Source organism: Telopea speciosissima, chromosome 4 (genome assembly GCF_018873765.1).
Source record: "Telopea speciosissima isolate NSW1024214 ecotype Mountain lineage chromosome 4, Tspe_v1, whole genome shotgun sequence".
Taxonomy (NCBI): Eukaryota; Viridiplantae; Streptophyta; class Magnoliopsida; order Proteales; family Proteaceae; genus Telopea; species Telopea speciosissima.
In genome coordinates this window covers 18,672,926-18,728,310 of record NC_057919.1, presented here as the reverse complement: position 1 = coordinate 18,728,310, position 55,385 = coordinate 18,672,926, and the positions used below count along the sequence as shown (strand labels likewise).

The 55,385-nt window shown below is 41.6% G+C and overlaps 2 protein-coding genes across 2 annotated transcripts; both read left to right on the top strand.

Moving 5' to 3' along the window:
* Nucleotides 1–7,905: 7,905 nt before the first annotated feature.
* On the top strand, nucleotides 7,906–25,610 carry LOC122660475 (ceramide synthase LOH2). Its single transcript, XM_043855797.1, has 6 exons — nucleotides 7,906–8,257; nucleotides 12,260–12,468; nucleotides 20,727–20,882; nucleotides 24,628–24,813; nucleotides 24,952–25,130; nucleotides 25,519–25,610. Exons 1-6 carry the CDS (start codon nucleotides 8,111–8,113, stop codon nucleotides 25,536–25,538), a joined length of 897 nt encoding a protein of 298 aa, XP_043711732.1. The 5' UTR covers nucleotides 7,906–8,110; the 3' UTR covers nucleotides 25,539–25,610.
* Nucleotides 25,611–31,043: 5,433 nt separating this feature from the next.
* On the top strand, nucleotides 31,044–34,476 carry LOC122658933 (alpha-amylase). The gene is made up of 4 exons (XM_043854095.1): nucleotides 31,044–31,151; nucleotides 31,247–31,379; nucleotides 32,483–33,288; nucleotides 33,999–34,476. The coding sequence occupies exons 1-4, from the start codon at nucleotides 31,059–31,061 to the stop codon at nucleotides 34,251–34,253; spliced, it is 1,287 nt and encodes a 428-aa protein (XP_043710030.1). The 5' UTR covers nucleotides 31,044–31,058; the 3' UTR covers nucleotides 34,254–34,476.
* The last annotated feature ends 20,909 nt before the right edge of the window (nucleotides 34,477–55,385 follow it).

The following is a 55,385-nucleotide window of genomic DNA, read 5'->3' as shown; positions in this document are numbered from 1 at the left end:
TTATACAAATAATGTTACATTGGATTCGGATTGGATCTGTTTATATCCTTTCTATCATAATTTTCAAGATATGTTATATCTCCCCTTCCATGCTTGCAATCTTTGATCAATGATGAAGTATTCCAGTAGGTTTTATGGATCCTTAGGTAATTAAGGTGAAACAGAAGTATTATATAATGTATCCATTTTCGTTTTGATTCTACCATATGACCAAGTTTTCAAAATTTGGGATTGGTTCGGTGGAATCATTTGAATAGCAGTTGCCATCCATCCTGATTAACCCCATACTCTAAATCTCTAATGGTAAATAGAATCAGCCGATACCGTAGATACATCTCAGCCATTATCTCCTTTTGGTCATTAAAAGGGGAAAAAGTGAAGGGAACTTACCTATTGTAGCTAACTGTACGAGGAACATGTATACCTCTTTGGATCCCTTAGGTCTGATGTAATGGGCAATAGTATAAGACTTATCTGATTTGTATGATAATTTATGTAATCGAAATATCCTTGTAGATGTTGAAATAGGGATTTACAGCACCAATATACGTCTTCTTGTATCATCGGAATAAAAGACAGTAGAATTAAGTCATATCAAAATGATACGCTCCTTAAGGTTTTTAAGCACCCCAATTTGTGCAATCCGGATTGACCATGTGTTTATACTTCCAAGATTAAACAATTCTCTAATAACGTAAGTTGCACTATTAAATGTGATTATTGAGTGAATCCAAAGGGTATACTTGCTAACTCACTGACATTGACACATTACAATCGAGAAGAAAACAATATCAAAAAATATTTGAGAAAAAGACAGACACAATCAAGGGGTGTCTCTAAAAGACACACTCACACACCCAACAAAAACCAGATATATTTTAAATCTTTAATATTAAAAACATTAAAAAATTCCATCATAAATCTCTAAAGATCCCATAAGTTCAATGTTGATTCCTTAAAACATGTAAATTGGGAAAAATGCGTCGACTATCTTGCATCCAAAAACTAGCACTTTGCTCTTTGATAAAAAAAACTAAAAAGAAAATTGTGATTTAAAGAAATGTATATCCTCCCCTCGATTTAAGTTTTGGTGTTTTTGGTTGATTTTGGCCAATTCTGTCCAACTCTAATAGCTATTTTGAATTGAAATTGGAACAAAGGATGGAGGTAAGGATGTAAACCTATCGAATTCAAGTCAAATATAACACTATTCGTATCTGCATCTGACAAGCTTTCAACGGATTTGTATAGTTTTTTTTTTTCTGAAGTTGATTTTTCAGATACGAATTCCCCTAAACGGATACAAACACGAATCAAGTATAGATTTTCGACTATCCATTTACATTCTTAGTTGAAATTGGAGAGTGGAGTTGTGAGTCTAGAAGGGCGGTGATGTTTCTTCACTGTCTATGTTGAGCAATGAATAATTGGAGAAGACAAAAATTTGAAAAGATTAGACGTGAAGGGTTGAATCCACTACCCCACTAGGGTTGATGTTGAAGTATCATATAAAATATTATATAGATATCCTCATGAATCTTTTTTTTTTTTTTTTTCATTTAATTGCTTGTAATATACTGTGAATTTATAAGGGCATTTTAATATTATAAAATATTATTTATTAAACTATTATTTAACCATATTTTTTTTTATGGGAAGTAGTTTTCTGTCCTGGAGTGTGGCTTATGTTAGCACTCCCATGTGTCTATCTCTCTTCTCCTCAAAATAAGGGGACAAAGGTGTCTTTTCATATGGGGAGGAGAGAGGTAGACTCATGAGAGTGCTGGCGTAGGCCACACTCCCGGACAAAGTTCTTTTTCCCATTTTCTTATAATCTTAACGGATCGGGTATCCGACTTGAAATTGATATATCTATATCTGCATCTGATTAACTTTCGAATGAATTCAGTTAGTTTCTAAAAACTAATTGTTGGAATATGGATTCCCCTAAACGGATATGAAGATGGATCAAATATGAATTTTCAACCAACCATTACATCCCTAGATGGAGATTGATCCAAGTCCTGATTTTGCATTTTGATATCCTAAATTAAGAGTGTGTTAAAGAATGCTAAATTTTGACATTTTTAAGTTTTTCACTAAAGTAGGGTCATTACTTCTTAATTCTTCTGAGGACAATTGTCATATGGCAAAAAAGATGAGAAGCCGATGAGGGGGGGGGGGGGGAGGGGGCTGTCTAGTCTCTATGCTCATGTCCAAAATACTTTCCACCAACGGGTTGTGGCTAGCCATGCTAGGATCCCCTAGATTAGCTCCTTTTGTCCCTGTAGATCCTGGTTGTGGTCTGGCAGTTTGCAACGTTCATTCTTTTTATTAATCCGCGATCTGTGGACGCAGGCTACAAACCCATTCATGTCTGTGGCTGTGGCTCTCTGTTATGCAAGTTGACCACTGGCCACTTGCATGTGGGATTGCGATTATGCTACTATCGGTTGGTCAAGGCATGACAAAAAATAGAGGTAAACTTAAGAACAATGGATAGATGGCTAAGAACCCTGCTTTGATACCATTGATTGGAAAAGTCGTTATAACTGTAGTTGAAGTTGTAGAAGAAGTCCTGCCAAACTATCCAACTCTAAATGCAATGCTTCTTCTCTGTCGGTGGTGTCCCAGTGCTTTTAGTTTCTCCGTAATATCTTTGATGGTGAGTTCGGTGTTCATTACTAAAACCACGGACCTGGGGAGACTAAAATATCTCCTTCAATAACTACCTTCCATCAAGGTGATTTTCGAATGATTATATAACTTACATCCTCTTATGATGTGGTAATATAAGCCATATCAGTTTACATGCATTGCAATCTATTATAAAAGTCAATTTTTTTGTTTATAGTTTAGGGGGAGGAAAGATGTGAACCAAGAGGCTTGAACCCAAGACTTCCTGGTAGTAGTGGACTTTTATTTTTATTTTTTTGTGAACAAATGTCTAGCGCACTTGGTTATATTTTCACTTATTTAGCTCATACTAGTTGATTTTTACTTTTCTCACAGTTATCAATTCATGGTTAGCTAATAATGGACGTTTATCCAATGAAAAGCTAACAGTAAGACACACATCTCACTTATGCATAAGCATGTGGACTTGGCAATTAGTAATTTAAAGGAGTGGATTCTAATGATGCCTATACTAGAATCTCTTCCATCAAATTATTATTAGAAATTGCCATGTGTCAATTCATTTAGAATCTAAATTTGATAGACATATAGTTACTCTTAAATCCTCTCCCTCGTCCATGCCATTGTATTATATGTCTTGTTTTGGACTTTCTGCAATAATACATCAAGGTATGGATTGGATCTGCCGTAAGTTCTTTTGGTCAAATGGAGAAGACTCTCACCTCCCTACTCTCAACTGAGAATTGATTTGCCAACCCAAACGAGGCGGTGGGTGAAATGTTAAACGCTCAGAACAGATGAATCAAGCTCAATTAGCGAAAAAAGGCCTTGGAATTATTGCTACCATCGAGATCTGTTTGGGTTCGTCTAATGAAGGAAAAATATTCTCCACATAGTACCATCCTTCATGCCTTGTCAAGATAGATATGGTTGGTTACCAACAGCGAATGGACAGGTCTCGATTTCGTTGACATATCATCTTGCTCTTCAGGGGGGATGTGCCCCAGTGAACCTTGTTTGATTAAAATTGTGTCATCTTCCTATTTTTCTGAAAGTTCAAATTTTCATGTGGAAAGTGCTCCATGAGCAACTTCCCACAGCTGATATCCTAAATAATAGACTCATGAGAGTGCTGGCGTAGGCCACACTCCCGGACAAAGTTCTTTTTCCCATTTTTTTATAATCAAATCTTAACGGATCGGGTATCCGACTTGAAATTGATATATCTATATCTGCATCTGATTAACTTTCGAACGAATTCAGTTAGTTTCTAAAAACTAATTGTTGGAATATGGATTCCCCTAAACGGATATGAAGATGGATCACATATGAATTTTCAACCAACCATTACATCCCTAGACGGAGATTGATCCAAGTCCTGATTTTGCATTTTGATATCCTAAATTAAGAGTGTGTTAAAGAATGCTAAATTTTGACATTTTTAAGTTTTTCACTAAAGTAGGGTCATTACTTCTTAATTCTTCTGAGGACAATTGTCATATGGCAAAAAAGATGAGAAGCCGATGAGGGGGGGGGGGGAGGGGGCTGTCTAGTCTTTATGCTCATGTCCAAAATACTTTCCACCAACGGGTTGTGGCTAGCCATGCGAGGATCCCCTAGATTAGCTCCTTTTGTCCCTATAGATCCTGGTTGTGGTCTGGCAGTTTGCAACTTTCATTCTTTTTACTAATCCGTGATCTGTGGACGCAGGCCACAAACCCATTCATGTCTGTGGCTATGGCTCTGTTCTGCAAGTTGGCCACTGGCCACTTGCTTGTGGGATTGCGATTATGCTACTATCGATTGGTCAAGGCATGACGGAAAATAGAGGTAAACTTAAGAACAGTGGATAGATGGCTAAGAACCCTGCTCTGATACCATTGATGGAAAAGTCGTTATAACTGTAGTTGAAGTTGTAGAAGAAGTCCTGCCAAACTATCCAACTCTAAATGCAATGCTTCTTCTCTGTCGGTGGTGTCCCAGTGCTTTTAATTTCTCCGTAATATCTTTGATGGTGAGTTTGGTGTTCATTAGTTAAACCATGGACCTGGGGAGACTAAGATATCTCCTTCAATAACTACCTTCCATCAAGGTGATTTTCGGATGATTATATAACTTACATCCTCTTATGATGTGGTAATATAAGCCATATCAGTTTACATGCATTGCAATCTATTATAAAAGTCAATTTTTTTGTTTATAGTTTAGGGGGAGGGAAGATGTGAACCAGGAGGCTTGAACCCAAGACCTCCTGGTAGCAGTGGGCTTTTATTTTTATTTTTTTGTGAACAAATGTCTAGCGCACTTGGTTATATTTTCACTTATTTAGCTCATACTAGTTGATTTTTACTTTTCTCACAGTTATCAATTCATGGTTAGCTAAGAATGGACGTTTATCCAATGAAAAGCTAACAGTAAGACACATCTCACTTATGCATAAGCTTGTGGACTTGGCAATTAGTAATTTAAAGGAGTGAATTTTAATGATGCTTATTGCCTATACTAGAATCTCTTCCATCAAATTATTATTAGAAATTGCCATGTGTCAATTCATTTAGAATCTAAATTTGATAGACATATAGTTACTCTTAAATCCTCTCCCCCGTCCATGCCATTGTATTATATGTCTTGTTTTGGACTTTCTGCAACAATACATCAAGGTATGGATAGGATCTGCCGTAAGTTCTTTTGGTCAAATGGAGAAGACTCTCACCTCCCTACTCTCAACTGGGAATTGATTTGCCAACCCAAACGATGCGGTAGATGAAATGTTAAACACTCAGAACAGATGAATCAAGCTCAATTAGCGAAAAAAGGCCTTGGAATTATTGCTACCATCGAGATCTGTTTGGGTTCGTCTAATGAAGGAAAAATATTCTCCACATAGTACCATCCTTCATGCCTCTACTTCACAGACATCCTTTTGGGGGGTGAAAATCAATATTGAGCGCAGTTCCTCTCCTTAAGAAAGGTCGATATGTTTATTCAACTTGATGATGGACAAAGTATTAATCTTTGAACAGAGATATTTGGATCCCCAACTTCCCACCTAATGCAGCTCCTTACCCTCTCACCCAAAATGCCCCAACAAGCATTGTGCAGTTGATTGATTAGAACTCGTGACAATGGCGCCATTGTCACGAGTTCTTTGAATGGTGACCGGAAGAAATTTCCATCTCTATCTTATCTATCCCAACCCCGTTCATGCCTTGTCAAGATAGATATGGTTGGTTACCAACAACGAATGGACAGTTCTCGATCTCGTTCACGTATCATCTCGCTCTTCAAGGGGGATTTGCCCTAGTGAACCCTGTTTGATTAAAATTGTGGCATCTTCCTATTTTTTTGAAAGTTCAAAATTTCATGTGGAAAATGCTCCATGAGCGGCTTCCCACAGCTGATCTCCTAACCAGTAGAGGCATGAATTTGTCGTTGCAATGCTGCCTATGTGTAGCGCCAAACATAAATGTAACGCATATGTTTTTATCGTGCCCTAGATCTACTGAGGTTTGGGTGGCTTTGAACCCTTCAATACAGAACACATTTGACCTAAAAGGAATGATATGGAAATTGCTAATGAAATCTTCATGGTTGAGAAAGGATCAAAGAATCGTTGTCCACTTGTCCTGGTTTCCAGTATTCTTTGGCAACTATGGATTAGCTATTGGGACGTGGTTTTTTGTCAAATGTTCTCCCAAGCTTCAGCCTTATCCAGGAGAGCTTTCTTTTTGGCTGAGGAGTTTCTTCAACAATTTTCGTTTAAAGGAACGTCTAGAACAAACTCGCGATTGGTTAAGTGAAATCCTCCACCCCTAGGATTGATTAATTAAACTAAATGTAGTAGATGGCACCAGTAAAGGAAATCCAAGGCTTGCTGAGATTGGTGGTATAAGCAAGGATTCTTTAGTCTTATTTATCTTCTGCTTCTCTAAGGGTGTAGGTGTCACTCACACCTGCGTAGTTGAAGCATTTGTTGTCAAGTATGCTCTACAACAAGCTTTGTTACATGGCATCAGAAGACTCTGTATTGAAGGAGATAATTTGATGATCATAAACATTCTATGAGGCAACGAGAGTAATATTCCCTGGAGAATCTCCCATATAATTGAGGATTGTAAACACCTATCCAGCACCTTTGAAGTGCTAATTCAAAAATGTAACCCATAGTTCTTATCAAGAGGCATGATTATGAGACAATGGATCCTCTACACGTACGTGCTGGTGCACATACATGTGAAACACAACCAACTGTCCTTTTTGTTTTCATAAATACCCCTCTTCACCTTATAAATGATAATAATGGGACTGGTGGTTGCCTCTCACATAGGGGTGTCAATTTTAGGCTCGCGCGCCAGCAAGTCCGACTGGGAAAACTAGAGATCGGTCTGGCCCGTTTAATAAACGGGTTGGGCTTGAGCTCGGCCCAAATAACAGTCCAGCCCAATGGCCACGTGATCGAGATTGACCGATTAATAGCTTGACCCAGCCTGACATGTTTAAAGCCCGTTTATAGTCCATTTTGCTTAGCCCGACACATTTATAGCCCGTTTAGCTAGATTATTGGTAACCCGATTAAGGACCGGTACCCAACCGACCGTTTATAAACGAGATCATGCCTAGCATATGAAGTCCGATTACTTAAACGGGCCAATCACACTGTGAGGTCCTAAAGTGGGGAAGCCAGATTAGGCCCAATCGAAACCGGCTTGGCCCGGCACCCTACTCTCACATGTAGCTAACCCAAGCATGGTTTTGGTTAAATTTGGAGCGAGTTGGTCTGGTTCAAGTTGGAGCAAGTGGGTCCTATTGCTACATTCCTGAGTCACTTCTGAGTCTCTCTCATCCCCATGTGCAGTGGACGGTTCCTTTTACAAGTTGTGGGTCAAAGTTTTTTTTGACCGGTTAGGTTAAAATAAGAAAAGAAATGAATTGGAATGAGCAAGGGACAGGGAGTGATTTTGTGACTTTAGGTGTTTTGACTGTTTGTTGGTAATGCTGGAATGCTGTTAACGGGACACACACAACCGTAAAAGTAAAACCAACAAATCCATCGTTTTGAGAGATAAAGATGGAGAGATAAATAAAGATTGGAGTGATTCCCAATTTCCATTTGATTAGATCCATACCCTCACTGGTCCACTCTATCTTTGAGTCATTCCAGTTGCTGCTTTTGCGTCTTTCTTCTGTCTTTCCTTCTGTGTGTGTGTGTGTGTTTGTGAAATTCCAACTTTCGACGGCGGATTTGTTATTCTGCAGGTGTCTCTGTCTTACTTCGTCACTCGTTGGTTCTCACTGGTAATGCAGATTAGGGCAAATCAAATCTTGTCCTGCTCTGCTCTCGCAGCTTTTGGATGAGACATCACTAAATGGGAAGGAAGAATGTTTCGTTTCGTATCGCACGTTGATATTATCCTCATTAATGTCGGAGAGATCTAACCGTATTGGCGGCAGTTATTGTTGATCCATTTAGTTGATGCTTCTCTCCCAATTCCCGCTTTCTCTCATGGACTCGATCTGGAGTCACCCTGGCATTCCCGACTCTTGGCATTTCCTCATTGCTATCTACTTCGCCTTCGCTTTCGTTTTGGCTAGGTTCCTCTTGGACAGCTTCTTCTTTCGTGTGAGGTTCTCGGATCCTTCTTTTTTTTTTGTCCATATTATGAATGCTTTAGGCAGAAGCTTCGATTTCATTCTGGTACAATGGGATTTGAGTTCAATAAGTGAGTGTTTGCTTCTTTATTACATTTGGGCTATGGAATCTTAAAGTCAGGTCCTTTAATTCTGACGACCCAATTTGTATTATGAGCTGAGTGCAATAGTTAGGTGAAAGCGCATATAGAGGAAAGATGTAATTGACTCTACAAGGACATTTAAAAGCTTAATTTTGATGGTATCTCCTTCGATAAACTTTCTGTGCAGAAATTATTATTAGAGATTGTTTTGGGTTTTGAAGATTTCCTTGAGTCCCTTAGATTAGATTGATCTCATCGCATCTGAGATGTTGGCTCATCATTGTTGTCTTACCCTATTTATGTTGTAAAATTGATTCTTTTTGCTAGAACATAGGCCTCCAATTTGGTACTGTGTCCCTAATTAACCATTAACATGATCGTTCATATTTTAGATAGATGCCAAGGCATACTGCTTTTCTATGAGTCAACTGACTAGTGACTGATACACATAGCCTATCTATCTCTTTTCATTCGTCATTCTCTTTATTGTTTCTCTTGCTGGCTGTTTATTGGGTATAATGCAAAAGAGGAATGTAGTTGAGGCACTGAAGTTGAAAGCAAATTAGGAGTTCATTTATTCTCCAAGGCATTCTGTTATTCAAGTTGATTAAGACTTTGAGGAAGTTAGTCCTAAGTCCTTTGTTTTGAAAATTAACATGTTATGTTTCATCATAGAAACATTGTTATTGCATCCTGTGGTAGTTAGACTCATCTTTCTTGCTGCTTCTATTTTTTGATGAAACCCTAAGGTTGGATCAACTAGCTCTTCTAGGTTTTCTCCTTATACAAAACTGACATAGTATCTCCTGCCAATGAATAGGGAGTGTACTACATTAGGTGGGAAGGCCGTAATTTATTCCTTATGTATGATTTCTTGTGTTCTACATGAATCTTGAAGTTTCTTGGTTGGTTTATTGAATGAACAGGTGATAGGAGGAATTCTTCAGTGTGGATGATTTAGGAGGCTGTTGAAAGTTTAGATCTTGGGTTAGAAATGTAAAAGGAATATTCATTATTTGGAGAGAACAACTATTATAGATTAGAAAATATTGGGGTTCACAAGATCTACTTATATTGTGAAAGAAATTGATTCTTGGCCAGACAAACAGTTCAGAAAAATGGTAGTACTAACCACAAACTGAAGGATTGGCAGACAACATATGAAATAGAAAAAGCAACTTCATTCACTCCAAGTAACATTTTATTTCTTAATTTCAATCATAAAATCAATAAAAAATGAAATGCCTAATACTTCTTTCATAGACTTGAGTTCTATTCCCTCTAGGAACATTTTCTTTCTACTTTTTTTTGTGTGTGTGTTGGGGGGGGGGGTGAGAGAGGGAGCTAAAGCTCTTTAACATGTTATCACAGGCTTAAGATCTAATGAAAGATGCTTTGTGTTTTGTTGTGTGACCTAGTACAACTGTAAAAGACAGCTATCCAGCAAATTTTTCTTTTTGAACAGAACCAGAAAATTTTATTAAGCAAAATCCAGAGAGGAGAAACTCCTCCCAAAAGACAGTGTTTACAATACACAAAGATGGGCTAAGCTTCCAAATCTGGGAAAGCCCCAAACAAGTAGCTCCTTGAGCTAGAATATGAGCTTCCCTGTTGACATTACAGGAGATGAAATGAAACGAAACAAAAGAAAAACCTGAAATCAAAGAAAGGATATGCAATTGGCCAATAGATAAAAAGGTGGAGGTCTAGCTGCCATATTATAAGCCTGTTCCATACTTGGGTCGAATCTGGGTTGTGGCCCTGTAAAAGCCCATATCTAGTGATAAAATAAGGTTCATTGGTTCTGATTCAAAATATTTTTTTCTTTTAGCTTTTACAGGACTAATTAGCTGTTGATGCTTCCTTGGCCAGCTCCCACTCCTTGCTTGAAATTGTGCTAACATAGTTTTAGATTCTTCCATCTAAATTTATCAGAATTCTCTTAACTTCCTTACTAGTACTTCCTTTCATACTGCTGAACAAAATATGGCACCATGTCTGAAATCCCTGCATCATTGCTCATCCCCTGCAGAGGAAATTTCTTTATTTCATCCACCTAGAAAGAGCTATATCTGATAACGGGTGTATTTTTTCTGTTATGAAATTTATTCAGACTTCTTTTAGTTTTTGGACTCTGCTCTGAGTAATGATTTTGTTTCTTGCTGGTAAAGATAGGTAACATTGTCTGTTCTGATAAGGTTTTGTTGCTTTTGTGTTGTAATACTCAACTCAACTCAACTCAAATCAACCTTATCCCAACTAAATGGAGTCGGATACATGGATCTTGTTTGCCCCATCAACTTTTTCAAAGCCATACTGGTTACTAGTGCTATGCATGTCTTTCCTTACCACTTCACTTAGAGTCATTTAGGCCTACCCATTGTTCTTTTAGTTCCTCCAATCTGAATCGTATCACCCGTCTTTATTGGAGCATTCAAAGGCCTCCGTTGCTGATTTCCATCCACCTCAAACGGCTTTCTCTCAACTTATCATGTATTGGAGGTACTCCTAAATTAGCTCTAATTTCTTCATTCCTTGTTTTATTTTTTTCTAGTTTTATCACTCACCCATCTCAACATCCTCATTTCAGTGAGACTTAAGTTTATTTTATATATTGTTATTCCACTGCCCAACATTCATGATGCAGGGTGGCAGTACCTCACCTACAGTTTCAAGAATACGAAGAACTAGGGTTCTTCATTAGAGCCTTTTGGCTTGACAGGACTATGTCCTTACCAGATCATGGGCTTTTATTTTGTATAAGAGTCTTGTTGTGGTTGTTAAGTAGACTCCTATTATGTTTAGATAATTCCTTTACCTAGTGTGGGATGTTTACTTTCAGATTTTGGTTTACTATTTGGGTTATTATTGTTATTAGCAAGTAGGAGTCCCTATTCCTATCGGTTGGACAGTTACCTAAACTGATAAGGACTGCATTACTAGTTTTATTTAAAGAATAAGCTGTAAGGGCCTTGCCCACGATTATGATTATTGATGAATGGATTGGCTTTCGTTGTCTTGCTGCTGAGAGAATCAGTGAGTTGTGAGAGACAGTGAGAGAGTGAGAAACTCTGGTTTGATTGGATGGAATCTGATCAAGGCCTTCAGTGAGAAATCAATATCCCCATTGTTGCTGCTCTGTTTTGTTCAAGTAAGTTTCTGTTTATCTTTCCCTTGATTGGAACTGCTGCATTGTCTTTGAATCTCTAGTTCTGGTGGAATAATCTTTAAGTAATCAACTAATATTCATAGTAGATCTGTTAGTGCCTATCTTATATCCAAAACTCAATTGGAATACTCCAGTGGATGCTTTGTTTTGGGGCATTCTTGATCAGATATGTGATCCATCCTAGAGGAGATCTAATCATTAGATCTTGGGGATATTTTGGGGCGTTATAGACTGACATTCGATCAAGGTTTTGGACAGATCAGACACTCTGATCTGGTGTTACAGGAAATTTCCAAATCTGGGAATTTTTTTGTCTGGTTCTGAAGATTCAACTTTTGTTCTAATCCAACTGTTGGGTTATCATTAAACTTTGGGGATTTAAACTACTGCTTGTATGCTACGCTTGGCCAGACTTGGACCGTAGTCTGTTTTGATTTTGACTTCTAGAAACTTCTCTAAATATGGTTTTGTGATCATCTGTGATCCTGTTAAGGGTGGTTTTCTGAACCCTTGTGTTTCAGCATACCAATCCCCATCAATTGCTCCATAATTCATTGCTGGCCGTATAACTCTCCTATAAACCTTTGACCTTTAAAGGATTAAATGAATATTTGTGTAGTAACACTGAATATGCTTAATCAGCGATCACTTGTCTTTTCCTTTCTTTCTTTTATTTTTTTTATTGAATTCCTTACCTGGTTTCTTAATGTTTATTTTTCAGAGGCTGGCCATCTGGTCATTGAGTAGTGGAGCTGTTACAGTGAAGATCAATGAGGCTAAGCAGGCAAAGATTGCGAAGATCTCAGAGTCTATGTGGAAACTAACATACTATGCCGCGGTACAAGTTTGCATTCTTACAATTACATACCATGAACCCTGGTTCAGGGATACAAAAGAATACTTCAGAGGCTGGCCAAACCAAGAGCTTAAGTGAGTTATGGGTTTTTCTTCATCTTTTGTTCGAGATACTGGATGAATGCATCTATTTGTTGAATGCGCATGTTGTTTGGTGGGCAAACGCCTATTTATTGTCCTATACCTTTTTGAGTTGCGTTTTTGTTTTTGGCAGTCATAGTTGAGATGCATTAAATCATTAGTATAGAATAGAAGCATTGTGCATCTAGCTGGCTGTTACCAAATGGGTTAAACTATATTTTTCAGGTTTCCCTCTTTTTGAACAACCCAGTGAGCAGTGTGTGATTTTACGTTTGGGCATTGTACTAGCTGTCGTGCTTGTCTTGGAGTTTCATGAATACTTGGGAAGCAAGAATGTATCTCTATCATTTTCTCTATAATGAATAACAAATTGCGAACCAAGACCTAACGTATCTAATGAAGATAGAGAAAAACAGGGTACAGGCTCCAAGTTACAAGAAAATGCGAGAACCATTTAAGTAGAGTGTGGAGTGCAAAAGTAATGTAGTCCTAGAATAGGTGATAATCCTACTAGGAGCCAATTGGAATCAAGCTTTGGTCAAGCCTGCTGTTTAGGGCTGATTAGGGGCTGTTTTAGGGCAAAATTAGGGTTTAGGATGGGAATTTGGGAATGGGGTTTATAGGGTTTTAATCTGCAGGTTTAGAGGGTCATTATGGTATAAAAATATCTGGATTTGGTTAGGTTTCAAAATTCTGCAGATTTAGGGTTAGGGTTCCGGGTTTTTAAAATTAGGAAAATAGCCAAAACTGGGGTTTACAGTAGGATTCAGGGGCAGGGCTTAAGGTCGAGTGTTAGAGGGACTAGGGGGAAGGTTCGGCTGCAGCAGGGAGGTTTTCTGATGGCTGAATATGTCCCAGCAGAAAATTAGGGTTTTTTAGGGTTTAAAGGATAAGAGGGATTTTAGGGTTTGGCTGGACAGAATGGGCAGCAAGTCTGGTCGAGTGGGGGAGATGGTGTGGGAAGGCTGTGCTCTGATTTTGGTGTAAAACCGAGGTAGGATGATGGCTGGATAATGCCTAAATGATCTAGGGTTTTGGAAATTCAAATAGAAAAACAAGAGGGATCAAATGGGGGAGGGAAGGAAACTAAAAACAGAAATTTAAATCTCAACTTACTATAGGATTCCACCGGCAGCAAGTTAAGGGATGAAGGATGAAATCACCTTCGAAGAGAGACCCTCCCAGCCGTCACGGCGTAAGGAGTCGTAGGATTCCACCCACCCTTCCACCTTGATGTACCCACAAGGATGCAAACACTCTTGAAGAGCAAGGAGCAGCAGCAGCAGTCAGCCAGCAGCAGAAAACAGTCTTTTAATTCAAATTTCAATTGTGGGGGAGCCTCCCACGATCTCTTATATTTATAATAAGGCCATAGACCAATTCCTACTACAAATTAAATGCCTCTCCTTCACAAAAACGTGGAAGGGAGAGGTTTAAGTCTAATTAATTACTTAAAATAGTATAATGACTTAACTACCCCTACTAACTTAAAAATAAAAGAATCTAACTTAGAACAATTAACTTAAGTGAAGATTCCATACTAGCCAATAGGATATAAGAACCTATTAGCCAATAGGAACATTTCACTTAAATTAGACCAATTGAACCAATTGGATGCAACCAATTTAAGCCGGTTCAATCTAAAAAACAGAAAAATAACTAAGTATGGAAAAATAGAAATCCTAGCCTGCGGCTCCCTATTTAAACCCTAAGTTTAGGGTTTCTTCTTCTTCTTCTTCCTTCTTGGAGCTGCATCAAAAATCCCACCCTACTTGGAGGTCTTGAGTTCAAGTCTCATGGTTCTCATTTTCCCCGGCCCCATATAATAGGTACTTATCCAAAAAAAAAAAAAAAGGTGTCTTTACCATTTCCCAACTAGAATTTCTCTCTTGTTTCAGTGATCACATGTAAGCAAAAGGAATTAGAATGAAATAGAGAGAGCTGGTCCTAGACAAAGACCGGGCCTGCCAAACTTATGTAATATTAGCCATTGAAGTATGATGTTCCATTGGGATTTGCTAAATGTATATCGTGAGGGGGACTCCTAACCTTATTATGTCGGTTTAGTTAGCTGGTTATGTTGGTTTTGTTATTAGCTAGAATTATTTGTTATGTTTGGGTTTAGTCTAGTAGAGTCTTAATGTGAAATGTGTCTTGGGGATCTACTTGTTTTTGTTTCCTAGTTGGACTCTAATCTTAATAACAATTTAAGTCATTGGCCTAGGCCATGATAGGATTCCATTCTGAATCCTACTGTGGCTCTAGGGGTTCAGCTCTTCTCCATCGATCTTGTCTTCCCTTTCTCCTTCTTCTCTCTCTCTCTTCAAGCTTGGTAAGTATTGATGGTAAGTTTCTCTGCTGTTACATGGTATCAGAGCAATTTTAAATCAGTACCTCTTCTTCTATCTCTGGTTCGATAGTCTCTTAGAGACCTTTTCTCATGGTTGCCGCAACCTATGCTGCCATACATACTATATGAGACTCTAGTTAATGGTTACATGAAAATAAACTAGAGTCTCCTTGCACATACTGCCTACTTCTGGGTTTTCCATGAAGGTATTCATCTACAGGAGTTGAATTCATCAACAAAGGCATGCAGCACCTTGTTTTTTTACGTTTCTGGGGAGAAGTTATGGTTACAATTAATCCAGATCTAACTATTAGATCTGACTGAGACTTCGAGGCATTGAAAACCTTGTGTAGGCCCTTTGACTGGTGTTTAAGGCAGATCCCAGCTTTTCATTTGGTACAATTAAAAATCTCCCAAGAAGCAGCATGTGGTACTCTCCAAATCTGTCCATCAGATCTGCTTGAGGTTTTAAGGCATTAAAGCCCTCTCTGGATACGTCTTTCGACCCAAGTGGGAGGCTGATTCAGACCCCTTATTGGCTGGTGGTATTCTGTTTTTTGATCCGTTCTGGCAGTATCGATATTTGCCAGATTGGGAGATCCATCCATCAGATCTCCTTGATATTCTAGGGAATTTTTGCCCTTATTAGTGAGGTCCTTCAATTAAGTTGGGGTCCATCTGACCCCTGGTTCCTCTGTTCTTACAAATCACCCAAAGTCTGTGTGTTTGAAGGTCAGACTTCAACTTTTTTGTTGCTGGTACTGGATTTTCATTATTCAGTGTGTCCAATTGTGGGGTTTGCATCCCTAATTACTCCACTAGTTTTCTCCAGGCTTGGAGACCAATATCATATTGTCTACGGTAATATTTTGGTGAAGATTTCTTGGCTGGACAGCGGTGTTCTTACATATCTCATTGAGTTGGTGGTTTATTTGCTACTGCTTTATCCTCTGTTATCTGGTGTTCCAATCAATATCTCCTTCTGCACATTATGAGTGATTCAAAACCCCCCCCATGGACTCTTTCAACGTCCAAATTACTTGTGTCAAACTTAAGGGTGCATCAAATTACTTACTTTGTGCCCAGGCTGTTAGAGTACAGTTCACTGCCAAATGGAAAATTCCTGACTAAACTACCCCTGCTACAACTGCTACTGTATATCCGGAATGGATAGCTAATAATGCTACTGTACTCTGTTGGTTGTGGAACAATATAGAACCTTCTGTGGCTGCCAATGATGTTTCATACCACAGCTAAGGGTGTTTGGGATGACCTCAATGAAACGTATTCTCAGGTAAGAATATGTCCAGGGTATCTGACTTATGAAAAGTTCTTCTCCTTCAAGTAGAGTGGTAAATCCATTGGTGACTATTATGGTTCCTTGAAAGTTGAAAGGCATGTGGGAAGAACTCAATGTGTACCAACCTCTCTCTATAGATATTGAAATCCTACATCTCAACATTATACAAAATTTTTATTTAGATTAGACCCCAACCTTAAACCGATGATTCAGTGAAAAGCCAAATGCTTGCCAGTGAGAAGATACCATCCCTGGATGAGATAATTTGTCAGATACAGCATAGCGTGTCTCCCTCCTTCACCAATTTGACTTGACCTCATCTAGAAATAATTCTTCATTAGTTTCAAATAGTGGGTGTCATGGCTGTGGCACTGGTTTCTCTGGAAGAAGTCGTGGTTCATGAGGAGGCTGAGGCTGTGGTGGTTGTCAAGCAGAGGACAGCCACTGGATCAAGTTATGCGTCAGTGTACTCACTGTGATCAGATGAATCACACTGCTAATACATGTTGGTCTAAGCATGGTAAACTTGAGTGCACTCAACAACTATAAGCATATTGAGGTACGATCAACAAGGTGATATGTTTACTAAGGCACTGTTTAGACCTGCCCTTCTTAATGGTTGTTCCAAGCTGGGTATGGGGAGATATATATACTTTAGCTTGAGAGGGAGTGTTAAAAGTGTTTGACTTCATGTAATATGGGTACTTTGTTATTATCTTGTATTGTGTTTTATCCCTTTTACCTCCCTCGACTACCTTATATTAGCATGGGGGTATGTGTGCAATTTCCCATATTATAAGCAAGAGAATGAATATAGGGGAAAGAAATTGATTCTCTCCCCAAGCTATTACCATGCAACCTTCTCTCGTTCTAGTCTTCTTTTGCTCTCTTTCACTACTCTAAACGTCAACTTGCTATTAAAGCATCTGATTCTGGTTTGAGAGTCGAGCTACAAGTTCTTCGCTTCCTTTCTCTCACTTTGAAATCCTAGGTAACAAAGGGGTTCCAAGGAAGAGGCTGCCATTTGAAAATTCTGAAGATATCATGATATACGTCTTTGATGAAGATGTTGAAGCACCAATAGAGGTTCTCATGTGAGGACTTGGCTGTTTGGAGCTCAAATCAAAGAGTGCCTGAACAGGGGAGTTTACTTCCACTCCTGTACTCTCTTTCTCTCTCTCTTATCGACTGATAACAAGAGCTGGGACATGCAATATTAGAATCCCCCAGGGGTCCTCTTTCTATCTCCCATGCCCTTGGTTGCTAACTCTTGCTGTTCTTCCACAACTCAAAACTCAACAGATTGTTCTGCTGTCCAGATCTGCAAGTAAGCTTTATTTGACTAAATTTGATTGCCTTATACCATTGATGGATGCTGGTGTTTGCTGAATCTTGTGAGGATCGTAATGTATGTCATGTTTGCCCATGTTTATGTGATGAAGTACACAATTGCTTATATTGTTTAAATTATCGGTCCGTATCGTATCAGTCATGGTTATCAAGGCGGGAAGGCGACCATGGCGTTTTAGAGGGTCAAAAAGCAAGGCGACATCGCCATGGTGGCAAGGTGCCCGCCTAGGCATCCAAGGTGCCTGGACGCCATGGTGACACCTTCATAACTATGGTATTAGCTGTTACGTATTAGTATCGGTCGGTGCCGGTACGTATCTTTTTTTTTTTTTTTTAGAAAATAGTATGTCTTGATTGATATCGTATTGTATCGGTCGATACGGCCGATATGATACGATACGGACCGATACTTACCCTAATTATCAAGGCGGGGAAGGTGACCATGGCGTTTAGAGGGTCAAAAATCAAGGTGACACCGCCATGACAGCAAGACGCCCGCCTAGGCGCCCAAGGCGACCAAAGAGCCTGGACGCCATGGCGTTGCCTTGATAACTATGATACTTACGATACGTATGTTAAAGGGTTCTCGGTCTATATCGGCCGATATGGCTCGATACATATACCGATATGGTCAATACCAACCGATACACATCAATACAGCCATTATAGGCCCATGCGACTATCAGGCTATAATTTTGTTTTTGAGATCAGAGATAAAAGGAGAATTCATAGAAAAAGGTAGGTTTAAGAAAAACTTTATCTGTGTTTAAATCATGGTTTTAATCCTTTTCTTTTGCTATAAATCGATATATTTAGGTAAAACTAACTTAGTTGATGCATCAAACTTGATCATTGCAAGGATTTGTACTCAAATCAATGAAAGTCTCGTCTTGTTATATGTTGTTCTCCATTTTAGTGTTTATTCATGATACATGTTATATATTGCTTACGAATATTGTTTTTTGCTCCAAAAGTGTATTTCCATGTGTATCTATAGTGTATGATATGTGTCTCCGATATGATACTTAAAATCACCCTTCTGATACGATACCTGAACCGATACCGATACTTTAAACCTTGGTTTCTTGAATAATTTTTGTGTCGTAGTATGTTCTCTTGTGCCTGCAAGTAGATAGATTGTGTGAGGGAAGGAGACAGGGTAGTTTGTGTACTCTCCATATAGTGTAGATATACAACCAGCTTCCCTGAGTGTTTTTATCAGAATATGTTTGAGGTTAGTGGCTCAATGGAAGCCTCCAACGGTGGCTCTGCTGGTGTTAATCCCAACATTGTTGCTTCTGAAAACCCAAATATTCAGATCTCCATTGTAAAGCTGGACAATGGAACCTATCTAGATTGGTCTCCCTCTGTGAAGCTATCCTTGCGGAGTTTGGGGAAGCTCGGTTATTTTTTCTATGAAGCCAGAAATTGGTAGGAAGTTTATAAGGAAACAGCCAAGGAGATCTGGGGCAGTGTTTTTTTATGATGGAAAAAAATCTTGGTCTACAGTTGCAGTTTCGACTGAGATATCTCGCTTTCGCCAGCTACTGAGACGAGATGGCCAATGACTCCAAAAAAATCCCTGGTTTTGAGACTCATCTCGACCTGTTTTGAGCAGGTTTCAACCGAAACACCATACTTTGCAAGTTTCAACTTGAACACCTATATAAATAAATTCACTAATACCCATCGAAACTCGAGGAGACCTGGCTCGAAATCAGGATAGACACTTATTTATGCCAAATATCATTAGTTATTTTCATATATTTAAGATATAATTCAAAAATAAGCAAATACCCCCTATTTGAATCCAATAAAAATAATTAAAAAATCAAATTCCAAAAGGATAAAAAGTCAACCCCCCCAGTTAAAGAACAAAAACTGGACTTTCGGCGGTAGCTGAAATTTTCAACTTCCTAATGCTGGGTTTTCTCTCAAATCTAAAACTTCCACCACTCTTAATATGGTAAAACATTGCTAAAAACCAAAATAGTGGTAAAATATTCATTTGTTTTGATTTCAAAAAAGATATTTTCATTTAGAGCAATTTCGACAACATTCACACACACACACACACACCAAATAATGTGCTTAAATCTGAATCTGATTATATTGAAGGAGTGACATTCCGGTCAAACCTTATTTGGTGTGTGTGAATGTTGTCGAAATTGCTCTGAATGAAAATATATATTTTTGGATTCAAAACAAATGAATATTTTCCTGCTCTTTTGGTTTTTAGTAATGTTTTACCATATTAAGAATTGTGAAAGTTTTAGATTTGAGAGAAAACCCAGCATTAGGAAGATGAAAATTTCAGCTACTGCCAAAAGTCCAGTTTTTGTTCTTTAACTGGAGGGGGTGGTGGATTTTTTATCCTTTTGGAATTTTATTTTTTAACTATTTTTATTGGATTCAAATAGGGGAGTATTTGCTTATTTATGAACAATATATTAAGTAAATGAAATAACAAATATAAAAAATATTTACTAAGTAAGGGTCAAGGCGTTCAATCCACTAAGGCGACAGCCACCCAGACCCAGAAAAATTCGCCTAGGTGGTACCTTGACAACTATGATCATGAGTCTTTTTGGTTGAAAAGAAGAGTATCCTCTCTCTCTCTCTCTCTCTCTCTCCCTCTGTGTGTGTGTGTGTGTATCTGTTTGTCTCTCTGTGCATTGGAAGTTTGGAACCAATTACAACTAAGTGGCATAACCAGTGGGAATCCTTTTAGTGTTTAGCGCAGTGACCCTATACATTTGGCCTATCCAGTCTCCAATTATATAAAACTAACCCTTGGCCTTGGTCCTCCCAACAAATTTCGACTTACTATAGGCAGGATCATAAGGAGATCCAGATCAGGTAGACTTCATAGTTTACTGGCTGACAGAGATATGCATTTATATAATTTATTACAAATTTGATCACAATGGTTCTAAGATTGGTGGCTTAAGAAACTATTACCAGTTTCTTTTCTTCTATTCTTGGCATCCTAGTGACCATGTTTCCTCAATGTTATCAACTGCTACATCTCTATTGATGATTTTCTTGTCAAAGTTGTGCATATCTGTTGTGAGAACCTTCTTTATGTTTGTCACTAGACATGCAGCCTTGATGTTGCAACTACATGTTCAACTCAATTTTGCTACATGCTTGGAGCTGATTAAAGTATATTTCCAAGTTCATAATTAATTGCATATTTCTATATATATTTTTTGGATTCTTTTAGTTAAGCTAACAAACTTATTTGTTTAGGTTCCCTTTGAAGCTTTTCTACATGTGCCAATGTGGGTTCTATATCTACAGCATTGCTGCTCTTCTTAGATGGGAGACTCGAAGGAAGGATTTCAGTATTATGATGTCTCATCATATAATCACGGTTATTCTGATTGGATACTCATACATTACAAGGTATTATTCTTTGCATTTAATTGATGTGCACAAATTTGTAATTGTTTTTCACATTATTGAGGTTAACCTAATCACATGCTGCAAACATTTTTTTCCTAATTTTTTGGGATTTTAATTACCCATTTTATGCTTGGAGGAGCAATGCCCTCCATGGAGAATTGAACTTATATTCTATTTTCTGCCGTTGATTAGTTGAGAATGAATTGAAGCATAATCATTTGATTTCTTTTGCATAAATATTGTAAATTGTTGGTAGTGGCATACCACAGTGTCTAGTTTTATGTCTTGGAGATTGTTGTGCCATTGATTGGTTGAGAATGAATTTGAAGCATAATCATTTGATTTCTTTTGTATAAATATTGTAATTTATATTGTAATTTGTAATTGTTGGTAGTGGCATACCACAGTGTCTAGTTTTATGCGTTGGAGAATGTTGTGTTGTATCTGTAGTATTGCTTTGTATATCAGTCCAAGATAGATTTCACTTGTTCTCAATAATGCATAATGGAAGAATGCCTTGAGATCATGGGTACACTGATAACAAAGAGAACTATCATTTATCACCTTCTGAAATTTATATCTTGAGGGTCAATTGGGGGTGGGGGAAGACTTGAGAGTGGAAGGTTTATCTTGGGATGCAATTTGCAAGACACTGTTGCTTGAGAGGAAGATTTGAAGGGGATGAAACGAAGATGGTCCTATTCAATATGAGGAATGATAAATCTCTCTAGGGCTGGGTGGGAGTCTTGAAGTCTTGATGGGTTATCTTCTTTTTTTTCTCCTTAGGTGGTAGGAGACAAAATTTATTAATCATTTGAAAGTGTACAACCAACAAACTAAAAAGAGTGTCCCAGTGCAATAGGCTCCTGCTACTGCAGGGTCTGGGAGGGGCAAATGTATGCAGCCTTACCCCCTGCTTCGCAGGAGATGCTGTTTCCAAGTACAACCAACAAACTCAAGATTTAAAAAAATAAATAAATAAATAAGAAGGACAGGAAAAAATAGAACACCTTCAACCACCCCTAAAACCTCCAACAACTAATTTCCATTAGCCAAAAACAATCCATGCATGTTGCATAAAAGAACCACCACCAACATAGCCTCTGACCCTAAGAGATGCCTAACCCTAAATGGCTAAGATATCTCTTGAGCTAAAGCTTCACTTCAAAAATCCTCTGTTTCTCTTCCTTTACCTCTTAAGGGTTGCCAGTTGTTTTTATGAGCAAAGGTTAGATGGAGGATGAAAAGGAGGAAGGAAAAGAGGGAGGAAAGGACAGAGCAGATCCTTCTTTATTATTATTACTAAAACAGACATACAAGAGACTAATTTCACCCCCTATACTTTGGATATAAATTTCTAGGAGAAATGTTTCCTGTAACATAGTGTACCACCCGGCCCAGACACCGCCAGGGGGGGCGAAATGACCGTCCCACCCCACCCCCATGAAAGGCGGAAATGACCGCCTGCCTGATGCTTCAGCGTGCTGCTCCCATTGGCCTGCGTGTGCCACGTTCCCCCATAGGAAACACTTCCCCAAATTTATAATGCTTATGCTAAGATACTTGATCAATAACCATTCCCACCCCCCCCCTCCCCGACAAAAAACAAAGGAGAACAAAAAAGAATAAAAAGGAAATTTTATTTTGTGTTCACTTGCTAGGTTTAGATTCTGTGCTTAACCATTTGCATATTTTCTGTCTTTGAGTGTTCCCACTGATTTGCGTACAGAAGGAAGCAGTGTCCCACCCAATAGGGTTGGCTTCGAGGTGGGACTGAGAAACACAGCCATTGGCATTTAGCATGGTGATGGACGGCAATTGTATCTTAGGTACATGTAGATATGTTTTGTGCCAGTCAATGTATGGAGCACTTGGATCAATCAGGTTTAAGCAAGCTCTTATCTCTGAAGTGTGTACTCAAATCCAGATTATTATAAATTCTTGGGCAGGCTGGTTCCCTTGAGGAAAGTGGCATATAATATCAGTCTTTAGGGTAGATTGTGCTTATTTACCTCTTAGGGCTCAACAGGCTGTGGAACTGACAGTAATAAACTGCACACCTTAGTGTTGAAGGGCTTGATAGCCTGGAGGATAGTGTAAGCCTGACATGGTTCCAAAAAGCAAATGTATGTTGTAATACTTGCATAGACAACAACAACGAACTCAGCCATATCCCAACTTAATGGGGTCGACTACATGGATCCAAACAAAAAGGATGGAAAACAGAGTTCTAACCAAAAAGGGAAACAAAGATGGGAAAAGAGGGATGAAAGATGGGAAATAAATAGAAAAATGAAAAATTGAAGATGAAAGATAGTAAGAGGAAAGAGGCACAGCCCAGCACGTCAGGAGATTCTCAGCTAAATGGGGTCTGCGACATGGATCTTTGCTCTCCAATAGGCTTTGTCCAAGGTCATACTTGGTACAAGACCTAGACTATGCATGTCCTTCCTCATCACTTCTCTTATGGTCATTTTAGGTCTGCCCCTAGCTCTTTTAGCTCCTTCAATTGGAATCATATCACTCCTCCTTACTGGGGCGTCCCTAGGCCTCAGTTGAAATGCACTTATGATAGTAGAAATGCATAATGTTGATGAAATATTTCATGTGTTGTATGGTATGTGTGGCTGTCGGTGGTGTATGAGGAGATATGTTATTGGCAAAAAAAAATTTGGGGAAAAAAAGGCTGCCTGGTCACATGGTTCCTGTGCCCAGACACAGGAGCACGTGAATTTATTGTCCCGCCCCCTATGAAGTCAAAAAAACCCTTCCATGATGATGCTCCTGCACACACTCTCATTGGCCCCCGCGCTGGTGCAGGGGCTACACGATCAGGCAGCGATCTCTTGCCATTTTTTTTTTTGGAAACCTTGATGACATTTTTGGATATATGTTGACTGGATACAATTTCTTCTGGAAACTCATGGTAAAACCTGTCTCATGTCAAGTCTTTTTGACTCGCAACTTCCATTGACTTCGAAGAGAGATTTTGCCAGTTAAAATCTAATATTCATCATAAATTTGAAGTTTTAGACTCTGATTATTTGAGACATCCTCAAATGTACACATTCAGATATTCTCCAGTGAAGATAGTTAGACTCATTAACTTGATTCTCAAATTCTGAAAATATTTTCAAAAACTAATTCTTAAGAGACATTTCTGAAGAATCAAAATCATTTTTGTGTAGCATGTTTGTATTTCTCCAGAAACAATTCTTGTTTGTGCATCACATATAGTTCCATCAACTATAACATCTCATAAAGAATTAGCAAAAGAACTTGTGAATTAAGTCCAACAAAAAAAAAACATAAGCAGCAAAGAATGAGAAGACCCTAGAGCAATCGGAACAAGATCTTATTGAAACAATTGATGTCGAAACTGGATGGGGAGGTACACAGCATGGCTCTAGTGAAGTTTGTTTCAGTCTACCTTTTTGAAGAACTTTCATCTCTGTTTTTTGAAAATTTTGAGATTTGTTGATGAGATCACTATAACCTGAAAACTTCATGTTATCTGTTAGATGCAAATTTTCCTCCTTTTCTGTTTTCTTTGAATTGCTTGCCTCAAAGCCATGACTGTAAATTGGAGCATTTCATTTACATGTTTATACACCTGTGCGATTGAAATCTTGTGCAGTGAAATATTAACTCTGAATTTGTGGAGAATTCCAAAAAAAAAAAAGGGCGTACCCAGTGCACGTGGCTCCCGCCAGTGAAATTAAAATTTATGTCACTTATCTTGCAGGTTTTTTCGGATTGGTTCAATTATTCTTGCTTTGCATGATACAAGTGATGTATTTATGGAAGCTGCTAAAATCTTCAAGTATTCTGGGAAAGAGTTTGCAGCTAGCTTGTTATTTGGGTTCTTTGCTGTCTCATGGCTCATGCTAAGGCTAATATTCTTTCCGTTTTGGGTTATTAAGACAACAAGGTTTGTTCATCCCTCTTTTATTTTTCTTGTTATCGTCATGCTTTTTCCCCCATCTTTTTGTTGAATCCTGACCTCATTAAATGCGCTGTAGTATTCTTCTTTCACTAGTTCATTTCTCATGGTTGGCATTTTTTCCAGCTATGATTTGTGTGAATACCTGATGCTATCGGAGACTTATCCCACGTCAGTGTACTATGTTTTCAATACGATGCTATTGATGCTACTTGTGTTCCACATGTACTGGTGGATTCTCATATGCTCCATGGTCTTGAGACAGCTGAAAAATAGAGGCAAAGTAGGAGAAGATATCCGATCAGGTAAGACCATCGCAGGCCTCAATCAGATAACCATTCTAAAGTCAGGAAACTATCACTTGTTTGTAGTTGGGAAATGTTCTAATTTCTTTAGAATCTGTCGTAGAGCTGCAACATTTCACCAAATATGGGCAATACTTCCCCAGACACACACACTCTCTCTCTCTCTCTCCGCTCCTTGTTTATCCATTTTGAGAGCCCTAAAGCTGCTGTGATTATAGGAGTACACCTATTGGTGTTAAAAAAACTGAGATTCCTGTTTCTAGATTTTTACCAGTGAATCATGGTCTGGCTACTCAACCTTCTTTTGGCAGAGAGAGGGCGTTTTATTTGGATTTACAAAGCCTATTTATTTGATTAGTTAAATGACATCTTATGGTTCCAAATACAGATTCAGAGGATGAAGACTAAGCGGAGATGAGAGTAATTTTGATGAATCATCCTTATTGTGGAGATATTCACATCTTTTTTAGTAGGAGGAGATATTCACGTCGACTAGCTCGTGGGTGTGGATATTATTGAATCAGCTTTTGAAAAGTTTGGACCTTTTGAAAGTCTAATTTTCATCTATTATTCTGTGTCATTTGCTTCAACAGAAAAAAAAAGCTGAAACCATCAAAGGATATTTATGCTTGGTCACCTTCAATGTAAATTAGTTCCTGTATAATATTTTCCCAAGATTTTTGGTGTTGAAACTATGAAAAATACAAAGTTGGTAGGTTGTAGTTGAAATTTTTTTTTCTTTTCTTCTTTGAAGTTCCCTTGTCCACTCCTAAACTCTCTCTCAAACTTACATTCTAACGAAGCCCAACCCTTGGATGATCAGTATCACACACATTACAAATCAATCGTGCTTAAACCTTCGGTCAGGCATGTTTCCAGTTCAAGTTTGGCGATTGAGCAACGCACTTAAAAGGCAGAACCCACGGAATGGTTTGAACCAGAACAGAATTAAGGGATGGGATCCCACACGAGCATTTCATAGTGACTACTACTCCATGTTGGGGGTGATGAGCTGAATAATGATCATGAAGCCAGTGTAGCCGTTGCTCAGCCTCAGAATGGAACACTTCTCTCTTCTTCGTGCCATTGATAATGCGATCTGAAATATTGACCCAAGTAACAAAACTGTAACTTCAATCACAGCTGCTAGTGCCTAAGAGGTTTCTAGTTCGAGACCCTACCCCAAAAAAAATTCAAAGTGTAACTTCATTGTTTGATAATAAAATAGTGTGGCTAATTCTCAAAAATATAACAATATAGGCGATAATTGTGGTGGTTTTGGTGATGGAGGGGATGGTGGAAAAAAAATCTTCTCCAATTCCCTAGAAGTGCAGTGCGGTGCAGCTCGGGGTTGAGAGCTCGGCACATGGAAGATGTTAAATCTAACAGTGCTGAGCTCGAGAAGAAAGAAAAAAAAAACTGGCCAATCAAGCTCAGAATCGTTGGATTTCTTCTACGTGTCGAACTCTCAACCCTGAACTGCACCGCACTACACTTTTAGGGAATTGGAGAGTATTTTAATCCAGGATGATGGCAGTGGCAGTGGTAGTGGGAAAGAGGAAGGAAATGGGCATATATGGGGGAAAGAAAGAGGTTGTCGGATAAAGATCCTCAGCAGTGTAAGATCTGGCGGTGTGGCTTTCATTGTATGCCATGTGAGCTCCAATCCACCATTGGATTGATGTTCATCACGTGGCGTGCAATGGAGTCCGCACTGCCAGTGCACCGCCAGATTGTGCATTGCAGAGGATTTTTTATCCGAGGTTGTCGGGGTGGATGAGGTGGTGGTGGTTGAGTCGGAGAAAATTTTGTCAGCTTGGGGATGTTCACAGCATGATTAAATGGATATTCTAGCTTGAGGGGAAGAACTCAACTTCTATAATTTTAAATTATTAAAATACCCCTCAGATGGTTAGTTGGACAAAATTAGTAAAATTGCATTGAAAAAGATTTGGAATTCATAAATTAGGTGTATTTTATCATAAAATTCATTATTTGAGAATAGTTTGAAACGATTTAATTTGGCATTATTTTATGTGTTTTTGGCTGTGTGGATCTCACACTTAAAAGGATTTGCAATCAAATTTTTTTTTTTGGCAAATTCAGTGCCTAAACTCTATAGCATTGTGTTGGTCAACTGGGTCAACTGAGGTTTGCTGGAGTGGTGTTATCATTGTTGGCAACCTTATTATCCATATTGGTGATGCGGCAGTGGTATTTGATGAGCTGGAAGAGCTGAAATGGTAAAATAGTCACCTACACGGCTATAAGGGTATTTTGATCATTTGGTAGGGTTACAGGGGTACTCGCACTTGAAGAACACCATTTAACAGCTTATTAAGTCCTTATTTAGTGTTTGGCAAAGGGGCGAAGTAGCAGGTGAAGGTTTCATATTGTTAAAGTTGTGATTTCATAGATTTGTGCAATGGCAGTGACTTTAAGGTCATTTTTGGAAGATTCAATGGCCTTTATGGGTGAAGTTGTCTTCATAAAAAATGAAGTTCGTCAAGTCACGGTTCCAACGCAACTGGTCTCACATCATTTCAATGTCGGATGAGAAAGTTACAGATTTTTCCGTGTTGATGCGCAAAAATGGAGCAAATCTGGCATAGGCAAAAGGTTTTATACTTAGCCAATTTTTTGGTCCTTTTTTTTGAAGTGCTACTGTCAACAGAGGTGTCCCATTGTTTTATAAAATTATAGAATCTTGGTGGCCGTTGGATTTTGCTCATCACGTCACTCTCTGATTGGCTTGCCCTTGATGATGCACGGTGCTATGCGATACACCATAACATTGTTCCTTAAGAGAATAATACGGTTGTTGAAATTTGAATTCTGATTTGAGTAAATGCTGTACAGTTGTCACCTCTTTTGGAATGTGATCTCTTGGCAAATCTTATCATGCCTTGCCGATCATCACAAATATCTTTGAATATTACAAATTCGTCCTCCACTTGCCATTTTTGTATCTTTCAACTTTGGAAGGTAATATCTCTCTCATTCGGAGTCCAAATCAATTGCCGTTTTTTTTTAAAGTGCATATTTTTTCAAGGAGAACATAGTGGAGACGTGAGAAAGAGCAGAAAAATTACAAAAACATAAAAAACGAAGAAAAACATTGCTTGAACAATCGAAGATGCTGTTTTGAACATTGGAGATCGTGCACGACATCAGGCAGGCTTCGAGCAGTGGGTTAGTCATGGGATTACTCAGGGAGAGGTAATCTTTTGTTTCACAAGTCCTATTTGATATTTAGAGTTTGATTCATATTGAAAGAATCCTAATTTTTGTTCATATTATTGGGAGGGACTTGTAATTGAATTTTTATATTCATATTGTAATTCCATTCAAGTTGGGGCTTGATTGGATTGGGGTTGTAGTCCTAGATTTCGTTGTTGCGAAGTTAGAAGCAGGTGTTGTAGCATCTGGGCTATTGTAGTAGTCAAACTCGAGTTGAGTATTTGAGAAAATACGAAACCCTTACAGGTATTCCTCCGTAGATGTAGGCAGCTTGGCCGAACCACGTATATTTGGTGTACTGTGTGCTTGTTATTTTGTTTTCGTATTCTTGGAGTGTGTTTGCTGCAGAGTGGTGGTGCATTGTCTGGTAGACCTGGCCACACAGGTCCACACAGTGGTTGCGAGGTGGACGTGCATGTGTGATTGATAATTACGGGACTGCCCCGGCCAATCTTTGTGTGTGATTGTTATTGCTACGAGATTGAGTTTGGAAGAATTTTTTAAGGCACTGATTCACCCCCCCCTCTCAGTGCACCTGGGATTATCACATTGGATAGTACTTGTTATTGTAAAAATTGGACTTCAAATTGAAACATATGACTTTTCACAGATTTAAAACAAAACAGAAAAAAAAAAAAAAAAAAAAAAAAAAAGAGAAAACAAAATTAAAAAAACACCGCATGTTAAAGACAATAATTTGAATCACTGATCGACCCACGAGTCGGCCTGGAGAATCGTAGGTTAACCCAAAAATTGACCCCGGTCAGTCAACAGTAGGCACATGGACCCCATGCGGGCACGTGACGGCCACGCACACATGTCGCTCATGTGGCCATTGAAAAAAAATAATAAAAATATTGGAAATGTTAGAAAAAAATTACCCAAAAAATGAAAAATTCTTATAAATAGGTGATCTCCCATTTGAAGCTTGAAAGGGAAGTTTTTTGAATTCTAGGGAACCTCAAATATAGTGAAAATTATCATAATGCGCCTGAGACCTTTAAAATCCCCCAAAAAAAACCCCATAAACTTCAAAGCTTAGAAGTCGGATTGAACTCCTCTTCAAGGAGCCCAACACCCAGGGGGGCATCCAGCCATTGGGCTGTGTCACACACATCCTGATGGTTGACTAGACACATGCCGGGATGTGTGTGGTACAGCCCAGCCCTTAGATGCAACCCATAAGGGTTTTCCCGTTCTTTGTACATAAACCCTTATGAGGGTTTCATGGAGTTTAAGTAGCTCTTCTGCTTCCAGGACAAATTCTCCTATTTGTGCCTCATAAAAAGAACTATCAGGTTGGTGTATCATTACCCTGATGATATAACATAATAAAAAGTTTTTCTATCTCAGATCATGGGCCGAAGGGAAGAGATAAAGAATACCAAGAAGACCCTTGGGCACTCCTTGGATGCTGGGTTCCCTGAAGAGGAGCCGGATCCTTAGAAGTCTTAGAAAATTGAATTATTTAAATTAAAAAAAAAAAAGAATTAAAATTGATTAACATTTCTAAAAACTTCTAAAAAATTTCTAAAATTGTAAAACAACTAAAGGGGAAAATCCTATAAATCCGTTCTAACCTGAGCTGTGCACGCCTTCTAGTATTTTTAGTTAGAAGTTTACTCCAATGAGAGGTTCTTGGATTTGGCAGAGCATATCTCATATCGTCCCTTCTTTGCGTAAATTGACATGTTGGAAAGTTGGTAATTAATGGGACATAAATATCTATTTGGGATGATTTTGGGCTGCAAGGTTAGTTAGGATTAAGAACAGATTAACAGAATGCCTGTACATAGGATTGTTCTCTCATTGATCTTCTGATTAACCTTCTCTTTTCTAGGGACCCACCCTCCTCATACTTTTTTGGATAAGAATTTATTTCTTTCCATTTTCTCTAGTACTTGTTACTTCCTTTGAATAGCTAGAAACCAATGCATCTTTTCTCACTATCTCCCCAAACCATACAAAATCCTGGAAAACATAAACAGTTTGGATATCTGATCAAAACTTCTTTTCCTTTTCTCCCCATCTTCCCCTACCATCTACTCGATCCAACTTTAAAATTGTCCCGAAAACATTAATTTATGATGGAAGTTCCATTGTCAAATCTGGTAATGCAAGATGGACATGTGTTGGTAATTTATGATCAATCTTTTATCTTTGCTTGTGCGGAATTTGGATTCACAGGAACAGCTCAAGAGGGTTTAAATCTTCTCCAATGTACCAATGGAAGCTACATTCGGATGGTTTATTGGGTGGGTCCGGAGACTCCCAACTCCTACCATCTAATTCTAATCCTATGTTCCAACGCTCATCAGGAGCGGAGTCTCATATAAGACCTCCGCTTCACGGGATCATCATAACTGTTTTTCGTGTACCAGATTTCTTGCCGTGTTAAAGTAGAAATACTGTTGTGGTTGTAAGAGTCTCTCTGGAGATTGAAGAATAGTCGCTCGAAGTCGAAGGGGAAAACTCTGTGTGAGCACAAGGTGGGTTTCTTACCAAACTTGCATTTCCTCAATTGAAAAGATCTTTATATGAGAGTCAAGTCAAGTAAACCTCCATGATTGACGGAGTCCCTCGATTGGATTTTTATTCCTATCTGCAATATATATATTTTTTTTCCTCTCATTCAGCCAGTCTATAAAATCGAATGGATGATCCTTTGATCGCAAGTAGGGAGAAAAGATGGGTCTTAATCTTTTTGCAGTGATCTTTGCTCTCTACCTCCTCCTGGTCTCTCTCCAGCCCACCTTCACTGTAGCCCAAGTATTATTTCAGGTATAATTATTATTTTTTCTGAGTACTTGTCATGGCTGATCCTTGTATTTTTAGATAAAATTATTTGAGTTGAATTATGGGTCTTTTATTTGCAGGGGTTTAATTGGGAATCATGGAAGAAGGAAGGAGGATGGTACAACTCACTGAGGAACTCTGTTCCTGATTTGGCAAACGCTGGGGTCACACATGTTTGGCTTCCTCCATCCTCTCAATCTGCTGCAGATCAAGGTATTAAGATTATTATTTCATCTCTCTTTAGAAATCTGCCTTGTACCTTTGATTAGGTGTAGCTGAATTGTCATGGTTTAACACAATGAATGCTCAATCTAGTGAATTTGCTTCAGAAAATTTCTAGTATCCCTGTCTGGTTTTATCAACCTGGGTCTTCTTTTGAGATGTCTGTCATGTCTCAGTAGTAATAAGATTAACATTGCCTAATAAGATTAATTGAACAAGTATGAAATGATGAGGACAACACTGATTAATTGAATTTCATTGTGGTTAGCAAATGGATATAGCCCAGTGAAAAGAATTTCGCAAGAATCAGTTAGAAGGAAGAAAAGGAGAGAAAAATTATGTGAATAATGCCCTAAGTGTTGAGATTTTGCTCTTTGACTGTTTGTGTAATTATCTTAGGACAACAAGTGTGAGCTGCTTTCATCATAAAAATAAATTTGTTTCTACTGTGTCTGAAATGAGGATTGCACACTCAGTCCACTTTCCTATCTCCTTCTATTTTAATATAATCAGATTCGAGCTTAAGCTTTCAATGAGTTAGAAGAAAATGCACCTTCCCTTTCCCTTTCATAGGAGACCTTGATGGCCCTTCAAGTCATTTTCATCTCTTTTGCATTGGGGAGGCTGACCCAGCTGAAGGGTTCAAGAAAGGATTGAAGATACTGGAAAGCCTTCTCACAACAACCCTTACTTTTGTGTCCTCGTTCCCAAGCCCTATATGTTTTGTTGAATTCCACTTTGAGCTCTCCTTTGCAGAGTTTCACAAGGAACAATTGGCTCAACAAGCCTTTGTTATTTCCTATGGTAGTCAACAAACCTTTGTTATTCTGTACTTCCTTCAAATACCCTCGAGATCCTCCCGCACCCCAAAAGGAGATACAACTCAGATTAAAGCTTGTGCAGATCCCAGACGATGACACAAAAGTAAGGTTTGGACTTTGGACAGAATGAAGCATTAGAAAAGTTTGAAGTTTTTAAATTTTGGAGTTATTTGGATTTTGGGCCTGTATTGAATCAATAGAACAGTTCTTCTAGTCCTCCTTCCCAAGTACCTTATCTTTTTCTTCTCCCAAATCTTATGTGTTTTTCTCCAGGGTATCTTCCAGGAAGATTGTATGATCTGAATGCATCAAAATATGGAAATCAGGATGAACTGAAGACACTGATAACGGCTTTTCATGACAAGGGAATCCAGTGCATCGCAGACATAGTCATAAACCATAGAACTGCAGAGAAGAAAGATGGGAGAGGGATATGGTGCATCTTCGAGGGAGGAACCCCCGACGATCGCCTCGACTGGGGACCATCCTTCATCTGTAGTGATGACACACAATATTCTGATGGCACAGGGAATCCTGACACAGGGGCTGCCTATGAAGCTGCTCCAGACATTGACCACCTCAACCCAAGAGTCCAAAGAGAGCTATCAGATTGGATGAATTGGCTGAAGACTGAAATTGGGTTTGATGGATGGAGATTTGATTTTGCAAGGGGATACTCTCCAGCTATAACCAAGGTCTATATGGAACAAACAAAGCCAAGTTTTGCAGTTGGAGAGGTTTGGAATTCTCTTTCTTATGATCAGGACGGAAAACCAGCGTATAACCAGGATTCACACCGTCATGAATTAGTGGAATGGGTACAAGCTGCAGGAGGGGTTGTGACAGCCTTTGATTTCACAACCAAAGGGATCCTCCAAACTGCGGTACAGGGAGAGCTGTGGCGGATGAAGGATTCAGAGGGAAGGCCACCAGGAATGATTGGGCTTTTGCCAAGCAATGGTGTAACTTTCATTGACAATCATGACACAGGATCCACACAGCAGATTTGGCCTTTTCCATCTGACAAAGTATTGCAGGGATATGTCTACATTCTCACTCACCCAGGGATACCTTCCATAGTAAGTTTTATGACTTGTTTTGGCTTTTCTTTTACTGGACAACTGATCTTGCTCCTTGGTTTCATTACAGGGATGTGTTACACTCCATTAACTTAAATAGTCATAAAGGGCGTACCCAGTGCACGAGGCTCCCGCCACTACGGGGTCTGGGGAGGGTCATAATGTACACAGCCTTACCCCTGCTTTCGCAGAGAGACTGTTTCCAAACTCGAACCCGTGACCACTTGGTCACAATGGAACAACCTTACCGTTGCACTAAGGCCCGCCCTCATTAACTTAAATAGTCATAATGTTTTTTAAACAAGTTTCATGCCTAGCATGCACCCTGTCACTAAACAAACATCTGCATGGGGAAGTGGAAGTAAATTTTCAAGTCCTCCCTTCTGATCCTAATATTTCCAATCCTGCTTTGAATTCAAACTTTAAAGCAAGTGGTGATTGGTGTTTGAGCCTCCCTTCCCTTGTCTAAGTTTGTTTTGGATTGGCATAGTACATGGCACTTTGCACATTTAGAACCCCCCACCCCCCCCAAAAAAAAAATAAAAAAAATAAAATAAATGTATTCCAGGTGTGATGAGCCATACCTCACTTTACCATTCAGTTCTAAAATCCAATTAGATGAGAGATGCTGATGTAGGCAGGAAAGACTTTCATGAATTTACTGTTGATATGCTACTTTTGTTAACTACTCTGGTTTTTTCTTTGTGTAGTTCTATGATCACTTCTTCGAATTTGGAATCAGGGAAAACATTCACACTTTGACTGCAATAAGGTCAAGGAATGGGATCAAACCAACTAGCACAGTTCGTATTCTTGCTTCTGAGTCTGATCTGTATGTAGCTATGATTGACGAGAAAGTTATTGCCAAGATTGGTTCAAGATATGAAGTTGGGAACATTATTCCCTCAACATTCCAGATTTCTACCTCTGGGGAGAGCTTCTGTGTGTGGGAGAAAAAACAGTGATGTGTTGCAGGTTGTCATTGAGATAACAATGATAGGCATAGGCAAAAGATATTTGGAAAAGGTACACCAACCAAAGTTGGTTTAAGAATAAGATCATTCACTTCACATTATGTTTAGGTCATAATACTGAAAGATGGTTGCTTAAAAGCTGTGATGCCGGGTGCAAATACAACTTATACATGTATTCTTAATGAAATAAAAGAGCTGGAATTAGTCTTTCAAATTTGAATAAAAGAAAATTCTTAGTCTGATACTTCTATATCACTTGATAATTGCTGGATCAGCAGTTTCGAATTGACTTGGCTGATGTTGTCCTTAAAACCATATTAATAACTTAACCAGACCAAAAAACCAGTACTTGGAGTTAGGTATATATATACTTTCTCTTAAGCCTGTGAATTCACTAAATTGCATTGGAAGCAGTGATTAGAGAAGTAATTTACATTCACACTAAATCTGGGAGTACATATCGAGGTTTCATATTCCACCCACAAAGATCTGGATAGACTACTAAAGAACTACTAGAAGGTGATAGATAAAGAGGGATATACCTGAAGTCATGGACCTCCCAAAAACAATTGGATGGTCTTGGGCTAGGGAAAAGCTTCGATCAAAACTCTGCTCTCCTTCTAGTCTCCTTCTAAGATTAGGTTGGAGGCAGATAAATACTTTAATGTTATTCGAAAGGCCAAATAGAAGAAAATGAACAGAATGAGCAATCAAACAATCAGTTAATGCAAGAATATACGTGATTCAGCAAGATGTCTATATCCACGGAAAGAAGATGACAGTTTCAATAACAATGGAGAAAGGGTCAAAAGCTTTCTACCTCAGCCTCTTTGTGTTTAAAAAGAATTCCCAGTAACCCTAATAACCCCCCTATCGCAACAATTTAAAGGAAAACAAATTTCCTTAGGGCTTGTTTGTTTGCTAGATAAAAGTGGGATAGACAAAAAGGGGTGAGAAAAGTTTATTATTTTTCCACAAAATACCAAGGATGTGTGTGTTTGGATACATGGGGTGGAAAACTTCGAGACAAACTCATTAAATGAGCTCACTGGGCACTCCTTGGGTACTGGTGACCCTGGAGAGGAGCCCGACACATAGATATATGGCAAGATACCTATAATTCAATCCCTATTCCATACTAACATCATTGAGGATTAAGCTTTAGCTCCCAATCAACCAGAGATTGATATATATACTTAATCTGTACCACAACCAAAACAAGGGATCTCACCCCTAAACAAGCATAAAAAGGCCTTCTTAGATTGCATATTATTACTTCAGAAAACTTTCCATGACATAGTGCCTACAAGGTTAAGGCTAGCAAAAGTGTTAGCAGAAATCCAAACAGTGTGTCCTATGCGTGGTGTGGCACTGGAGTCTCTTTAGCATGCTTGTTCATTAAAACAGTGTGGTCAGATCGGGTCGGCCTAGCATTTGACAGGTATAATGAACTGGATGGTTGATTAGCTCCTCAAATCTGATGTTTTCCACATGTCATCCTCTCACTCGTCGATAGTAATTTGGTTTATCATAACCCCCCATTCATTCAGGGTGAGGTTGCTCTGAATGAGTAGTCACAAGTCCACGGCTCGGGAAGGTTTACTTTACGCCACAGAAGAAACTAACTATAATAAAAAACTTAAAAGACTGCCCTTATCAGCTAATCTTGGTGTTCCGATGATGCACCAAGGGCTTGAGATAAATTCATAAAAGCAGGGGCTTTGCTTCAGGACTTGCATTTTAGAAAGAAACTAAATATAAGAAACCCTGGTATTGAGCAAGGATTGAGATATTGGTATGCTGATACCAATCTGATACTCATCTTGATTGGCTGGTATGACAGTATTAGCTTTGATCGGACAATTTTATCTTTACTTTTCATTAAAATTTTAATTTTTTTTTACGATTCTACCCTTGATCCAATACCGAACTCGATTCAAGATCTGCCAGGTATTGGATCGGCCTCGATTGATACAGATACGATCCGACCAAACAATACCAAAACCTCAATCTAGGGTTCTAAGTCTTTAGATAAAGGTTGTTTTTGGGAGTCAAGATCCTCTCCCCACGTAGGGAGAGGAGTTAACCTTCCCCTTACCTCTTTAAGCAACGTGTGTTTATTGATTGGTTAACGAGCAACTTTCTCTTCCAAATTACCACTTTAAAGGTCGGCGTTCTATATGGAGAAGCGTGGCCCCAACGCACGTACAAGGCCAATGAGAATGCCCGTTGGCATTATGGAGACGTTTTGCCCCTTTGTGTCTATCTAGGCGTGGGCGGTGGTACACCGTCCACTCCCTCCTCCATAGAGAACTTGTTCTATTTTTAATTTGTAAAATCACAAATGATGGTAGGACCCAAATCTTCTTCCACTTGATTCCTGATTCCATTTCGCTTCCCTTTTCCATGTCTGGCTTTCATGAAGCGTTTGCTTCTCTACTGAGCCCAACTGATAAAACTAGGTCCCAACGATAACCCTAAACTATTTAATTTACCTAATTAGTCTATTATGTAATCCAATTAGGGAAGGAATCACTTATACACGAAGAAGCTTGTCGAAATTCAAATTTGGAATCCTTATCGAACTGTTTGACAGACCAGGGTGAGTGGGATGGAAACTAAAGTTGTTTTAAGGAATGTTTTAAATTAAATCCTTTGCTTGTCATTCATGCATGAAGACTATACATGAAATCTTACAATTAAATTCTATTATATATAGATGTGTGATACATCCAAGATTCACAGACCAATCAACGGCTGCCACGTGTCACAAGGCGACCCGCCCCAGAACCAAGGAGAACGAATCGGGGGTCCCACCCGGGCGTGGCCAACACCCAGGTGCGGCCTCCCCCAGGCGCGACCTCACCCAGGCGCGGCCTGCACCCAGGCGTGGCCTCACCCAGGTGCAGCCTACACCTAGGTGCGGCCTGCATCTAGGCCCGGCCTGCACCCAGGCACGACCTCTCACCCAGGCAGGCATGCACCCAGGCGCGGCATCGTGGACGTTGACGTGACGTACACGGATACCGGGGCCACTCGTCTATGACCCAATCATGTCACTGCAGACTCATGTCACCACCAGGACTCTAGGCCACCGCTTAGAAGTCACGTCACCCAGACGGATTCAAGCACCAATAACGTTATCACCACACGCGGATATCTATCCAACAAGGATCTTGATGCCACCAGGACACTCCCTCCCGCGGGGAGATGGCCAATCAGGATAGAGCCCTGTTACCTAGGGCCTCTATCCACTCAACAGCACACTCGCCATCAAACTGGGACTCTCTACACAGCCATACACTACTATAAAAGGCAAGGTACACAACCCCATCAGAGGACATCAAAACTCATACTGAATAATTACTATTCATCTATTTGCTCAGGAGATCTAACTTTGGCATCAGAGAGCCCCAGGCCGGAACCACACCGGTTCTCTCTATTGACCCCTTGGTCCACTTACAGGTGACGGCACTCGCAGGACCGCTCGATGATTTCTTGATGCAACAGATTGGCGCCTTCTGTGGGAACGACGCTAGCCATTACAGCTACTAGCTCGCTTCCATATTCATTCGATGGCATGAAGGAAGACTACCACCACCAACAACGGAGGAAGGAATGGATCACCACCCCCAAAATGCTCTCGCCGCAGAGTCATTGACCAGGACCATGTCCCTCTGGAGGAAGAGATCCCCCTTAATGACCAGTTTGTGGTCGATGAGCCCAACAATGATGAGGCAGACGATGTGGTGGTGGAGGTGATACCTGACCCCAATGCTCCAGCCACTGTGGGTCAGATCAACGACCTGCAACGACAGATCCTTGATGAACAATGACTCTTTCGAGAATAGTTAACATGGCGTGCGATGTCTCACCGTTGAAGGACTTCGCCATCAGCAAGGGTGGAGTCCGTACCTCGACAAGAGCCGAACCCTAGGAGATCATCTCCTAGGGGCGTGAGATCAGAGAGACTTGCGCAACGGGCAACCCCTACTCCGCAGTGGGGGGAGCCTTCCCAGCATCCCAGGAGAACAAGAGACCTCTTGCCACGGTCAGAACGTGGGAGGATGCCAACACCCAGGGCGAGGGTGTCTAGCCCGCAGAGATCGGTCCGGGGGTCTGTGTTCGACGGATGACTTGAAGAAGGTCACATACCACGACGAAGCCAGACCTACAGAGAGGAAAGCCCCTCACCTTCACGACAGGGTTCATCACGGCGTGACCATTCACCATCCCGCCAACACTCAAGGTGGGAGGGGACATCCAGGAGAGAGCGTGAATGGGGTCGCAGCGAACGTCCAGCCAGGCGTGAGGGACAGACATGAGACGAGGAGCTCGATCGAAGACTCCGCGACCTGGATGAGAAGCTGGAAGGGCTGAAGAAACAGACCAAAGGTGAGACACATTCCATACCTGGACAACACCCATTCTCGATGGAGATCATGTCAGCTACGCTACCTTCCAGGCTCCGACTACCCACCTTTGAACTTTACAGTGGTACCACTGACCCTAATGACCACGTCAACTACTTTAATGGCATGATGACGTTGTATGGTGGGTCGAACGTGGTCTCCTGTCGAGCATTCCCTGTATCCCTCAAGGGAGCAGCCACATCATGGTTCTCCAGGCTACGACCAAGATCTATATACTCGTTCGCAGAGCTATACGAACAGTTCGTCACCCGCTTCCAAAGCAGTGTCAAGCAGAAAAAGACCACTGTCAATCTACTGAACGTGGTACAGAACCCTGGGGAATCTCTCAGGGAGTACGTTAGCAGGTTCACCAAGGAGTCCCTAGAGGTCCGAGACTTGGACGACCAAACATAGCATGTAGCCCTAGAGGAGGCATCAGGGATCTGGACCTAATCAAGGACCTGGCATGTCATGAGACCAGGACTATGAAAGAGCTCCTGGAGCGGTGCAACGAGTTTACAAATATGGCCGAGGTACTATAAGCTAGAACAAAAATAATCGAGGCTAAGCCGCAGGACAACAAGAGGTCAGGACCTGATGACTGCAAAGAGGGTAAGAGGTCGAGGACAGAGCGTCGATAAGAGAAGGGCGATCGCCCATCTAGGAGGACAGACAGTCGCCCAGAGAGAAGTGAGAGGGCAAGCACCCCTGAGTTCACACCACTAAACACCACCAGGTCCCAGATACTCATGCAGATCCAGGACCGTGACCTACTCCATTGGCCACGACCCATGCTAGCAGGACTAGAGAAGCAAAACCCTAACAAGTACTGTCTCTTCCACAAAGAGAATGGGCACAACACGGAGGAGTGCTATCAATTGAAGAGAGAGATAGAACAACTTGTAAGAGCAGGAAGCTTGAACAAGTATGTGAAGAGGAGACGTGACAATCGCTCAGGCCAAGGAGACAGAGGTCATGACGGAGACAGAGTGGAACCGAGACGAGAAGAAAGAAGAACAGATCGAGAGAGAGACCGCCCAGAAGAGCGGAGAGATGCAACAAAACCTAGTGGCACCAAGGGACCTCCTATCCTCACCATACTTGGAGGACCGGGGCAAGAGTTCACCAGAAAAGCTAAAGCTCATACCAGGTTCGTGGGAGTGACAGAGAAGCCAAGCAAGATAGCCAAGACTGAGGCGATGATCTCCTTCTCGGATGAAGACCTGGAAGGACTAAACTTCCCACATGAAGATGCCCTGGTAGTACAGGTGGAGGTAGCCAACCGGCCTGTACACAGGGTGCTGATAGACACAGGGGCGTCTGTTGACGTAATCTCTTTGGACGCCTATCGACAGTTCAGGTTTGGGGACGATCAGCTCAAACCAGAGCCCACTTACCTTCATGGATTCTCAGGTGCCACCGCCTCCATCAGAGGTACCATAGAACTACCCGTCACCTTCGGGGTAGTGACTATCATGGTGGATTTCATGGTAGTCAAGTCCGTGATGTCCTTCAATGGCTTCCTAGGGCGGCCATCTCTGACAGACCTTAGAGGAGTCATATCGCCACTTCACCTGAAGATGAAGTTCCCCACCGAGAATGGGGTAGGCGAAGTCCAAGGAGATCAGAAGAAAGCAAGGGAGTGCTACGCCACCTTCATGAAAAAGAACAATGGTAACACCCGTGGAATGGCACTCTTCCTAGAGAACATGGTCAGTGACCAGAGAGATGAACTGACAGAGAGAAGGGGAAGACCAGTGGAAGACCTCATCCCATGGCCCCTCAGCCGGGATGACCCCTCCAAGGTCGTTCAGGTCGGCTCGCTACTAAGCAAGGAACAGAAAGAAGGGCTTGGACACCTCCTCCAAGCGAAAATGGATGTCTTTACATGGTCGACCTCCGACATGCCGAGAATACCACGTTCCATAGCGGAGCATCGACTACATGTCGACCCAACCAGGAAGCCCATTCAACAGAAGCGGTGTAACTTTGCTCTCGACCGATAAGCAGCAATCAAGGAAGAGGTCGAGAAGTTAAGCCGATCAGGGTTCATTAGAAAGGAGAAGTTCCCAACTTGGCTCGCAAACGTGGTCATGGTACCAAAGCCAAGTGGGAAGTGGAGGATGTGTGTCGACTACACCGACCTGCACAAGGCATGCCCAAAGGATGAGTACCCACTGCCCAGGATCGACCTACTGATTGACGCCACCGCCGTCCATGAGATGCTGAGTTTCATGGATGCCTACTCCGGATACAACCAGATCCTCATGCATGAGGGTGATGAGTCCTACACCGCATTCCGGACGGACAAGGAGAACTACTGCTACAACGTCATGCCATTCGGGTTGAAGAATGCAGGGGCCACCTATCAGAGGATGGTCAACAAGATGTTCGAGGAGCAAATCGGGCGCAACATGGAGGTATATGTGGATGACATGCTCGTGAAAAGCATCCATGCCAACCAACACCTGATCGACTTAGAGGAAGCATTCATAATACTGAGGAGGAACCAGATGAAGCTAAATCTTGTAAAGTGCGCCTTCGGTGTAACATCAGGAAAATTCCTGGGGTTCATCGTCTCAGTACGTGGAATAGAAGCCAACCCATCCAAGATCAAGGTCATCCAAGAGATGGCACCTCCTCGGACAGTCAGGGAAGTGCAGAGGTTGAATGGAAGGGTCGCCGCCCTTTCCAGGTTCGTGTCACGATCAGGTGATAAGTGCTTACCATTCTTCAAAACATTGAAGAACCTCCGAAGCCCTAAAGATTTCACATGGACGGAAGAGTGCCAGAAGGCGTTTGAAGAATTGAAGGAGTATCTAGAGAGCCCACCACTACTTGGGCGACCAAAACCTAACGAAGAATTGTAGCTCTACCTGGCCGCCACCCCTGTCGCGGTCAGCGCAGTACTGCTGAAGGAAGAAGATAAAGTCCAGAGGCCTATCTACTACGTCAGCCATGTTCTGATCGATGCAGAGACCAGGTACACCAGGATCGAGAAGGTAGCCTATGCATTGGTAATTGCAGCTAGGAAGCTACGACCATACTTTCAAGCCCATACCATCACATTCCTCACAGACCTACCTCTGAAGAAGATACTCCACAAGCCAGACGTCTCCGGACGATTGATAGCATGGGCGGTGGAGTTAAGTGAGCATGACATCAGGTTCCAACCAAGGACAGCCATCAAAGGCCAGACCCTTGCAGATTTCATTGCAGAGTGTACCCTGCCTGAGATCGAACCAGAGATAGGGGAGCCCAAGGAGAAAGATCGCGAATCGTGGGACATGTTCATGGATGGGTCGAGTAACGCAGCAGGACGCGACGCTAGCCTGATATTAATCAGCCCCGAAGGATTCCGTATCCAATATGCTCTCCGATTCACCTTCCAAGCATCCAATAATGAAGTAGAATACGAAGAACTACTAGCTGGACTCCGGGTGGCCAGAGCCATCCAAGTCACACAGCTATCCACCCAAAGCGACTCCCAGCTTGTGGTGAATCAGGTGAATGGAGAGTACGAGGCGAAAGATGATAGGATGACATCATACCTAGCACGTGCTCAAGCATTGATCGAGGGTTTTGTGAAGTTCGAGATGGTTCGAGTTCCCAGGGATGAGAACGCCACCGCCGACGCCCTATCCAGGCTAGCTAATGAGGAACTCCAAAATTTGGCTAGCGCAGTCTATATTGAAATCTTGCATAAGCCAACGTATAAGGAAAAGCAGGTTAACGAAATCGAGGAGGGACCTAGCTGGATGGACCCTCTACTCAACTACCTCCAGACCAACGTCTTACCAGAAGACAAGGCCGAGGCAAGGAAGATCAGAATGAGAGTTGCAAAGTACACCATCCTAGACAGGGTACTGTACAAGCGGGGGGCAACAGCACCACTACTCCGGTGCCTAGGACCCAAGGGGGCAGAGTACGCCCTAGCCGAAGTCCATGAGGGGATATGTGGAAGCCATATAGGGGGATGAACCCTAGCCTACAAAATCCTTCGCCAGGGACTATACTGGTCACGAATGCAAGAGGAGGCCATCCAATATGCCAAGAAGTGCGAGCAATGTCAGTTGTTCGCCCCAGTACCCCATCTACCCGCCACCAAGCTGACATCAATCCTCAACCCCATACCTTTTACCTTGTGGGGACTGGACATCTTAGGCAACTTCATCGCAGCACCGGAAAACAGAAAGTACCTGGTCGTCGCGATTGACTACTTCACCAAGTAGGTCGAAGCTAAACCCTTAGCCAAGATAACAAAGACAGAGATGGAGAAGTTTGTCCACGATGACGTCATCTACAGATTTGGGGTACCACAGATCCTCGTCTCAGACAGCGACAAACAATTCAACAACCCCAAATTTCAAGCATTCTGTCACAGCTACAACATCGACTATCGGCCTGTATCGGAAGCATACCCATAGGCCAATGGTCAGGTGGAGGTCACCAACAGAACACTACTGGAAGGAGTCAAGAAAAGGCTAGAGGGAGCCAAAGAAAAATGGGTCGAAGAGCTACTAAGCGTCCTGTGGGCATACCGAACTACAGTACGGACACCCACAGGAGAGAGCCCATTCCACCTAGCATATGGTACTGAAGCATTGGCGCCAGTAGAGGTCTGCGCTATGTCCCATAGGGTTTTGCACTTCAACGAACGTACCTATATCGACGGACTACGGGCGAACCTAGACTTTATAGATGAGGTCCGTGAGAGAGCACTACTAAGAAACGTCGCCTACCAACAACGTACTGCCAAAAACTATAATGCCAGGGTCAAGGAAAGGCTATTCCACCAGGGAAATCTAGTCCTACGGAGGGCAAGTGCATCAGAGCCACAGAAGGCAGGGAAGCTGTCAGCCAACTGGGAAGGACTCTACATAGTCTCCAAGCAGATACGTCCAGGGACCTACCGCTTGAAGACTCCAGGGGGCAAGAAGGTAGACCGTACCTGGAACTCAGAACACCTGAAGAAGTATTACCAGTAGAAGCAAACAGCTCCATCAATAGTAGCATCAAGTAGTAGCAGTAGTGGTAGTAGCGATGCGATGAGCGATGAGACGACATCACTGTTTCAAGGGCAATTTGAAAATTTTCATTCAAAATAAAGAGGTGTTTCAGGAATACTTGTCTTCTTCTACCACTCAATCGAATCACTGCCACTACACCAAGGCGTTATGCCACCACGGATGTTTTATGCCTAAGGCAACATGCCACCACTAAGGCTTTATGCCTAAGGCAATATACCACTACTGAGGCTTTATGCCTAAGGCGTCATGCCACCACTGAGGCTCCATGCCTAAGGTAACATGCCACCATTGAGGCTCCATGCCTAAGGCGTCATGCCACCATTGAGGCTCCATGCCTAAGGCAACATGCCACCACCGAGGCTTCATGCCTATGGCAACATGCCACCACTGAGGCTCCATGCCTAAGGCGTCATGCCACCACTGAGGCTTTATGCCTAAGGCAACATGCCACCACTGAGGCTTCATGCCTAAGGCAATATACCACCACTGAGGCTTCATGCCTAAGGCGTCATGCCACTACTGAGGCTTCATGCCTAAGGCAACATACCACCACTGAGGCTTCATGCCTAAGGCGTCATGCCACCACTGAGGCTTCATGCCACCATCGAGGCTTTATGCCTAAGACGTTATGCCACCACTGGCGCTCTATGCCTAAGGCGTCATGCCACCACCGAGGATTTATGCCTAAGACGTCATGCCACCAATGAGGCTCCACGCCTAAGGCGTTAAGCCACCAAGGTCCGATGACCACCAAGGCGCAACGCCACTACCAAAATCCCATGACTATCAAGGATCATAGGGCATCAATACGCAAACAACCACCAAGAGACAATATAATCAAAGAAAAGCAACAGCGATCACATAGAGAAGTCACAATAGTTACAACTCAAGTTCAAAAAGAAAAAAGGTCAAGACGTCTACGAGATCGGTACGGCCGTAGGGTCAAGAGACCACAGAGGGGTGGGTCACCTCCGACCCAGCAGGAGACATCATGTCCACCTCAAGAAGACGCGTAGCAGCACCCCCCTCAGGCAGGGTAGCCTCCACCTTTGACACTGGAACGCTCTCCACCACCGCTACACCAGGAAGCGCCGTAGCAAACTCAGAGAACCCCAAGACAGAGAAGTCATAATCGGGGGTCACCTCTAGGACACAAGTGGCTAAGTCCTGGACCCCTCCCTCATAGGCAGGCTAAAGCTGCGCCTGATACAGCACCGAGAACGCTGAGGAGGCCTGGAACTCAGCCACAGCTCGCTCGCCTGCAGATGCCAGCTCCGCCTCATGTTTCCCCCTCAATGAATGAAGCTCCTCCTCCAAGGTAAGAACCCTAGCCGAGCTCTCGGCCGCACCAACATCGGTCACGCCAGCAGATGGACCACTCTGAGAAGCGGCCTTCCTCCGTAGATTACCACAGAGCAAACTGAAGTCCGAATGCATATCCACTACATAGACCGCCCAACCAGTCAGATGACATATATATTCAAATACAAACATGCCAATCAAGTACAAAAGACAGTGCTCTTACCAGGACTCAGCTTCCAGAGGGATAGGAAGGCCTCCGAGTCCAACTCCTGGACGTGGAACGGATCGCGACCCAGGCACAGCTTGAGGGAGTCAGCCTCAAAATTACTCAGCTTAAGCCCCTGATTGACCCTCTTGAGGTCAATGACTTCCCTAACAGTCCGTAGTGGGCATCGGGGGACCGTGGCAAAAAAGAAGCGATCCCTCCAATACTTCACGTTGCTAGAGATCCTCGTAAGAAGCTCCACAGAGGCATAGGGCCCCTTGAGCACGCGGTGAGCAAAGTGATAACATCCATGATTCCCTTTCTTCAACAGATAAAAGTAGGAGAATAGGGGAACAGTGGCGGCATGCCCCAGGCGGGCGAAAAAGACATAAAAACCTAAGATCACCCTCCAAGAATTGGGCAACACCTGCCCAGGGGTGAGGTGCCAATGCTCTAACACCAACTCGACAAAGCGAGGGATAGGAAGGCGAAGGCCCTGGAGAAAAAAGGAACGATAGAGACAAATCTCATCCGCACGGTGAGAGAAGGCATACTCTCCAGGTCCGAGAATACGCAACATGACCTCAGCGAGAATATGGAACTCCTCACGGAGGGAGACCAAGTCAGAAGGTGACAAGATGCTAGCAACATGGCCCAACCTATCAGCAGGGCCGGCGACTGAGGACGCTGCCCCAGAGGGCCTACGATCCCTACTGGGACCAGAGACACTAAAAGGTCTCACACCTCCATCAATAGCACTAGGAGAGGGTATAGAGGATGGAGTACCCATAGAAGAAGGCGATCCTGGGGAACGCTCCTCTAAAGATCCAACCCCGACTAAATCAGGGCCAAGGTCACTCAGAAATGACATGAATGACAAGAGAGGAATGGACTACTTACTCAAAAAAGTGATCTCCTAGAAGCTAGCAAGAAAAATGAAATGAAGGCCACCTGCAAAGTATAAACAGCAGATCCATCATGGACAAGAAGAAGAAAAGTGAAGAAGTATGAGGGTCCATCACACCCACGCCACGGCCACCATAGGCGCGCCCCAAGCGCCGCCCCACGCCCACAAGCACGGCCACCCAGGTGCGGCCTCACTCCCCACAGGCGCAGTGACCCAGCCATGGCCTGCACTCCCCATAGACGCTGCCACCCAGGCACGGCCTCACGCCCCACAAGAGCGGAGACCCAGGCGCGGCCACCCCAGGCCCTTCCATACCCGCAGGCGCGGCCTCACCTAGGCGCAGCCCTACAAAAAAAAAAAAAAAAAAAAGAAAAAAGAAAGAGAAGGGGTCGAACTTACCTCAGGGGGAAGGCGACCACAAAGGGAGGTAGGCACACGGCGACACGGCCACACCACGAGCACGATCAAGTGACAGAGACCACCAGAGGCAAGGCACTCAAGCCAAGCACCACTCAAGCCCTCCAAGCAAACAAGGCACCAAGTGAGCACAAAGCAAACACAAGGACCCAAAATCAAGCAAAATGGATACTAGTCTAGGTGACCCAAAGACAGGCACATGGTGGGCACCAAAAAGAGGACAAAAGACAAAAAGTGGAATGCAAAGGGAAAATTAAAGAAGAGCAAAATGGGAGACAAAAAGTAAGAAAGAGAAATGAGAAGTGAAAGAAGAGAAAGTGAAGGAAAAGAACATATATCTACAAAAAACAAAAGAAGAAAAAGTGTAGGAGGAAAGGTTTGAACCCCCAACCTCTCCTACCTCATTAATGGATTTACAGGCAAGCCCCGTAAAGAAAGTTTATTCGCAACGGACCCCTCACTATGTAAAGGCATCTACTCTCTTGGACATCCTATCTCAAGAGAGTAGGGGGCAAATGATACATCCAAGATTCATGAACCAATCAGCGGCCGCCACGTGTCATAGGGCGACCTGCCCCAGAACCAAGGAGAACGAACTGGGGGTCCCACCCGGGCGCGGCCAACACCCAGGTGCTGCCTGCACCAGGCGAGGCCTCACCCAGGCGTGGCCACCAAGCGCGACCACCAGGCGCGGCCTCCCCCAGGCGCGGCCTGCACCCAGGCATGACCTCTCACCCAGGCTGGCATACACCTAGGCGCGGCATCGTGGACGCGGACGTGACGTACATGAATACCGGGGCCACTCGTCTATGACCCAATCATGTCACTGTAGACTCATGTCACCACCAGGACTCTAGGCCACCGCTTAGAAGTCACGTCACCCAGACAGATTCAAGCACCAATAACGTTATCACCACACGCGGGTATCTATCCAACAAGGATCTTGATGCCACCAGGACACTCCCTCCCGTGGGGAGATGGCCAATCAAGATAGAGCCCCGTTACCCAGGGCCTCTATCCACTCAACGACACACTCGCCATCAAACTAGGACTCTCCACACCGCCATACACTATTATAAAAGGCAAGGTACACAACCCCATCAGGGGACATCAAAACTCATATTGAATAATCACTATTCATCTGTTTGCTCAGGAGATCTAACTTTGGCATCGAAGAGCCCTAGGGCGGAACCACACCGGTTCTCTCTATTGACCCCTTGGTCCACTTGCAGGTGACAGCACTCGCAGGACCGCTCGATGATTTCTTGACTCAATAATTTGCATGTCTCAGTATATTTACATAAAAATTTAGATGTCCTATTAAGTGCATGTTGTATTCTTGCAAGCATATGAGTTTATGCTTTAATTCCTTTCTCTGACTTGTTTATGGATTATTAGAGATGTATTGCTGAATTTATGATTATGCATTGAGCTTTCATGAATGGTATTGAAATAGAGTAGGCGCCATAGTCAGCTTGAAAGTGAAGGGCATGATGCGTCATAGTATGGGATTCGGGAGCATTGTGCACTTTATACTATGCCATGTAGGCATGCACACGGCTAGGTAAAATCATAACCCTATGATACGACCCTTACCAACAGGGATTTAGGTGTTGGTAGTCATAGCTCTCTATTGTCTGCGGAGTATGAAGGGCTGTTGAGTTGTGAGAGCACCATGGTAGGGTTGGCTATGGTTGTCGGGGTCTGCCAGATGGATGGTTTACAGTCCATCACCTCAGCAGGCTCCATGTAACAATTGAGGTTGCATCGCGGCGATAATAGAAAGTGACCCAAAATATTTCCCGAGTTGTTACAGTAGCATAAGACCTAATGACTTAGACTTGATGTTAAGCAGATTAAGAGATAGAATTGAATCTCATGCATATAGGATCACATGTTGATGTGTATGTTTGTGTGGTTTATTTTCACTCATTGGGCTCAGTAGAACTCAACCCCGTGGAATTTCCACTTTTCTAGATAATCTTGCAGGTGAACATAACTCTGGGGGGGATCCTATCGGACCAGGAGCTATTGGTGACTATGACTATACGGATTTGGACCCCGATGAGCATGATCCTTCTTGTGTGTGTTTTTATTGCATGCCCTTGTGATGCAGCATGATGGATCAGCCTTCTCTTTTGTTGTATTTATGTGGTTACTTTTGTGTAGATAAACCTTATTGTAGTTTGGGATGTAAAGTGTAACTGTCGGACCGTGTGTATATAAGTTATACTTATCACTTAGAACTCTGATATAAACTTGTTAATATATTGTTGTATTCGCTTTTCGCTGCAATCGATTCCTGTATTGTGATGGTTGGCGAGTTGGAGTACTGCGAGAGTGATCTTGGTGGTTATTGGGGTGTTGGTTGATATCCGGTCACATTAGTCCTCCTAGGCGGGGTGTGACACGTTCTCTGTCCAGAAGTATGACGCCTACACCAACGGGATCAATAGGAGTAAGAGTGTCAACCGGTGCAGTTCTAGTTATTCGGTTCAGTTGTGGTGCGGTTTACATTTTGATAAGGTGAAATCAAAATCGAACCGAATAGTAATCAGCCAAAATCAGAATCGTTTTGCATACGATTTGGTTTTACTAGTTTCTATTCGGTTTTTGTTATCTGATTGACAACTGGTTTAAGTGCAATATGGGTAGTGTCAGTTTCGGAAAACAGTAATGAAGTCACCTCAGTTTTCAAAGCCTTTATATTCCTGTGTTTCCCTATTCTCTTCTCGTCTACCTCTTTCATCATATTTCCCATGTCTATGTGATAAATAAATAAATAAATAAAAAATCTCATCTTCACCCGTCCTTTTCCTTTTCTATTCTTTGTTTTTCTAATTTTTTTCTTCTCCACTCTCACATGATAAATAAACTATTTCTTATATTAGCAAGTAGGGATTTGTTAATCCATTTTAACAGCATCCATCATTTTCAATTCGTATTTGAACAAATATAATGCATAGTTAACCCAAGACATTTTATTTATTTTATGTTTCAAGTATGATGTAATAATTATTGTTTATTAAATAATTATTATGTTATTAATTAATCCAATTGATGCATGGGTTACCATTTGAGTAAGAGGTACTGGTTTCTGTTCGATTTTGCAGTGCAAACTAAAACCAAACTGGAAAGAAAACATATAAAACCAAAATCGAATCATTTTGCTACGGTGTTGTTCGGTTCGATCGTAAACATTCAGTTCTGGTTTAGATATTCGGTTTCGGTTTAATTTTGACACCCTTAAATGGGAGCATGTCTTACCCAAAAAAAAAATAAAAAAGGGAGCATGTGGAAGCATTTGTCTAAGCAGCATTTCTGTCTTTCATAGGGTGGGGAGGTCATTTTGCCTCTCTCTGTGTTTGGGCACGGGGCACACTATCAGGCAGAGGTTCCCCCCCCCCTAAAAACTAACAGTTTAGAGGAAAAAAATTTACCGATTAAATATTAGACACATGTCGCTTAAAGAGACAATGAGGAGGGTAACTCCTCTCCCTACATGGGGAGAGGATCCACACTCATTTTTTGGTAGCCTACTCCAATTCCAAAACTCCCATTGCAAACTATAGGGTAATTTTTCCTGGCATGTTCCGGATCTAACTTATACTATTTTTTCATATCACAAATTAAAGATAATGTCTTGTTTGGGCGTTGAGCAAATTTGACAGGGAATTTTCAATTTTCTAAAAAATTTATTTAGAAAGTTGACCGACTTGATTTAATTAGCGAGGCGCTAGTTAGATAGACAGACAAACTAGTCAAAGGGTTTCGTACCGGAAGATCGTAATTGGAAAGCAAGCTGGATCTTGGTAAGAAAGGACCAAAAAGTGGGAGAGATTGGACGTTCGTTCTATCTATAAATAGTCTCTGCTGCTCCATATGTAAGCGATTGAGTCAGCTTTCCTGTCTTTATCCGAGTTATCATCTATACCGTCGGCTACCGTAGGAACTGTGGACGGAACCATTACCTGATTACCCATGGATCTCCCCCCCCCCCCTTACTTTTATGAAAAGACATCTTATCTTTGCCCTTTATCGTGAGAGGAGAGAAGAACACAAGAAAATTTTAGCATACGTAAAATGGTCGGACAATGAACTCATTCCTAATTTTTTTTTTGTTTGAAAAAAAGATCTTTGGCTGGTCATGTGGCTTCTGCACCAACATAGGGTCAATGAGAGTATATGCACAAACATTAATATGAATGAGATTTTTTATTTTAGTTGGTAGGAATTTTTTGTGTGCACTTGTATATGGGTATAGGGGCATGTGATCAAACAAAAAAAAAATTTCTTCTTTTTTTTTCTTTTGAGAGAGGATTCCCTAAAAGGCAACATGACTTGTGCCATCGCAGAGGCCAATGTAAGTGTCAGCAAAAACATCAACAAGAGATCATTGTATGATTACGCAAGACACTTGCATTAGTACTTGACCAGTAAGACCATGTGCAAGAGCATTTAATTGAATGAGATTTTTTAATTCATTCGGAGTTGAATAGTCATTTCGTGTGGTTCTACTTCTAGATTTGGAGGATCCTCGTGACCGTTAGCGTTATTTTTCCTTTTATATCATGTTTTGCTTTACAAAACTAACATGTTTCAATCAACAAAATGCACAAAATTAGGATTTGGTTTACAAAATTAGCCGAAATAGTGTCTTCCCCTCCCTCACCTACATTTTTTTTACATTTTTACCACCACCTCCTTCTCCCCTCCCCTGCAACCCCGCCCCGGTTCTTTCTTTAGCCCCACCCCTACCATGTTCTTCCTCATGTCATCTGTTGCAACATTCAGTTCCCAATCTCGCAACCCCTCATCTCCCAACACCTCTCCAACTCAACCTGTACATTTATCCTTTGTTTGTTTGTCATCTCTTCTTCTCCATCAACTCCTCCCTGTTGCTTGAAAAATTAGGTTCCACTACGTCAATAACTTCTAACCCATCCTTCAAATTATAGAAGAAAAATTCGATCGAAACCTGTTGAAACCATCGAGTTAACTCGGTTTCGTAGGTTTTTTAGACGAGTTGAAGGGGGATTTTATAAAATCCCTGGATTTGACCGGTCGATGGTTTCGATTGATTCTGACCATATTTCGGTGGTTTCGACACATATGCCCATCGAAACTAAGGGAAACTTGGTTCGAAACTAGGACAGACATGTATTTATGCCAGCCAGAAACCAGGACAGACAGTTAGTTATGTCTAATATCATTTGTATTACTTAAGATATTATTCATAAATAAGCAAATATCCCCTATTTGAATCGAATAAAAATAGATAAAAAATCAAATTCCAAAAGGAAAAAAAAGTCAACCCCCCCCCCCCAGTTCAAGAACAAACACTGGATTTTCGACGGTAGGTGCAATTTTCAACTTTCTAATGCTGGGGTTTTTCTCAAATCTATAAATTCCATAAATCTTAATTTGGTAAAACATAGCTAAAAACCAAAAGTGCAGTAAAATATTCATTTGTTTTGATGTCCAAAAAAATATTTTCATTCAGAGCAATTTTGACAGTATTCACGCACACCAAATTAAGTTTGACAAGTACATAATTCCTTCGATATAAATCAGATTTAAGCAATCTTGGACTTGTTGGAAAGCTATCAAAACAAAGCTTTCTAACAAATCTAAGATTGCTTAAATCTCATTTATATTGAAGGAGTTATGTTCCAGTCAAACCTTATTCGATACCATGTCCAAGAACAATATACAGTATCAAACTTGGATCAAAACCACAAGTAATATTTTTAGTGTTCTCTATGTGAAACTAATGCATGAATTGGGTTTAAAATGTCAAAAATAGATAGCACAACTAGAATCAGGGCAAAAAACATAACTTCTGGGCCTCGAAACCAAGGTTCAAGTTAGCCTGGAGAAAGTCCCAGGTTTCGACCGAGATATGGTCGAAACCGAGACAAACTCGATTTATGGCTGGTCGAAACCTAGTTGAAATCCGAGTTTTAGAACCTTGCTTCAAACTCAAGAACTGAGCTTGATTGCGGAGATAATCATGAGCGAGAGAATCCCCATAGGTGGGTAAAATGAAATCCATATTTTGTACTCCTTGCTGGCGGTTGTGACCTACGGTTCCCAATAAGGAGCAGTAACCCTAAATATCATCGGCAATGAGAATGGCCATGAAGAAGCTGGTGAAAAGGGAGTGAACTGCAGATGCAGATCTGAAATGAGTGTTGGTTAGAGAGGGTCAATCCATCAATATAGTTGGGCATTGTAGAAGCTTTTATACGTTTCTTATTTAATTTTCTGTATTAAGGTGTTTTTGGATGCTCTTCGCTTCTCACTAGAGCTGGGTATTGGAGAAGATGAAGGTCCCTCCAGAAGCAGAGGATGCCCTAGGGGTGCAAGTTTGGCCCTGTAGGCCCGAACCTGCCTTGGCCCGCCCTGAGCCCGAACAGGGCTGGGCTGAGATATTTGGCCCTGAGGGCGGGTCAGGGCTGGAAATTTCTGGCCCTAAGTCAAGGTCGGGTCGGGTTAGGGTTGAGGTCTAGGGCTAAGCTTGGCCCGGCCCAGCCCGACCCTGATTTAAGTTATACTATAAAATATAAATTGAAATAATATATACATTATAAACTTTAAACGTCACCCACATTTTTTTTATATAATATATTATATATGAAGACAATAAGTGATATAATCTATTTTATTATAGTGTTATTTTATGTAAAATTGATAATGTTCTCCCCAGCCCATTCCAGCCCATGCATTTCTTTCCTCCTCCCCATGATCTGGGCCAATCAGGGTCAGCCCGACCTGACCCTGAGGGCGGGTGAGCGGGTCGGGGTTGGATTTTTTTGGCCCTGAGTCAGGGTTGGGTCAGGTCGGGCCTGGGCGCAGCTATAGGGACTTAGGGTTGGGCTAGGGTTCTATAAAGCCCGGCCCAACCCGACCCTGTTGCAGCCCTAGATGCCCCAGTGATGAGCCTTGAAACTTGTGGAAGCTGACAGTTTTCTATTTGAGTTTCCATCTCATTTTGGGACTATTGCTCTTACATCCGCGCCCGGATTTGCTATTTAATTATAATTTCTCTCTCTTATGACGTGTAGATTCTGCTGCCGTGTACGTTGGTGAGCAATTTTCACTTATGGTCAAACCTAGCCACAAGATTATTGATCAGTTCACAGGCCTGCCTGTGGAAGAGAGGTTCCTCAACCGGCAGTGAGGGAGATTTATTGACGGTGATTTCGTTAACCATCTTTCTAGCACGAGTCCCTGGAGTGAAGAGTACCGGAAGGCGTTTCCTGTGTCCCCGCACAAAATTTTTGGTGTTTGTATTGCAGTGTGGATAGGGGGCATTTCATTCTTCTTTCTTTCTCTTTTTTTCTTTTATATTACAGGTTTGGTTTTAACGTTATCCACGCAAATAAATGAATTGCAGTGCCTCAATTCCAACTTCGACCTGTCTATTAATTACTATCCAGCTCCAAACACATCTCCCCCATCAATCCAGATCTGGTTCCATCATTGAAGTTGAATCAACAAAAGGAAGAGAGAGAGGGACTGATAAAAGCATGAACAGAAAATGCAAATAATAAGTTAAACTTACCTTCGCCGGAGGGTGGCTAGGCTAGGGGAACTCCGCCGGAGAAGGGTTGGTCTTCTACAACTTCGCCGGAACTGAAGAAATTCTAAACTTCCATATCACTTTATTGACTTTAGGTGTATTTATAATACAAGGAATAGAAGCTACTAGAGCTTTAGATAGACAATGACATTATGTGTAACTAACTAGAATACATAGCACACTCTACATGATGACACACAAGATCACTTCTCCTTTACACGCCCCCTCAAGCGCAGCGGGTCAAAGACGGCAAGCTTGGCTTGAAGAAACAAAAATCTCGTACGACTCAAACCCTTGGTGAGTATATCAGCTGTTTGATCAATAGTGGAGACGTAGCAAACCTGTAACCGCTTTGAAGCCACAAGATCCCGCATAAAATGAAAGTCGATCTCTATATGTTTAGTGCCGGAATGAAACACCGGGTGAGTATATCATCCACGTAAATGAAAAAATATAGCACGACATTGTGGGAGCGATAAACAAATAGGGAAGTATCCATACGAGAATCCACAAATCCATGAGAGACAATGAACGAGCTCAACTTTGTGTACCATGCTCGTGGGGCCTGTTTGAGACCATAAAGGGATTTCCATAAGTGGCAAACATAATCCGAATAGAATGTCTGGTGGTTGAGACATAAACACAGTCTCATTCAAGTCGCCATGTAAAAAGGCGTTTGTGACATCCAATTGCCGAATCGGCCAATCTAAAGAAATGGCAAGGGACAAGACAATCCATATCATCGTGGGCTTTACCACCGGACTGTAGGTTTCCTCAAAATCAAATCCCGGACGTTGATGAAACCCCTTTGCGATCAGACGAGCCTTATATCGATTAATCGACCCATCAGGATTACGTTTGACCCGAAAGACCCATTTGCAACCCATTATATTCTTAGCTATAGTAGCGGGTACAAGCACCCAGGTGCCATGTTTAATTAAGGCATTAAATTCATCCTGCATAGCCACACGCCAATGCAATAAACGCGCAGCCTGAGAGTAACATGTCAAAACAATGGAATCGGTTGGCGTGGTAGCATGGAGATTGAGTCTCGCAGGCTTGGGCTTAAGGGACCCAGTTTGTGATCTGGTAATCATATGGGCAAGCCCATTGGGGACACTAACAGTCATGCCATGAGGATCAGGCCTATCAAGAGATGTAGGCCCATATGGGGCATTATCAACATAAGCAGGCCCATATGGGGCATCACCGAAGTAAGTAGGCCTATGTGGGGCAGTGGCAACATCAGCGTGCCCATGTGGGGC

Bases quoted from the DNA above. Each gene is read 5' to 3' on its own strand.
- LOC122660475 (XM_043855797.1), top strand. From the start codon at position 8,111: ATGCTTCTCTCCCAATTCCCGCTTTCTCTCATGGACTCGATCTGGAGT. The intron at 12,469-20,726 runs GTGAGTTATGGG...TTATTTGTTTAG, and splicing joins TGGCCAAACCAAGAGCTTAA to GTTCCCTTTGAAGCTTTTCT. The intron at 20,883-24,627 runs GTATTATTCTTT...CTTATCTTGCAG, and splicing joins GGATACTCATACATTACAAG to GTTTTTTCGGATTGGTTCAA.
- LOC122658933 (XM_043854095.1), top strand. From the start codon at position 31,059: ATGGGTCTTAATCTTTTTGCAGTGATCTTTGCTCTCTACCTCCTCCTG. The intron at 31,152-31,246 runs GTATAATTATTA...TTTTATTTGCAG, and splicing joins TAGCCCAAGTATTATTTCAG to GGGTTTAATTGGGAATCATG. The intron at 31,380-32,482 runs GTATTAAGATTA...GTTTTTCTCCAG, and splicing joins TCAATCTGCTGCAGATCAAG to GGTATCTTCCAGGAAGATTG.